At 30.3% G+C, this 72,089-nt stretch overlaps 7 protein-coding genes across 13 annotated transcripts in view; 3 read left to right on the top strand and 4 right to left on the bottom strand.

Annotated features, from left to right (window-relative positions):
* Window positions 1-7,594: 7,594 nt before the first annotated feature.
* LOC148193170 (phytosulfokine receptor 2-like) lies at window positions 7,595-9,356 on the bottom strand. Its single transcript, XM_088098254.1, has one exon. It carries the CDS (start codon window positions 8,963-8,965, stop codon window positions 7,850-7,852), a length of 1,116 nt encoding a protein of 371 aa, XP_087954380.1. The 5' UTR covers window positions 8,966-9,356; the 3' UTR covers window positions 7,595-7,849.
* A 2,253-nt stretch (window positions 9,357-11,609) lies between these two features.
* Window positions 11,610-22,034, bottom strand: LOC124836262 (histone-lysine N-methyltransferase ASHH1). 3 transcript variants are annotated; one of them, XM_088098921.1, is made up of 11 exons: window positions 21,823-22,034; window positions 20,950-20,982; window positions 20,733-20,827; window positions 16,727-16,883; window positions 16,257-16,343; window positions 16,001-16,085; window positions 15,826-15,919; window positions 15,488-15,686; window positions 14,400-14,434; window positions 12,846-13,296; window positions 11,610-12,045 (listed from the first exon to the last, which is right to left on the bottom strand). In XM_088098921.1, the coding sequence occupies exons 2-11, from the start codon at window positions 20,950-20,952 to the stop codon at window positions 11,893-11,895; spliced, it is 1,359 nt and encodes a 452-aa protein (XP_087955047.1). In that variant the 5' UTR covers window positions 20,953-20,982; window positions 21,823-22,034; the 3' UTR covers window positions 11,610-11,892. The 3 variants fall into 3 exon arrangements, with proteins under 3 accessions (XP_087955047.1, XP_087955044.1, XP_087955045.1); XM_088098918.1 differs by having other exon boundaries at window positions 11,610-12,031; window positions 21,823-22,030; XM_088098919.1 differs by having other exon boundaries at window positions 11,610-12,031; window positions 20,733-20,797; window positions 21,823-22,029.
* A 5,292-nt stretch (window positions 22,035-27,326) lies between these two features.
* LOC148193171 (protein S-acyltransferase 8-like) lies at window positions 27,327-31,871 on the top strand. The gene is made up of 5 exons (XM_088098945.1): window positions 27,327-27,652; window positions 29,511-29,696; window positions 30,120-30,431; window positions 30,554-30,787; window positions 31,005-31,871. Exons 1-5 carry the CDS (start codon window positions 27,611-27,613, stop codon window positions 31,506-31,508), a joined length of 1,278 nt encoding a protein of 425 aa, XP_087955071.1. The 5' UTR covers window positions 27,327-27,610; the 3' UTR covers window positions 31,509-31,871.
* A 1,657-nt stretch (window positions 31,872-33,528) lies between these two features.
* LOC124824246 (uncharacterized) lies at window positions 33,529-34,203 on the top strand. The gene has a single exon (XM_047296655.2). It carries the CDS (start codon window positions 33,570-33,572, stop codon window positions 34,098-34,100), a length of 531 nt encoding a protein of 176 aa, XP_047152611.1. The 5' UTR covers window positions 33,529-33,569; the 3' UTR covers window positions 34,101-34,203.
* Window positions 34,204-36,391: 2,188 nt separating this feature from the next.
* LOC148193172 (uncharacterized) lies at window positions 36,392-37,114 on the top strand. The gene has a single exon (XM_088099845.1). The coding sequence runs from the start codon at window positions 36,440-36,442 to the stop codon at window positions 36,968-36,970; it is 531 nt and encodes a 176-aa protein (XP_087955971.1). The 5' UTR covers window positions 36,392-36,439; the 3' UTR covers window positions 36,971-37,114.
* A 12,573-nt stretch (window positions 37,115-49,687) lies between these two features.
* On the bottom strand, window positions 49,688-51,995 carry LOC124824250 (ethylene-responsive transcription factor ERF110-like). 4 transcript variants are annotated; one of them, XM_088098149.1, is made up of 3 exons: window positions 51,367-51,738; window positions 51,099-51,261; window positions 49,688-50,861 (listed from the first exon to the last, which is right to left on the bottom strand). In XM_088098149.1, exons 2-3 carry the CDS (start codon window positions 51,100-51,102, stop codon window positions 49,822-49,824), a joined length of 1,044 nt encoding a protein of 347 aa, XP_087954275.1. In that variant the 5' UTR covers window positions 51,103-51,261; window positions 51,367-51,738; the 3' UTR covers window positions 49,688-49,821. The 4 variants fall into 4 exon arrangements, with proteins under 4 accessions (XP_087954275.1, XP_047152616.1, XP_087954277.1 ...); XM_047296660.2 differs by lacking the exons at window positions 51,099-51,261; window positions 51,367-51,738 and adding an exon at window positions 51,877-51,995; XM_088098151.1 differs by lacking the exon at window positions 51,099-51,261.
* Window positions 51,996-67,937: 15,942 nt separating this feature from the next.
* Window positions 67,938-72,089, bottom strand: part of LOC124824251 (polypyrimidine tract-binding protein homolog 3-like) — a 9,039-nt gene continuing 4,887 nt past the window's right edge. For both annotated transcript variants that reach the window (XM_088098446.1, XM_088098447.1), the window contains 9 exons: window positions 71,037-71,101; window positions 70,895-70,944; window positions 70,728-70,769; window positions 70,542-70,593; window positions 70,378-70,435; window positions 70,263-70,276; window positions 69,675-69,782; window positions 69,457-69,600; window positions 67,938-68,489 (listed from right to left, as the gene is read on the bottom strand). In XM_088098446.1, coding sequence (XP_087954572.1) covers window positions 68,100-68,489; window positions 69,457-69,600; window positions 69,675-69,782; window positions 70,263-70,276; window positions 70,378-70,435; window positions 70,542-70,593; window positions 70,728-70,769; window positions 70,895-70,944; window positions 71,037-71,101 — 923 coding nt within the window. In that variant the 3' untranslated portion in view covers window positions 67,938-68,099. The remainder of the gene's footprint in view (window positions 68,490-69,456; window positions 69,601-69,674; window positions 69,783-70,262; window positions 70,277-70,377; window positions 70,436-70,541; window positions 70,594-70,727; window positions 70,770-70,894; window positions 70,945-71,036; window positions 71,102-72,089) is intronic.

Below are 72,089 nucleotides of genomic sequence, written 5' to 3' on the forward strand. Positions count from 1 at the left end.
TTTTTTCAGAAATACTAAATCAAAACCTGATATAAAATATAAATACACACGTACGGAACAAATAATAGAGATGACCGGTAGAAAATATCTATTAATAGTGAATAGATTCTTAAAAAATATATGCAGCTTTTTACTCTCTATATAGGTTTCGATGATTTGTATTTTCAGAATACACAATAAACTTTTTAATTAAAAAACATTAGCTTTGTATAAAAATATAAACAACAACTTTTTAAAGATGTTTTTTTTATATTATTAATTTACTTTATAAGCCAATTCATTTGCTTAATAATTTATTTTAAAATTCTTCTATAAAATTACATTCAGTAAACGATAAATTTAGTCTCTGAAAAAACTACTTAAAAAGTGAATTACGAAATAAGACCTTGAATTAGTTCAAATTAATGGTCACTGGGGATTTAGATCTTAAATTTCAGTACACAAAAAAATAAATATAGTTACTAAAATAAAACATTAAAACATACGCACCCGCCGTTTTGGTAAATAGAACTGATATTTAAGAGTATGATTCGAGTGGTGGTAAGTTTTCTTCTTCTTTTTTTAAGAAACGACTTTTAAAATATAATTTTTTTTATTAATTTAGGATTAAGTTGGTTCTTAATTTAATTTAGAATTTATAGGTCTATTTTAAAAGCTAAAAATGTAGTTTTTTTTATGAAAAATATGTTTAGTTTTGTTTGTATAACTGATGTTTGTTCTTAAAAGTATATTTGGTTAGAAAGAAAAATAATAATTATTGGGATCAAATTCATTTTATCTTTATAGTTACGTGAATATGTGATTTTATTTTATATATACATTTAATTACATATTTAGTCGTTTAATGTTTCGAAACTAAACCATCATCATCTGCTATTTAGAGATATAATATATATGTTTTGTGAAAAAATTGCTGTAGTTACTCACCTATTCATATATGATAATATAAATGTTAAATAAAAGTTATTATGAGATATATTATTCTTTTGTTGTCAACAATTTAACAATATATATTAATATAAAATCGTACAGTGGCATGATTATAATATTGTATAAAGGTGGATTACGCCTACTTTATAAATTAGATTAAAAAATAATATAAAATTGCATTTTAAATTTAAATCACTTCATTTCAAACTATTTCTATAACATTTATTTCCAACCAATTTTAAGAATATTAAGTCAAATACCACAACTATAGGGATGATATGGGTTGAGTTAAGTATAGATAGTGTTTATCTACAACCCAATTACCCATATCTGACTGCAAAATAAAAATTTTACATGTAACTCATTCATCATCCGCACTGATATTCGTTTGAAAAAATTCACAGATTTTTTAAACTATGGGTATCTACGGATACCCACATATATTAAAAAAAATATTTTATACATTTTTAAAATAAATTTAAATAAAATTACAAAAAATATATAAAATTTAATATAAATAAAAGGTTTAAACCCTCGGATGGTCCTCGTATTTATATGAGAATCTCAAATGGGTCATCGTTTTTTTTTCGGTCTCAATTGGGTCATATTTTTTGTAAAAATGAGCAAATTTTACCCTAACCGTTAAGTGCTGTCAGACGGCGTTAAGTTTAGCTGAGCTGTATTTTATATTTTGATGGCGTGGCATTGTTGATTAAAATTAATGGCCGATGTGTTTTAAAATCAAATCCACGTGGCACCGCTTCTTCTTTCCTCCAACCATTGATCACCTTTCACCTCTTCCGCTCCTCCTCCGTCGAAGTTGCTTTCTTCCCACTCCCATCCTCAAACCCTCGCTCCCCAGACACACGCCCTTTCTCCCTCTCAAACTAAAAAAAATCGTCATTGGGAACACGTTTGTCGAACTCCTCTTCTCCTCTGCCGACGAAGCACCTCATCTTCCATTCTCTCCTTTGAATGTCAACAAGGTCATAAAAATCAGTGCTTTCAAAACTGCCCCTGTTTAGCTTTAAAAAAATTCTGCATAACTGCAATTTATAGAGGATGGTGGTACGGACACAAAGATATATCTCATGAAAGCCGAACATTTTGTCCACCCAAAAGTGTGCCGTTTGAAACCCGCAAAGCTTCTTCTGCACAGCTCCTGGTGCATAAACCCTCAAATGGTCATCGGTAACATTAGGATCCAAATTGCCGACAAAAATCTGCAATTAAACTAGGGTCATGAACAAGAACAAAGAAGAGCAATTTCTATATTGCAAAGAAGTACGCACAGTTGTATTATTTGGATCATGCTCGTTCTGTACCCCTTGAGGATTTTGATATGATGCTGCATGTTCAAAGTACAAGTAAAAAGATGGGTAACATTATTAAACAAAAATTCTGGAAGCAGTCCGCAGAAAAAGACACTAAAAAAAGATAAAGACAAAATACTTTGAGTATTAAAGAACTGAATCCAACCAGTAGTATAAATGTATCAATATTCAATAACAGATCAAAAGTATGCAACGACCATGGGCCTGTGGCTTTTGATGTGGGCAACGGCCATGGGCCTCTTGATCCAGCTCCTCTCTGCCTACCTCGGCGTTGCCACCGGGAAGCACCTCGTTGAACTCTGCAGGGACTGCTCAACCCTTGTTCTCACCATGATCGTGGAAGGTGATTTAAAACACATCAGCCATTCAGTTTTAATCAACAATGCCACGCCATCAAAATATAAAATACAGCTCAGCTAAACTTAACGTCGTTTGAGAGCACTTAACGGTTAGGGCAAAATTGGCTCATTTTTACAAAAAATATGACCCAATTGAGACCGAAAAAAAACGACGACCCATTTGAGATTTTCATATAAATACGAGGACCATCCGAGAGTTTAAACCTAAATAAAATAAAATATAAATTAAAATTAAATTTGAATTATATTTAATTCAATAAAATATAAGTTAATTTTATTTTAAATTAATTGAATTAAATAAAATATAAATTAAATTATTACTTTTATTTTTTTGCAGGTAACTGGCACCACAGATCAAATAGTACAATACCTATATCCGATCCATTTATAAGCGGATATTAAAATATTCATTACCTATAATCCTAGATAGTAAATATTCGTGGATACCAACTATCCGTCGTGAATTTTATCCACGAATATCCGCAGGTGCGGATTTTTTTCTATCCTTACATTCAACCATCAATTATGTTTTAAAAAATCAATATTAAAATCATATTAATGTTTACTTGTATTTTTCCTTTATGAATATTTATAATATTCAGTGATCGGTGAAGAAAGAAATTTGATGGGGTGCAGAAAAAGCCTCCAAATTGCCCTTTTGCACGGCCCAACCCAGTCCACCTCTCAAATTTATCTATCCTTTTAGTACAAAAAAAACAAACAAACTGGACAAAAAATACTATCTGCTATACACTTTCTGTGACAACATGGTGAGACAATCATTTTCATAGTCTTTAAAAACATAATTGGATTTAAAAAAAAAAAAAGATAAAAAGGAAAAGGAAAATGTAGAAATAAATAATAAAATAATGGTTACAATTTATAATTTTTACAAAGTATATATTTATACCTTAGAAACTTTGATCCATAAATTAAGTTTTTTCATCTACCCTAGATATTCGGATTGTGTATTCTTAAAGGACTTTAACTTATCACAGAATAAGTTTTTCTTTTTTTTTTCTTCGACTTGGAGGTTGTGTACTCTAAATATATATATTATAGGCAGTGTAAATAAAAGAAAATTTTCATTTTAATTTTTTAATTATGAAATATGAAAGTAAAAAATAATTTTTGAATTACATACTTTTAAAATAAAAAATGGTTAAAAAATATACATTTGAAAATTTTATTTTGATTTTCAAACTATATAATGTGAAAGTGTTTTTCTTTTAATTTCTTTTAAATATAAGCTTTTTGGTGTATTGGACTCGAGCCTTGATGCATTTGTTTCTGTTGACGGAATTAACATTTTTTACTGTTGATACAGAAAGTACAAAAAATATAAATAGAGTAAATACACAATTTAAAAAGTTTTTTTTTTTTTAATTTCTATGGGATGTTGGAGAGATTTAGAAAAAGTAGATATATAATAGATGGGTAAAATCATACTCCATTATATATAGTTAATAGTTTATCATAATTTCATTTTTAAATAAATTATTAACATAATAATATATAATTTCTTATATATTATTTTGTTATTTTCTCTGAGAAGTGATGAGTATAAAGAAAAGAAGAGTTGAATGGTAGAGTTTTGAGTAGATAAATAAGTAGGGAATGAATAAAGTGGGAGAACAGTTTTTTGGAATACTTGAATTGACCATTTACTGTGAGAGGGAGAGAACAATCTCAAATAGAAACGAAAACTCTGATCAACATTTCAACTGTTTCCATCGTTTTATAATAAACACATGTAGAATATGGTGACGAACTATATAAAAACAGTAGGCGCGAATGACACGGTCTCATGTATTCGTATAAGTCGCCTAAATATCAAAATCAAATTATAAAAAATAACATACCATTATAATGATTTGTGATTTTAAATATTATGTTCCTGTCTTTGTCATTATGACTTACAACTGCTACCGATACAAAATAATATTAAATTTAACATATTTGGGCCAACCAAACTTTATAATAAATAATGTTTTGTTTACTTTGAAATTTGTGTTGTGTGTATTACATACGGAAGAAATAGATAAAAAGAATTGGATAAGTAATAATAATCATAATAATTAAATAGGTTTTGAGTAATAATAATCATAATAATTAAATAGGTTTTGAGTTTTAACAAATTTAGTCTTAAAACTTTAAAAATAAATAAATATAATATTTTTATTTATTTATGTGAAATAATTTTAATGTTTTAAATTATTTTTAAGTTGATATTTGAATTACTTATACCCGTTAATACATTTTACTTTTCAGTAACAGATTAATATATAAAAAAATTGATATTGTTGGGTTAAAAATTGTTATATTTACTATTTTTTAAATTTGAAAATTAAAATGTATTAAAATTTGGATAAAGACAAATTTTAAAAATATTTAAATTAGTTATTATATGATGTAGCTAAAACTAATTACTTTCATTATGTCACTGAAAAAAATGAAAGATTGAACCATATTACAAAATTTTAAAAGAAAATAGTTAAACTCTCCATCCTATATAATACACCCATCAATATGAACATGGTATAGCTTGGAGAGATTTACTATTTGTGATAAAGAAAAAGAGAGTTGAGAATGTTCGTGATTTGTGTGGATTTGTGAGTGAGAATTTGAGAGATGAGGGTTAAAACCAATTCCTCCTTAGTGGAGAGGATTCGAGGGATGAGAAATAAAATTTCAAAAATAACCCTTAATAATAATAATAATTATTATTATTATAATAATAATATAATTGTTTTTATGTTAAAAATTAATTTTAATATTTTTTTCTTATAATAATTTTTACAATTATACATAATATTAAAATTTACAATTTTATATTACTTTTATACTATTAAGGGTATTTTGGTAATCTTCAATATTTATCAATTATTTTTTTTATTTGTCATATCGGTCAAATTCTATACTCATCTTCACACACTTTACTTCCAAATTCACTCTTGCTCACCTCCAAATCCCTTCAAACAAACAACAATCAATTCACTCTCAATTCTCCTTAAATTCATCTACTCATTCTTCCTCAAATCAATCATCTAAAGTGATCACACCCTTAGTGTGATGAAATAAAAAAATTAAGAAAAGTGGAAGAACAAGAATTTTTTAAAATTAAAAAAAAAATTGTATATATTTCTATAACTTATTTTATTGTAAATAAATATATTTCTGAATGTGCAAACAATAATTATTTTTATTAATCTTTAATTTTATAAAAATAAGTGACATATAGTATATATTGACAGGTCAAGTAATCAAAACTAACATACCAATATGTAGATTGATCAATCTACTTGATTGTCAATCTCAAACACTTGAGGACTAACGCAATTAACTAGTCTAAAAGAAACATAATACAAATCAATTAATTAATTTGTATTATGACATGATTGGACCGTAACGAAGTCGATAGTAAGTAAAAGTTCATTACAAACTGTATAAATTGGAGGTCCAAATAAGATAGTTTTTTACATTAATTATTGTATTTAATATATTCTTACGTTCAAACACCTACTTAGTATTGAAGCACGTTACACAAGTACTACTCGAGTCATTCAGGATGAACGAAACACACTTAATAATAAACAAATTGAAGATAAGAGTGACAAGAAGGACCAAACCATCAAGTAGTTCAAAGTACTTAAACGATTATACAAAAATACAAATAATATAAATAAGAGGTCCAAGTAAAGTACTACTTGAGCACTTTAATACAAATTTAACACATTCGATAACAAACAAATTGGAGACAGGAGTAACTAGAAGACCAAGTCATCTAAGAGTTGAAAGTGTATGACTGGTCATGTAAAAATAAATTTTTTTTTTTACATTTCACCACAATTTTTTTCTATATTTCAAAAGTTGGTATATATATATATATATATATATATATATATATATATATATATATATATATATATATATATATATATTTTGGAGACTTTGTGTTAAAACTTTTATAACATATACCATCAATATTTGAATTGTTATTATTCCAATCCAAAGTTTTTCAAAACTCTAAATTGAAGCATTCATGAGTAGTCCTCAATATGAGGATATATGTGGAGATCTTAGTCTAGTTAACGGGAAACACATTTTTTATTGCTTGGTATCTAAGGGTGTCATGTACTTTTCTTCAAGTCATCTCATGTTATGATATAAATCGTCTAAGTTTTGTAGGACGGATTCATACTTCACACAATTATGTTTGTTTTAGGTCATGAAATATAAAGGGCTTAAACATTCAACCGATGATAAATATCAATATCCAATAGAAATAAGATTTTTAGATGACACTCAACAAAAACTAATTGTTGTACACTTTAGTTAAAATTTATCTTAATTTAGAATCATTTTTTGTATAATGTTCATGTAGTATTGAATACATGAATGAAAAATTCATTTCAAAAGGAAATCTTGATGATAAAAAAGGAAGTTAAGTCCATTGTTTCACTTGATTAAAAACATTAGCTAACTCTCCATCCTTTTCGCTCAAACAAAAATGTAGCCTCTTAAAGCGAAAATCACCTTACTGCAACACTTTTGAAAATTTTCACTTAAATGAGAGTGTCTTATTAGAAATCTTTTAAAGAGTTGAAGAGAAAAAGAGAGGGAAGGGAGCGATAAATCAACTAGAAATGGAGGGGTTCAAATTCAATTTATCCTCACTTGCATATTATACTTTATATGACACTCGTGACTAATTTATTTATTTATTTTATTGAGATTAAATGTAATGAACTTATTTATTCAATGTTATTGGGTTAACTTTGTTCCTAGTGTTAAGGTGAGTTGATCACTCATCTTTTTTATTTTTGGTATAGATCCAAGTTGGAAACCATGTTCTAAATCTAAGCTAAATAAAATCATGTAATAACTTTGAATGGTAGAAATAAATTTGAACTTTTTCGTTGAACTGGTTTTGAACTTAATATATTGGTGTACTAGTTATACAACCAGGCATGAGAGGAATCGAAAATCTTCAATATTATTCAAATTTTGGTTGAGGTGAAATCTACAAACACAATGAAATCAATATAATAAATAAAATAATCACACAAAAAAAGGGAATGATAATCTCTAAAATGGTAAAGAAAAGAAGACACTGGAAGCTTGAACAGAAGATGTATGATTATAAGGTAAATAATGTTTTAGTAAAACAAGTGGAGGTAGATTTAATGGGGGTGAGTGTAGTAGGAGTAGTAGGTATTTACATGATTATGGTGGGATGAAAAGTTTGAGAGGCGTGGAATCCAACCATTCTACAACTTCTGGCATTGATGGTCTTTCCTTCTGCAATTGACTGGTGCACTCACAAGCGATGCGCACATACTCCCTCACACTTTCCTCACTCAACCCTTCTCTTGAAATATTCACATCAACCATCTCCATCTCCGCATTTTGCTCCTTCATCGTCCTCGCCCACTGGACCATCCCAATGTCACTCTGGCCCAATTTCATTGGCAAATTGGGCCGGTGACTTGACATCGTCTCGATCATCAAAATCCCAAAACTATACACATCCACCTTCGGGTTCGCCACATTCGACCCTTCAATGTACTCGGGCGGCATGTACCCCATAGTGCCGGCGAACTGCGTCGAAACGTGGGAGTGCGTTTTATCCATCCTGCGGGCAAGCCCAAAATCAGCGATGTGGGCCTGAAACTTGAAGTCCAGCAAGATGTTGCTGGCCTTTATGTCGCGATGAATGACGGGCTTCTCGAGCCCGTGGAGGTAGGAAAGCCCATGGGCCACGCCGCGTATGATGTTGACTCGAGTTTCCCAGGACAGGGGGGAGCGGGAGAGATCGGGCTCGTGGAGCCACTGATCGAGGTTTCCCTTTTCGATGAATTCATAGACGAGTAAGCGTTCCGGGCCGGAGGCCCAGTACCCGAGGATTCTGACGATGTTTGGGTGGTTAAGTTTGCTTAGGGTTTCCATCTCCGCCCGGAACTCGCGGAAACCCTGGAAGGCGTCAGGAGAGAGCTTCTTGACGGCGACGAGGGCGTTGGTGGAGAGGCGGGCCTTGTAGACGAGGCCGAAGCTGCCGTCGCCGACGATGAGGTGCGGAGAGAAGTTTTCGGTGGCGACGGCGAGCTCTTCCCACGTGATCTTGATGAGGTTGGGGTCGGAGGACCAGCTGGCGTCGACAACGGCTAGAGAAAAAGAGGCATCGCGGGCGGGGGCGGGTCGAGTTGATCTCTGAATGGCGCGGGTGCGGGCTTTGGAGGAGTTGCGGTACTGCTGGCAGAGGATGATGACGCCGGCGAGGAGAAGCGTGACGACGAAGAAGCTACCTATGGCAGCGACGATGGCTTGGAAAGCGTGGTCCATGGGAGGGGTGGAATGATTGATTGACTGAGTGATCTTGAGAGAGAGAGATAGAGATGAATGGTTAAGGGAGAGGGAATGGAAAATGGAGAGGAAGTGTGATAGTGATTTCGTGGAAATGCTGATGGGAGACCAGTCAACGGATTTGCTTAACTCATGAACTCCATTTTAACCCCACTTTTCTTTTACTTTTTCCTCCCTCTGCTGTGAATTTTGGCTCTTGTTGACTTCAGTGGTTCATTATTAGTGGCTCTGTTGACCTTAGAGAGGGAAGGAGAAGGGTTTCTCACATCAAATGGCTGTCTTTTCAGCTTCAATATCTATACTCTGTTATTATGCCACAGTTTTGAATTATGTTTCTTCATCTATAATCGTCAACTGAACTTCTTCACCCATTATCTGCACTTACTTCCTTGAGGATTGAAAATCTGGTTTCGTATTCATGCTAAATTGTGATTTCACATGTTTATTCCAACGGGGTTGGTTGGATTGTTGCATTGGGATTGGAACCATTCAAACTCCAAGGTTTTGTTCTTTGGGAAATATTTAGAGGTGATGATTTGAATGGATTTGAGGGTAATTTTTTTTTGTTGTTTTTTTGAGTGGATTTGTGGGTGGCTGAGAGTGAATTTGGAAGTAATTAGTGTAGAATTTGATTGATGTGATAGATTTTAAAAATTAATTTAATTGATAAAAATTATAAATTACCAAAATACCCCTCTTTATAAAATAAATATAAAATATTATTTATTAACGCATCCAATCCGTCTTTGAACCACGCTCAAGCTGGAATAACCGATTACACCTTTGGCAATTCGTATAACTTCCCAGCGTAACCGGTTACGCAGTTTCCGTAACCGATTACACTCCATCCAAAATATTTTTCTGTAACCGATTATGCAGTCCCCTAAATCGTCTTCAACCTTTCCTTGTTCATGCCTGCTGGTATTTTCATAACTCTGTTAAGGGCAAAATAGAGATTTTATTGTGAATCAATGCAAATCTTCGCATATATGCGAGTGACCGTATTAAGGGGTATCCTGCAAATCCATTCATATCCATCCTTGCAAATCCACAGAAGCGAACACGGGTTATTTCAATTCCATAATTTCTTTTCTTTGACTAAAAATGAAAGAAATTATGGAATTGAAATAAAAAATAAAAACATACAGGATCAAAATAATAAAATAAAAGAATAATAAAAAAATACTAAGAATAAGAAAAGGGTATATTATGATATATATCGGCTTAGCTATAATCACTAGAATTCCTATATACTAAGTATAAAGATATAGGAATTCTAGTGATTATATACTGTCTTTTTTAATAAAAATAAGAATAAAAATCGACAAAAATAAAAATAGATATAGTACAAATAGTCAATCGAGGTACCCATAAACTTTCCTTCCATTTTTGTTTCTTTAGTGGATCTAGTATTTCCGTCAATTGCAATGGCTTCTTTATTTCTTATGTTCAAAAAAACAAGATTTTTTAGATAAGGCGGTCAGTAGGAAAAAAATATTAAATATATTTTTAATTTTTAATTTTGATTCAAAATCAAAATTTGTTATTTTGTTTTAATTGTAACATAAACTTTAATAAGTTTTGGATTTTAAATTTTGAAAATAAATATTTTTAATTTTGTTACGTTAATTTTTTTTACTCATTTGACATCTAAAAAAATATTATGATTTGATTAAAAAAATTGTATTAATTTATTTTATAGTTAAAAGTTAAAATATATTAAAATTTCGAACGTATAACAAATTATAATTTATCACCAAATTTTCATATACAAAAATATATTCAGTCCTATAATTTAATTTAAATACACTAATATATACAACGTCCCAATCATTTATTAACATGGAAGTTCGTCATGCACATACTGAAAACAAGTGACATAAAACAACAGTAAAGAGAAAAAATAGAATAGCATCCTTCCGCTTAAAAGGACATTTATGTTGCAATGGGTAGTCATGAGGAGACGAAATAACTTCATTCTCCTTTCATTTCACATGGTCAAAATGTCTGAGACTACTTTCCAGTTACAGAGACTTCACAAGAAATATCGTACTTTTTTTGAATATACCCCTAAAATTATAATTCTTATTTTATTTTATTTCTTTGATTTCACCTCTGATTGCTTTTTATTTCCTCCAGTGCAAAAAATTTATAATTCCGCTTTAGTTAATTTCAATTTGTACCACCATTATTTCATTTTTCTTCCCTCACTATATCAAAGACTATCTAGACAAGGTATTTTAGAAATAAAAAGAAAGGTATTTTAGTATAATGAGAAGGTCAATATATATATATATATATAACACATTAGAGAAATTTATCAGTCTTATCAACTCTCGGTGTCTGTAGCTAATAGGAGGAATATCCACGATGAATATGCGATACCAATGGATTAACAATTCGCTCTATTTGAACCAGTCAATCAGACAGGGATGTCTGGCAAGTAATTAATGAAGTTATCATTGATTTGGCCTCTATGAGAAGATTACATCCATGCTAAAATAATTCTTCTTATTAACAGGCGACCAACGAACATACCATTTGTATTTCATTTTTCCAATGCAACCTATAGTTTATTCCATGTATTTTCATTTCCACAAAAAAAGAAAAATATATGGGAAAATTAGGCAAAAATAACAAATAAATATTGAAAAGATCTATTCATCGAGTCTTAGATTCTCAACTTAACGAATTTTAAAAAGAAGTACCCCCCAAATTTGCCCACACATTCAGTGACGTTGAAAATTACAGATGGGAAAAAATGAAATGAGAATTTCAACCTGTCAAGAACTTAATTTCGTTTTCATTATCTACTTCAGTAGGTTTTGCTTGTCCAGGTGCCCTTTGCGCAGTGCAAGCAACATTTTTCACAATTGACGAGTAGAGATCAAACTCAGCCTTCAATTTTAGGCAGCAAGCCTGTATCCACTTCTCTGCGACAGTGGTGGATACACTGTCTTGGCTATCCCTCTCGTGTTCCTCAATAGCAGGCCGTATTTCATCGTATAAGGAATCAAGAGTAGATGTAGCATCATCCTTTCTTTTCTGCATGGAGACACCTTTAAATAAGAGATGAATGATTGAGTGATAATAAAGCATTTACTATGATGCACAAAACCCCTATTCCAATTCACATCTAAACTATGCCCAACAATTTGATTATTTTCGTCTCGATGTTGACATTGATATCCTTTTGTAATTTCTTACATTAGCATTAAGCAGTGATGGTAAGAAGAGATGTGCATTAAGCAGTAATTGCAGGATGAAGAGATTTGGAGGGGGTTGGGACCAGAGGAAAAGGAATTCCTCAATATGAAACCAAAGGATTTTACTTCTTTGAAGCAAGAGTGCAGAGTTCAAAGGAAGAATTCATTTACCATTTAGTAGAATCGAAGAGCTTATAAACTTACTAATTTCGAATGAAAAACAAATGCACTTTTACTTTCTCACTTGACATTCTTGATTAGTGTGAACTATATTAAAATCAGTAACAAATACGATTTAGGTGATTTGCAACCGCACAATATAAAGTGATAGGATTGGGGTTTGCCACCAAATTAAACAACTTTTACGATTTCAAAGTTACAAAATCATGCACAGCCACCCCCTAGATAAACTCTTCGAGGCTTCCAGCTAAGTTCAAAGACATTTACTTTTCTCTAAATGATAAATCTAGATTATGAACTAGTCATTTAAAACAAAGGATCCTCCAGATCCAATCACGAATCTGATAACTACATTACTAAAGCTATCTTTGCAAGAGGACGTACCTGAGATTAAGTCCCCGCTAATGACAACATTAAGAGCCAAGGTTATAATGTTCAGTAATCAGCAACAACAAAATCTAACGAAAATGTACCTCAGAATTTAAAATCTCCTCTTGTGCTTCCTTGGATGCTAGGAGGCCAGCAGCAAACTTGGCATCAATTCTCTTCTCTACGAGATTTTTAAACCTTCCGCCATTATATGCCCTTGATCTTTTGGTAGAAATGGACCTAGGTCCAATGTGATAGTTTCTGCCTGCAGCATTACCTCGGATTCGTGATATCATTGCATTCTTTTGTGAAAGCGTCTGTTCAGTATCGTGGGTGTACAAGTGCATATCCTCATCTGCTACTTCAGTCTTAATCTTTTTGACATCTAAATCTTTCATCTGAACTGAATCAAGGGACTGAACATTGAAACCAGTGGACTCAGATAGTTGCTCAGCTTTAAGCATCACATCTAAAGAGGATTCAGTTCGTCCATTAACATTTGACACTGGTTCATCCTCTGCAGAATCATATACAGGAATTTTCTCAACAGAGTACCTGTAACCAAAAACATCAACAAGAAAATCATGCACCAAATCACCATGAGAAAAAGGAATGAAAGGAATGGTGTAAATAAATTTAGCATTATTTTTAATTGTGTATTAAAACTTACAATGTAGATATGTTGTACATAAATACAATAAATATCAGGAAAAAGAGTTGTTAATCTTAATCAGGCATTTTAGAATTATTAATCAGGTATTTTAGAGATAATTAAATTTTGTTTATTGAAAAGTTATAATGCTCACATTTCTTGCTCTGATACAATAAAATAAAAGTTCAATGGCTACTTTACACTGTGGTCTGTGACCGAAAAAGTGTAAAACTGTTTTCCATTTTTCCATTGTCGATGTATATCTATTTTCTTTAAAAATAAATATCGGGAGAAAAAGTTTATTTCAATAAGGAGAAGAAAAGAATCTTCTAAATTAGGTTAATAAGTGAAAGTAAAAAAAATAGTCATTTTCTTCGGTTTTGTATATTAAAAATGAAATGATTTAATATTTTAATCTCTAAAAAAAATGTTTTTGGAATTAATCTATTTGACTTTTTTATTTGTATTTGCAAAGAAATACAAGTCGCTCACCTTTTCTCCTGACAGATGCACCGGTGAGAGAATAAAACACGGTACTTTATTTTCAAGGTTAAATATAAGGGGGGAGGGGGGGATCACAACAGAAATTATAGAGGGGCTAATCACAAAATAACCAATATTATCAAATAGTAAAAACATTTATCCCTAAAATTATAATGTTTAATGCAATATATATATATATATATATATATATATATATATATATATATATATATATAATGACATTTCATGACATAACTTTTAACTTTGTTCCAAAATTAAAATGTAATGACTGGATTTTCAAGATTTCCATGTGCTATTGTAACCTGGTTGATGATGGTAGTTTGTTTCCCCATAGTAAGAAAGCAAAATTTTGAAACAATGACAGTAGTTTCAGGGATAGGTACTCAATACTAAATCATTTTATGTTTGATTATTACAGTGGTCAGCAGATTCCTAAAAGAGAAGATGAAAGCTGTTATTTAGAGAGGAATGAATCGTAACGAAAGAACACATCAACAATTACCTATCATCATCATCTTCCCATAGATAAGTATCCTCCTGCTCATAGTTTTCCCAACATTAGGAAAAATAGTGATTAAAAATGAATAATAATAATAATAATGATAATAATAATAAAAAAAAGGAAAATTAAGAAAAAGAAAGGAATAAAGCTAGCTATTTCCAATTATTAAAAAAAGTGCTTCCCCCGATTAAATGATTTTCAGCGCGTGCATTCCACTAGATCAAAACTGATACAACAACAATCAAGCCCTTTACCAGTAAGTCAGGCTGGTTACATGGATCAATCAAAGAAAGCCTTTGTTTCAAGGTATTAAAAAGGACTCCTAAGAAAGTGAACTACTGAATACCAAATTACCATGTTTGGTACAAGTTTATAATAAATTTTCTCAGGAATTATTGATTCTTAGTAATGAGATGTTCATGTTTCCCTTGGTGATGAAAATATTCTCACAGGAACATAAGTTATATAAGTTTCTTCCACTTTCATTTTTTCAACTTTTTATTGAATAAATTTATTTACCATAAAATTACTAAATGTCAACCAAACATTTTAATGGAAATTTTGTTCTTGAACATAGTATTCATGAGAATGTGATTCCTGGATATAAAACATAATACCTAGAAACAATTGCTCCTATGTTCAATAGGCAACCTATAGACCTTTAAATTCCTCCCAAAAATCTCTTATAATTTTTGGGCTTCCCTCTGCCCCAAACACTAAGGCTACCCTCAATGTGATCTACTCTCCTAATTCAGACCTTTAGTGATCATCACTACACATGCCCAAACCACCTATGGCAAGATTCTACCATGTTTTCTGCAGTGGATCAAAACTGATAATCAAATTGAACAGAAGAGCTCGTCTCTTTAATAAAGCCTCCATTAACACATTTTCCATATTATTTAGGTTTTATAATCAATCGTCTACACTACAATAAAAAAACATCTAACCATCATCTTTCAAACTATCAGCGGGACTTAAAAGCTCATAATCTACAAGACTACAACAATCACGCCTTGCAAAGTATCAAAAGGATTCATCCAAGCACTTCATTTTTGTAGGGTTAAAACTACCTATATAAAGCTTACCTGAAAACCACGAGATTTTGCTCCAAGGAACCCTGAACATTTGAGTGCACCACATAGGCAACGAACCTTTGCACCTCCAAACCATTCAAAATTATAATCATAAGCTAATTCAGTTCCAATAGGAATATCATGTTTTGCAAATATTCCAACTCTTATTTCCCCCAACACATTCCATTTTCTCGTCTCACAATTCGGTTGACTGCAAACTTAAAAGTATTCATTTGATATCAAACCTTGGGCAAGGGAAACAAAGGAGAACAAGAAAAAGCGCCTACTATATTTTGCATACTAGCAGGTTCGATTTACTTAATGTTCGTATTTTTGTATATAGTGATTACCAGGAATGATTTATAAATCTAGCAAGGCTTCCTTTCCTGGTTGCATCAATAGATTCAGATGCATTAAGGCAAATGATAAATGCGTCTTTAAGGCCTGCAAGAAGCAAACAAGTTTTTAAAAAACGTACAGTCAAATACCAGACAAACAGAAGCATTGAATTTATTGGCATTTTACCTTGATCTTCATAAGCCTGAGATCTACGTTTGGCTTCCTTCCATGATATAACTTCTCCACAGTATTCGATGACAAATTGTCCTGCCTATATGAAATATGTTAATTGAAGTGTGGCACTGCTGAACTAAAGGAATGACTACATGATAAGCCATGCCCATAAAATATAAAATGCATTGAAATTCATCAGGTTTTTGCAAGAAAGTTTCCCTTTTTCCTTTTGCTAATTTCATTGCAATATATTATATCATATGATTACCTTAAGATCCTCATCAGCCAAAAGACCCCATCCACGGCCTTCAGTTTTAAACAACTTTGTTTTAGCATATTCACACTTCTGAAATTTCTGTAACCAAGACATATGGAGCATGAATATAGTAATTGATATTGGCCTCGTCCAAAATAAATTCAAAGGTTCAAAAACATTCTAGAAGGGTATTCTTGAGCACCACTGAGAAGTTCATAAAATGAAAGGGAAAAAAAACAGAATATAAGTAAGCAATAATTAGGTCAAGTTCCCTCAAACACAGGTTGGGAGATAAAAAGGAATTAACTTCTCATGATCAACCCTAGCTACCAGCAGGGTAGTTATAGTAAAACAAAAAAAATGTATCTTTAAATTTTTGTGACCGACAGATGCATAATATATATATATATATATATATATATATATATATATATATATATATATATATATATAACCGTATACAGAGCTAAACATGAACTCACCTGATTTTTGCACAAGATATCACAAGGGCAATAACCAAGGGTGCATTCTGTGCTGGTTAAAACATTCAAGCAGCTATCCCCGCATGCACTGTCAGTGTCATCAGCATCATATTTGCATTCACATATAGCAATATCCTCCTCCTTCTGTTTTTTGTGCCTGGAAAGAAATGAAGTGAAAGGTAAACAACTCAATAAAACTTTTGATGCTTAATCCAGAATTCCAATACAAAATATTCATCAGATTTTGCATTTAAGATTGGATTGATAGTAAGGGGTACAATGGGCTTTATAACCTAGGCTGGTGTAGATGATGGTGAGGAATGTAATTAGTTAGTAAACCAGTATTTGGTTTTTTTTAAAAGATGTAATCCAATTATAATGACACCAACTCTTTTCCTAGCCAGGTTTACATCTTTAGAATTACTGTCCTTACTAAGTTTTCTACACATTCAGATACTGGGAAGGATGTCCACTATTCCTTGGATGGGCTGCTTAATCTTACTAACTCTTGTTTGTCCGGTAACCCCTTCCATTATGCTCCCTCTCCAGTTCTCCACGGGTACTGTCTCAAAGGAAATGGACAGCTTCATCTTACAAAATCTAGTCATCAGGAGACAGCCAGAGAGATGATACTTGAAATTGAGACTAAGTGTCTATTTAGATAAACTTATTTACAATCACTTATAGGAGACACAAATAAAAAGGAAAATGAAATACTTGATATCTTCAACCGCTAAAACTAACTTATACATAACTAAAATATTAGGTTTTGGAGAAACTAATATGAGGAAACTTGTACAAATTAGTTTGGCATAAGCTAGTTTTAACTTTTACAGAAACTTACGTAATTTATTTCTTTTTTTCTTCTCATATAAGTATTTGTGAAAAAAGAAATCATCCAAACAAACTCTATCAAACTTCCAACTATGTCAAATGGCTGATGAATAAGGACAACAAAAGAAACACCAATAACCATAATAGAAAGTTCAAATGAATGAAATCATACGAGACTCTAAATTACTACCAAAACAAAATTCAGCATTGCTAAATTGTTCAATAGATTTTTGTATGATAACTTCATAAAAACAACCCGATCAAGATGCATGTTTTGTGTTAATAGAATTTGTTAGAATATTTACCCTATTTATCATGATTATATTGTGTCTAGGATTACCTTATTTATCATGATTATATTGTGTCTAAGGTTACCCTATTTATCAAGATTATATTGTGTCTAGAGTTACCTTATTTATCATGATTATATTGTGTCTAATAAGGTTACCCTAATTATCATGTACTCTTGTATCAATTTATTTTTATAAATAGAAGATTATGAGAGGGATCAATCAAGCCCTCAAGAATTATTTTATACTTTCAATCTCAAGTTGGTATAAAGCAGGTTGTCTGAGTCTCTTCCTACTTTGTCTTTGTTGTCGCCGGTGGCGGCGCTGGCCCCCGGCGGCCTTAAAAAATTCATCTTTCCTAAAATACCTAAATGAGCAGTTTCGTTCTAAATTTTGTCTAGTCTTCAAACCTTAGTTGTTGTCCGCAACTATTAAGCATTGTTTGTCATTGTCCAGTGTTGTTTGCCGCTGTCCAGCATTGTTTGCCGCTGTCCAGCATTGTTTGCCGCTGTCCAGGCGCCGTTTGCCGCTGTCCAGGCGCCCTTTTCCGCTGTCCAGGCGCCCTTTTCCGCTGTCCAGGCGTCGTTTTCCGCTGTCTATGCACCGTTTTCCGCTGTCCAGGCACCGCCGCTGTGTTTGTCGCTGTTTGACATCGTTTGTCGTTGTCTGGTGCCATTTGTCATTGTCCATCTAGCACTGTTTTGCCACTGTGAGGAGTTGTAGAAGTTTGTCACCATCAACTTCTGTTCTCGACGTCATTCGTCATTGTCTGCTGCTATCCATTGTTTCCCACCGTCCGCTGCCAACCACCGTCTATTGTCCTCTGTTGCCATCTGCTGCCACAGTTTAGTCCGACGACTAGTGGTCTGGATCGCCTCCTTGAGCGAGAGGGCTAGTTCTCATCCAGGCGTCGCCATGTGCGCCGCATTTGTCCGACGTTCGCCTCCGCCATTGTCACATTTTCTCTGGCGAAGTTAGGGGTTTTGTGCGCCTCGAGGAGTGCGACCCATCCCTAGTCGTTGCCTCATTCTCATCTTGTCACGCACGACTTCTCTCCGATAAGCTTCCGGCGCTTCTTTGTCACACGCCACCTTTCCGGTGTCGGAATCACACGGCGTCAGTGTCGTTCGTCTCGTTCGACCAAAGAAAAAAAAAACTCTCTATTTCAGCATTATACCTCTGTTTTAGCATTGTTCCTTAGCCTCCTTTCATAATATTTGTTTAGCTTTGCGTATTGTAGCAGTTGTGATGTTCCTTATGGCTTGTGTCATTTATTTACAAGTCTCCAAGGAGAGTCAATAATTAGTTAGTTAACACCAAGGAATTTCAACACCAAAGTCATAGGTTGAAGGTTCCTCATGGCATGAGGAGAGTCTATTTCTGGCCAGATTCAGAATCTTAGTCAAACAATTTCACCAGTCCCTTATTAGATCTGTTTTTGGATGCTTTGATGAATAAAAGATACCATTATGATCTTCCACCTTCACGATTTGTCATCGGCGGCGTCATCATTTCCGTCGTTTGTCGTGAGGGGGAGTATGCTTCCAACCACTGCAATATGTTTCCAGCCACATGCTCCATCAGTCAATGATGGCAGTCCCTGCAGTTTTGTCCTTTCAACCACTGTAGGCCCCCATCACCTCGTCAGTTAGTGATGGCATTCCCTGTAGTTTTGTCGCTTCCAGCCACTACAGGCCCTATCCGTCAGTGATGGCAATTTAGTCCCTGCAGGCTCCATCAGTCAGTGATGACAATTTAATCCCTGCAGGCCCCATCCGTCAGTAATGGAAATTTAGTCCCTGCATTGAGGGGAGTATGTTTCCAGTCACTACAGGCCCCATCCTTACTTGATGGCAGTTTAGTCCCTGCAGTTTGGTCGCTTTCAACCACTACAGGCCCCATCAGTCACTGATGGCAATTTAATCCCTGTAGTTTGTCGCTTTTCGCCACTACAAGCCCCATCCTTTCTCTATGGAATCCAGTCTTTGTAGTTTATCGCTTTTAGTCATGCAGGCCCCATCCTTACTTGATGGCAATCAAGTTTCTGCAGTTTGTCGTTGTCTACCACTCGTCATTCACTTTTGATGGAAATCAACTTTGTCAAAGTCATTACTTGAAGGTTCATGGTGCTAGATGAAGTTTCGTGGTTGTCCAATATTATTCTCCATAAGCTTATGAAGAGTCTCTTTGGTTACGTTGGTTTGTGAGTCCAATTTGGTTTATGAGTCCAATTTGGTTTATAGACATTCTCTCTTGAAGCATATGTGCATCTTGTTCGGAGCCAAAACGTCTATTGTCTCGACATTTTAGACAAGTTGATTTTGTTGGATTGAGTTTATTTATTCCAAGCTTGACACATACAATTTGTATGCTCCAGCTTGAGGTGGACTGTTAGAATATTTACCCTATTTATCATGATTATATTGTGTCTAGGATTACCTTATTTATCGTGATTATATTGTGTTTAAGGTTACCCTATTTATCATGATTACATTGTGTCTAGAGTTACCTTATTTATCATGATTATATTGTATCTACTAAGGTTACCTAATCATGTACTCTTGTATCAATTTATTTTTATAAATAGAAGATTATGAGAGGGATCAATCAAGCCCTCAAGAATTATTTTATACTTTCAATCTCAAGTGAATTATAGTGAGACAGCATTAAGCAATAAGTAGTCAATCAAGTTCAAGAATGCATGGGTATGAATTGAGTTTCAACAATACATGGGGTGTGGATTCAATTTCATAATAAGAAGCAGTTTCCATCAAAATATGCTATGCTATGATCATAAAGAATTGGACTTATCAACAAAGAAGAGGAGGAGGGAGTGATAAAAAAAACACCATAATGGAAATACTGTATAAGAAACTACTAACCTTCGCATGAAAAACTCATTCTGATTTATATGTATGTACTGAGGCAACTCTTCAATAAAAGGATCCTTCAAAGTAACAATGTCCTTGTTAATTGACTGAAAACAAACACTAACATGAACAATATTGTTTTTTAATAAAATAATAATATAAAAATGCAAAAGGTAAGACAAGGGGAAGGAAGTAACGTAAAAAACTAAGATAAAGAAGAAAAAATTACCATCTACGCAAAGATTAAGATTGTAGTGGTAACCTGTGAAATTGGAAAACATACATAATTTTAGGGATAGCTTATCAACTAGCAAATTAATCGGAACTTCTAGTATCAAAAGTAAATGTAATAACTAATTCAAAATGGAAATGTAGAAAAACAACCACAACTTTGTAATCACTATGGGAGGATCAAGTTCATTTTTTCTATATTTAAAATATATATATATATATATATATATATATATATATATATATATATATATATATATATATATATATATATATAAATAAAATTTAATTTGTTAAAAATTTCCTTCAACAAGATAAGAAGTGAGAACAAACATATATCGCTACTTTCCACCATTAAAGACATGGGTTAGAAATAGCGCTTTACCCATTCAAGCAATCCCAATAGATGTTTTCCTTATAAACTATTTCAACCTACAGTTTCACGACTTCTCAATTGCAAGAGTGTGAATCTACTGAAAAAACACAATGTCATAACAAATTTCTCTGGGCATAATATAGAGATATTATTCCAGTTTTTGGCCCTTCCTTTTACTTGTCTTCATTTTAATTGGGTGCTATCCCTATCACAATTAAACTTAATGTATAGGGACACGAGGTAGTTGAAGGCGACCTAACCTACCGAGTCACAATTTCACAAGTCCAGAGCCGCTACTAAGAATAAGCTTGAACAGTTAGAACAATAGATAATTCAAATAGAATTTCCTAAACCCTAAAACTTAGAGGGGATAAAACGAGACATCGAAAACAATGGTAAGGCTAAATTCGCCTCCCAAATTAAGAATTTAACATAATCAAAAAATTGAACTCAACATCATTGCAGAAGAGAAAAAAAAAACGGTGAGAGTGAAACCTGAGCGACAAAAGGGAAACGCAATGATCAAGGAACCAACTCTGAATGTGCTTATCGGTTTCCAATGTAAATAGAAGATCTGCGTCGGCAACGGTGGGTTTCCATAAACGGTGCAGGCCAAATACAGATATAATGACGCCAAAGATGGCCCTGGCTTTGGACTCACAGGACCGAAACTCAACTCATCAAAGGTTTTTTCAAGGAAATATTTTCGTAACTACGTACATGAAACTTAGATCAAGTTATCAATTGATTTTTTGATTTTTTTAAATAAATTTAACTTTTTGCTTATTTTAAAATTTAAAATTTTATGTTTGAAAAGAATAAAACATTATTTTATAATCTATGTACATAATGGTATACTAAAGATTTCGAACTTGGCCGATTTATCGGTTGGTGGGTTAAGCAGGTTAACTCACTCGCTCATTTAATTATATTTTTAATTTAAATCTAAATAAACATCACACTAACCATTCAAAAAAAATAAAAAAAAAGTATTATATATAATTTTTGTATCACTCCTCTATTTATAATATTAGAGTCTTGAATAATTGAAAAATTTATAATATTTTTCTCTCTTCAAAACATCTCATTCTTTATCAGCATCTATAATATAATAAAAAAAATGCTAACTAATAATATTGAAACAAAAATAATAAATAATTAAATTAAATTAGGTAGGTTAGTGAGCCAACCCGACTCACCATGGATTCAACTCGGTGAGCTGGATTGAAAACTAGCCCGCATAAAAAAATTACATTTTTCTTCAAACCCAACCTGGCTTACCCGTGATGAATTGAGTTAGCTTGCAAGTTACAATCCATTTTGAGAACACTAATAGTTAATGAAAATTACATAATAATTTGACTATTGCTTTGATGAAACTGTCTATTAAGAAAATTTGCATCTTTATCATGATCATATGTATAAAAAAATACATTATTTTAGTCTAATTAAAGTTTCTCATGTTTCTCGTTAATAAAATTATTATAATAATAAATTAACCAATTTAGTTTTTATTGATAAAAATATAAGACAAGTGATTTAATATTTTATTTGTATATATTTATTTAATTTTTTTTCATAAAATATTTATTTAATTAGATTTTGTTGTGAAAAAACTATTTAATATTATTGTATGAATATATGTATATTCAATACAAGAGAGATTAATCTCATACATACTATATTTAACATGGTGTCAAAGTTAAGTTATTTTATAAATAAATGTTTGTTATCTTTGTGCGGCCAACGACAACCTTGTCTATTTGTATGTATCAATTTGATAAAAGTGTTAGATGTATTATTTTTATGTTTTATATTTAATTTATTTGTTATTGTTCCTTAATTGTATAGTAAACTTATCAATATTTCTTATATCATAAATAAATTACATTATATGTATATTCAAACCAAAGAAGATTAATCATATACATAGTTTTATTATACTGAACATGATACCAGAGTCAAATTCCTTTATCATTGCACCCGCTGTTGTCGATAGCAGCTCTGTTGTAGTTGGAGTTTCAGTTTTGATCGATAATCACACAGTTTTGATTGTTTTGACCATGCGACCATCCTATCATCACCAACGTATTTCTCAAAACTCCTACACATTTTCAGTGTCTTTCGAACTCCTTTTTTTTGTCGCACATGGTGATTGTCTCGTCTCCTCTTAAACATTTGTTCAAAATTTTCAGATTGTTTTTTTTTCTCTCTTTCAGATCCACAGTTCCTGGTCGCGTTGAGCAACATTCAAAACGTAAACATAAACTGGAAGTAAATAATAATATTTTTAAGTGAATACAAACAAAAAGAAAAAAAACTATATTTTGTAAAATATAAATTTCATCAGGATTAATGTGATTATTTATAATTTATATTATTTAATAATTTTTAATACATGACAAATAATTGACTTATATGAAAAACACCTATACTTAGATGCAAGTATGTTTGTTTTATTTTATGATGATAAAAAATAAAACGTATTATTTCTTTTCTAATAAATATAATTATATTCTTTTAAATAATTATAAAATAAATCATTTTTTATAATTTTGATTTAGATCATTTTTAAAAATTGACTGAGTTTAAAAAAAATATCAATTCTAAATTATAAATCTTAAAATTGTATATCATTACAAGTTTTTTTATTAATATCATAAATAAACACGATTAAAAAGTAAACACGATAATAATTATTAATATAGAAAATTATAAAATATTTTTTTAATTTTAAAAAGTTACAATTATATGTTATGTAGATAAAATTATTATTTATTTTTGGTTCTTTTTGTAAATAATAAATTTAATATATTGAGTTATTTTAATAAATATAAAATTAGTAAAAAATTGTGAATCTTAAAAAGTGGTTATAAATGTTTATTAATAAATGTATACTTTGTTGTAAAGCATCAGTATGGAAAACTTCTACTACATTGTGGATGATTTTGGTAGATCAGTTTTTTTTTTTCCTGTTATCATTTAAGCCACAGTTTTATGGATTTTTTTAAAATCTATATAATTTACTTTATTTATAATCATTCCAGTATTTCTTAAAAAATGTTTACTTATCAAATAGAATGAAATTCATATACATGCAACAGTAGATTCAAACAGTAAATCATCAACAATTTAATAAGTACCAAAATATATGTAAACAACAACGGAATATGTTTATCATTTTTGTATTATTTTGTCTATTTAACTTTCTACTTTATTTGTTGGTAATCTAACATTTGATAGAAATGTTGGGAGTCTAACATTTAATAAAAATGAGAAACTAGAGCAATATACAAAGATAAAAGACCATTTAATCCATTACCTTAAGATTTTAGATAAAGAGTGATATTGATTCTTTATATAGTTGTGTTAGATATTATTGGTGTTTGTGTAACCCACAGAAAACTCCTTCCTATAATTCAACAGTGATATCAGAATAGTGTCGATCTCTTATATAGTTAACTCAGATGTTACTGATATTTATGTAACCCACAAGGAACATCCTCTTTGACATACCACCACATATAATCATACATAATAATAACAATAAGAGGAAGGAAGCTGAGAATTAATTTTATACTAATACATTATGTATATTACATATAAAACCCCACCTTAAAACTTGACAGAATCTTAGTAAACAAATTAACTAAGAATAGGTTTATATTATAAATTTGTTTTAGTTATAGTTTTTATTCAGTTTAGTTGATGGAAAAGATGTAGATGTTGGGAAGAAGAAAGACAGATATGAAGGTGAAAGAGGTGGTGTGTATGGTTAAAAAGCTGACTTTGCAAGGAGAATGAATAAAGCTTTAGTGAACAAGTTGGGCATGGAATATTTATGATTATTATTGTTAGTTGGAAAAGCAACATTTTTTTATATGGGAGAAGGTTAAAGCGTCATAGCCAGGTTGGAACTTCTCTTTTCTCTATTTCCTTCCAATCTTCTTTTTATTCTTTTTAAACACCTAAGATTTCTTCCCTGCAAAAGATCAATTCTTATACAAATAAAGTACACTCTCTCTCGTTTAATTACTTTTTTTTTTCAAAACTTAATTTTATAAAATCATAATTTTAACCAATTATCTTCATTCACTTCCATTTTTTTATTCAGAACTATTGAATTTGTTTTATCATATTTGTACACCTGTTTAATTAAAAATCACTTTCATAATTTTTAATTATTCTCTTCTTTTGTACCAGTTCCGACAAAAATATAGAAATTATTTTCGCCCCTTGGCACACTACAAAATGAATTTTGAATTACAATTTATCATATAATTAAAAATATTATCACAACTTACATAATCTTTTATGAATACTCATATTTAAAAATAATAAGAATATATTATTATATTTTAATGAATAAGTGAACAATTTTTAGGGATAGAGAGATCTTCTTAGAGACAAACCAAACTCTATTACTAAATTTGACTAGCTACTTGGTTAAGTGACTATGAATTTATACATAACAGTGATGATGTAACCGAGGTAATAATTTCTTAATTACTGGCTTATAGTTTAGTGTTCAACACTAAGATGATCAGAAAAATTTTACTGTACAAAATTATTTTTAATTTTTTCTTATTTACAGAAATATTTAAACGAGTTTTATTACCTATTAGTCTCATGATTTTCAACTATAAGGATATTTTGCATTCATAAATATACGACAACAAAATAATATTTAAATAAATAAGAATTTAGCATGATTCAACTGACTAGTATTATTTATAAATAAGGAAACTCATTGCTTAAAATAAACATAGCGAGTAAGAGGTTATCATAACAAAATTATCCTCATAATAAAAATATTTATATTAGTTTTGATTAATTTTTAGACAAAAATAAACATTTTAATAGCGATTAAAATTACTTAAAAATAACAATTTCATTTAAGTGAAAGAAGGTGAGTATTACCACAAAACTGAGGACAGTCAGTGGATTTTACTTGATTTTAACCCATTAAAATAAGTTATAATTTTTAAAATAAATTAAAGTTGAAAATTATCGAAAGGGGTTCATGAAATTATATTCTGACACAGAAGATGACAAAATTTCACTGAATAATATTTTGGTTAAATGCAACATTTTGTCTTTTGGTTTTGTCAGGAGTGCCCTTGGGTAACCTAACTCCTTGAAAAAGAAAGGAGTGGTGTGGAGTATATCAATCTCAATCAGAAGCGTTGGATCATGCCACTGAATCCAGGACCCACCACATGCTGACGTGTCCAGAGTAAATTTGGCAAGTGAATATCTAAAAATGAGTTCGCAGTCACACCCACAGAGAATGAGGTGAGAAGATGAAATCAAACCAAAATAAAAACAAGACAAATTTTTTATTTTTATTTTTGGTATTTTTATTTTTCAAATTACTATATTTTTTACACTATTAATAAAACTCAATAAGTATTAGATCTCACTAGAGAATTCTTAAAAATATTTCTTTTATCTTATTTTCTTTAATTAATTAAATTATTAATTGTATGACAATATATTGAAGCTAACCTTAGTAATATATGTATGTTTAATGATTATCTTTCTTAATTTTATATTTTTAGTGAATTTTTTTTTACCAATAAAAGGGTGTTGGTCAAGATTTAGCATATTTGATTGAATATGATATGTGATTCATTTGTAAAACTTAGCACGAATTTGTTCCAGTGAAAAAGAAATGTAAGAAAATGTTTTTTTTATTATTTTAAAATACATTTGAGATTTAATTTTTCTGTGAAGAAGTAAGCAAGTGTAATAAATTTGATAAATAAAAAGTGAAAGGTGTTTTCAATAAAAAATGGTTGTCTAAGAAATATGCTATTTCTAAATTAACAGTAAGCTTTACTGTAGTTTATAATAAATTGATTTAATAATCATCCAATTATAAAAAAGTGTCTAATGAAAAGAGAGTGAAAGATTAAAAAAAAAGGGCTTGTTGAAAAATTAGATTTCATAATTATTTTTCACTTGGATTTGGCTTGAATACAATACATTATAGCCGCGCACACTCACTCCAAATTTTCTTTTCATTTCCCCCGAAACATTCCTCAGTGCAAATCCAAAATTCCAAACTCGGAAACCGCCATCTCTGGAAACTCAATCACTCCCTTTTCTCTCTCTTCTTTTTCTTTTCAGTGAAGCTTTTCCATCGCATTCCAGACCGAGCCCACAAATTTTGACCCTCTCTCCGATTCTGTGGAGCGTGAATGGGAGTAAGATGAACACTTCCCACTCCCACCTCTCCAACTCTTTCCTCACCTAGTGTGCCAGCCAAGAAAGATCCTTCATGGCTGCTAAGCGCGTGTACCAAGTTTGGAAAGGAAGTAATGTAAAGTTTGCTTCTTGTCCTCTTCTTCGTTGCAATTTTAGCTTTTTATGCCATCTGGGTATGCTCTGGTTCGCGGCTCTTTGATTCGCGTCGTGCTAAAGGCTTTGAATTTCTCGGGTAGTTTTGGTTGCAGGAATGTCGAGTTGGAGCTGGATTTTTTTTTTGTTTTTTTTTACTTGGAGCATGTTTTTATTTTGAAAATTAAAAGTTGGGCGTGTGTTGAAAGTTGAGCTAGTACTGGGGTCGGTTATGTGTTATTTTCTGGGGGGACTGTACAACATGCTGAGCTGTGTGTGCGTGATTACAGTTAGTTTTCAACTCAATTGTTTGATTTATGATTATTTAAGGGCAAAGGTATCTGCTACAATACTTTTAATATTGCGTCTTATTAATTATTTGTAAGTGTTAGGCTCAATTAGCCTGCTTTGACTTTTGGTGAAATAATTTATGAAGTGCAGAATTTGGCCTTCATCCCCTCAAAAGTTTTGCTATTTTCGGGTGAAAATAAAGGTAGAATTAAACACAATAGTGAGTTTGGGCTTTTGATCCCCTTCCAATGTGTATCTTTGAATGATACTATGATAGTTTTGCTTAAAAAAAAATAATGAAGTAATTTAAGACCTTGGATTGAAATCATTGAATAGCACCTTTTCTTCTCTTATTTATGTTTTCTAGGTTTGTCTAAGAAGGATGAAATTTATTTCAAATAATTTTTTGTGATTCTGTCCTCTGAATAGAGTTGTCACGAAAGATTTTTTAATCCTCTCGGGAAAGTGACTCCTGGCGAAAGATAAATTGTAAAGTTGATGTATAGATTATTGATCGGGTTAAATTAGAATGTGGGATGGACCACTTGAGCAGCACAGACAGATGTCTACTATTCCCATGTTTGGTGTGATATGAGTGGTTTGGGGTAGAACAAGTTCTGGAAGGATGAGAAATATTATGTGGTTATCACCAGCTTATGGCCATTCTTCCAAGGTCAAAGTAATTACTTTTGAAGATAAGATGAAATTGATGTCCCCATTGCTTGCTCTCGCATGAAGTAGTTGTCTGTACAGCTATTGGCTGTTACATTAATTTTTTTTGATAATGGATGATGGCTGGTAATATTGATGGTATTGTAAAGTGTAAGATTGATGTTACATAAGCAAAGGACGATTATGTTTCATCATGTTTTTGGTGCTTATTTGTTTTACGTAAAAGGTGTAAAATAGGATGAGAAACAAGAGAGATAAATGACCTTCAAAGTTTGCATAATATTTGTTATGAGATGATCATGGACACATTCATCAAATGGTAGCTGGACTATTGAAGTTCATAAAGAAATAGAGGCGTGTAGCCATAAATATGCCAAAATAATCTGATAATACTATAGATGGCCAATTCTGTGGTACACCTGCCGAATGGTCTCTGGCTTTTCTCTTTATATGCCCTGAAGATTTTGAAAGGCACAAAGAGTGTGAAATTTTATGGCATTCTGTGTATTTGTTTGCCACGAAATGCCATCTAGATCATCTCTTTTCCTTTTACAGTTGTAGGATAGGATTGTGCCTGTGATGGTGCTTGGTTAATGGCTGGTTCAAGGGATCGATCATTTGTTTACTAAAGTGTTGGAACACATTGCATTTTTGGGTCAGTTTGCCTCGTTGGGATCTTTATGTTTTTGATAGGATAGGAGGATTCATTATTCTCCCGTCTAATGTATGGTATTGACCTCTTGAAATGATGTATCATTCTGCTATTATGGGATTCATTTGTCTATCAAAAGTTTTAGTTTTTTCACGAACTATTTTTCTGCAATTTTTTAACTTTTACTGCACTTTGTAGTTAATACTTTTCTCATGATCTTCTGCAGAAATTCATATGCGGGGGGAGGTTGGTATTTGGGCCAGACGCTAGGTCCCTGTTTGTCACCTTGTTGCTGATTATTGTTCCAGTTATAATCTTTTGTGTATGTGTAGCAAGGCATCTCAGGCATGAATTTTCTCCATATAATTCTGGATATGCTATTTTAGCAGTGGCTATTCTTTTTACTATTCATGTAAGTTCAGCTAATTTTTTATTTTATTGTTCGTTTTTTATTTTTATTTTTATTTTTTTTATCTTTTTGTATACATAGTTTTAGCTTGGTCTATTTTAAGTTCCGAAGTCCAAATTTAGTGCAAGCTACCACAACGAAAAACATACTTTTGACTGTTCACCACGTATGCTGTCCATCTTCCTGTATACCTCTTATGAGCCAGTACTGAGAACTGCAGAAGTGTGCTTCTTTAAACTAAATCACTGACATAAACTCAACTCATCATGTATCCATGTTTTTTTTCCCTAATAGTTTTTAATTTGCTAGGTAAAAGTTCAAAGCTGTTTGGTTTAATGGTGATAGCATTTCACTATTAAGAAATTGATTTTCTCTACTGATTCCATATAGCGTGTCACTATATAATCTCACAGCCTATGTTTTTAGGTTCTGGCGGTTCTCTTTCTTACTTCCTCTGGTGATCCGGGCATTGTTCCAAGGAATTCTCATCCACCGGAAGAAGAGTTTCGTTATGATTCTTCTGTCTCTGCTGATGTTGGGGGAGCTGGACGGCAAACACCAAGTCTCCAGTTCTCTCGAACCAAAGAAGTTGTAGTCAACGGCATTGCTGTAAGGGTGAAATATTGTGAGACTTGTATGCTGTATCGTCCTCCTCGTTGCTCACACTGCTCCATTTGCAATAACTGTGTTGAGCGTTTTGATCACCATTGCCCCTGGGTGGGCCAGTGCATTGGTCTGGTATGAAAGTTGACAGCATGACCTCTTGATTTTATGATACCATTTTTCTTATTTATCGGAGGGTGCTATTTACTTGTTTTCTTTGTTCTGATGTATTTGTTGGCCTTTTCTCCAATGTGCAGAGGAACTATCGTTACTTCTTTATGTTTGTTTCTTCAGCAACTATTCTGTGCATCTATGTGTTTTCCCTCTCAGCTCTTTACATCAAGGTTCTGATGGATAATTATGACGGCACAGTTTGGAAGGCAATGAAAGAATCCCCTGCATCTGTGATACTAATGGCTTATTGTTTCATCTCTCTGTGGTTTGTTGGTGGATTAACTGGTTTTCATTTATATCTCATAGGCACAAATCAGGTCAGTCAATTTTTTTTGACATTTGTGGTTAACATTCTCATGGATTAGTGTACCTTTAGATTAGTTTGTTAACTCTGAATAAAGAAAGTTAAAAGGGATGATCTTGATGGTACTAATTCCACCCCACTTTATCAAAAATCTTCTATTGTTATTTCCGGAGTGTTCTTGTGTTACACGATTATCTTTACCAACTGGGTCAGTGTCTCTTGTGTTGCAGACTACCTATGAAAACTTCCGGTACAGAGCTGACAGCAGGATCAATGTTTTTAACCGGGGTTGTTTGAATAATTTTCTGGAAATGTTTTGCACTAAAGTAAAGCCCTCAAGGAACAATTTCAGGGCATTTGCCAGAGAGGAGGTACCGAGGCCACTGGCTCCGATCATTGCACGGCCTCGTGACCCAGATGACGGCTTGGGTGGAGATCGGCGCCCAAAGGTTGAAGATGATCTTGACATTGGTGAAGACCTATTGAAGATATCACAGCGCAGGAACATTGAAGAACTTGACGAGGAGATTCGAGGCAGAGGGAGCAATGGAGCACCCCACCATACATCTGAACCTGACTCAATTTTGTCCTCAGATCATCGAGCTCCCACCATTCGATCAGATGCTAGGCACTCAAGTTGGGACAGGAGTGGAAACTGGGAAATTGCCCAAGAGGTTCTTGCCAGTTCAAATGTCACAGAAAGCAGAAACTATTCAAAGGAAATGCGCCAGTGAGGAGTTGTGGTTTGTCTCTTGCAATATTTTCAATGGCATCAATCAACCATATATGATGTGGGGTTCCTTGGATACTAAAGATGGAAAAGAAAGATTGGAACTTGGTATAAAAACTTAGCCTACCTTTTTTGTGGTAACCCTAGTTCATTGGGAAAGCATATAAATGCGTGCATGTAATTTGTTTGAGACCCACTGTCCTTTTTTTATCCCTTTCTTTTTTCCTTATTTTTAACAGTCCAATATATGGATCTCATCTTTCCCTGGTTTTATTCTTTGTGTAAATAACCAGTTATGATACTGAAAAAGCTTCTCTACATATACTGCATTTTAGGTACGGTAAAACTGGGCCCTTTGATGTTGTAAGTGCTTTTACCTTGCCATTGACGTGATTGTGAGTGATTTTTTATTGTTCAACGTGTCTTAACATTCCGCCTTAGAATCTTTATTGCGCATGTGGTTTTTTCTTAGTATCATGATATTTTAACAACAGAGACTATGTATCATTATTTTACTTTATAGGTTTGTATATTTGAAATCGTTGAATCAGAAAGCTACCAATATTGTTGTAAAAAGTTGTTAAAGAGAATTTTTCCTTTTTCATATTGGTGCATTGCATTTTCAATCTTAATAAATTACGTTCATCAGGACTTGACTTGGGACCTGCTATAGATTTCGAGAGTTAGGTCCGAGGATTCTCCAGCCTCTGTACTTGGGCTCGCATTTTTTCTTTCGGCTGTTGTTTCCTGCACCTTATCATTTCCTTTCTTCACTATTAATTAATTTCATTTCCACTTTTGTCCTTATTTGAAAGTTACTTCTGGAAAGTTAATCCGGAAATAAAAAATATATTTCAGAAATTTGTTTTCAGAAAAGAAAAAGGGTGTTGCTCCCTCCACCACCACAGCCTTCTCCCTCCACCTTCCCTTTACTATTTTGCCCCTCAGTAAAATTTTATTTTTAGAATTATTGTTTTTTAATTTTACTCATTTATAACATATTTCACTGATAACCTACGTAGTTCCTTGTATGAGTAAAATATTTTTCTACAAAGCTCAGTGATCGTGAAAAGAATTATCAAGCAATCTTCGTCTGACTTTCGGTGCAGTACGTGGTGCAGTGCGTTTGTGGTGTAATGTGCTTGTCGTGGTTCCTCTCCAGGTACGTAGTCATAATCCTTCCAATAATCCTAAACCCTAAACCCTAAACCCTTCCAATAATCCTTCCAATAATCCTTTAACCCTAAAACGTAAAATGAAAACAAAGCCTAAACGGATGACATCCTTCAACGGATGTCAACATCTGTTTAAGACAAAACGGATGTCGACATCCGTTTCGCCTTAAACGGATGTTGACATCCGTTGGAGGATGTCATCCGTTTAAGCTTTGTTTTAATTTTATGTTTCTGTTATTATTTTATTAGATATTTTAATATTTTGATTTATTATTTTTGAGTATTAAATATTTTAATAATGTATATTTATATTAGTTTATATTTAAATATTAAAATATTAAAATAATAAAATAATAAAAATAAAAAATTTTAACTTTAAGGATATAATTGGAATTAAAGATAATTGGAGAGGTGGAGGGAGAAGGCTGTGGAGGTGGAGGGAGCAACACCCAAAGAAAAATATGTTTCTAGATTTTTTTTTCGATTTTCGTTTCCGGGACTGACTTTCGGAACTCACCTAAAACTGTCGTCACCTTATATATACAAAGAGAAAATATATAACAGAAAATAATAAAAAAAAACTGTTTGATGAACAAAATTTTACCATAGTCACTTTATTAGTTAGTGAATTTAATAACTAGTTTGTAAAGTTGAATTAAAAGTTCAACCAAAAACTAAGCATTATATCTTTTATAGTACGAATTTGTTATATGACTTTTTTTAGCTTAATTAAGCACGGTAACGAGTGGTTGTAGGTTCCTAAAAACAGGTAGCGTTAACCTAAATTAGAATTAAAGACAATATAAATATTCCAATTGATGTTGAACAAAGTACTCACTCCCCCACACCAAACCCTAAGGGACCAATAAATAAAGCAACCCCATCACAAAATGAGTTCCTCAACACGTTGCTTTGTTGTGGCCTTGTGTCTGGTGATGATTTCCTATTCTCCCATGGCAGCAAAGGGTGAACAAGGGTTGGCCGAACAGATCTGCATGGAAAGCTTCGAAGACAAGGAGGGGTGTTTGGCGCTGCTAAAGCAAGCCGATCCTAAGATCGTGAGTGCAAAAAGCTTCCAAGATCTGGCACAGGCAACCCTAGAGTGGGCTGTGAGCAAGGGATCAGAGGGTCAAGCCTTTCTGAAGGAGTTGGCTCAGGTGGACAATAGTCCAGCCATAGTGCAATGTGCGAATTTCGATTACGATGGGGTGGTTGAATCTTTCAAGAGCGCCTTAGGAGAGTTGAAAGATGATCCTGAAACCGCTAGCTATGATGCGAAAGTTGCTGGTGACGGACCTGATTGTTGTGACAGAGGTTTGGCTTCAGCAAATATTAGCAACCCTGCCATTGCCGCTCTTAACCGCCAAATACTCCTCCTCAGCAGCTTGGCCTTCAATGCCGTCAGTAAATGCGGTGATTAAGTGAATTCGCCACCATGCTCAACCCAAAGTGTGGGCTGTTGCTATATTTTTTTTTTGGTGTGGGGGAGTGCAAGTCATTAATGAAATTAAACCTGTTGCTTCTACTCAATCTTTGCTTTATATTTACAGACATACGGCTAAACTAAATTTAAATACAAAGCAACATAATTAAGAAAATAACATTTTTAGAAGGATTAGAAATAATTGTTTATCAGAAAATAAACCCGCAATTTGACACGATAACAAGCAAAAACAAAACTAAAGATTTTTTTTAATAATATATGAAGAGAAAGTGAGTAAAAACAAAATTCCTTGACTTAATAAAATAAAGTCTTCTTTTTATCAGGGAAGTATATTTATATGAGAGCACTTGGGCACAAACTATATATTTAATCGTATCTTGATGATAACATTGGTTTAAGAAATAATGACGAGTAGCATTGTTTATACCAAATATTATATATCAAAAGATAAACATTTTCTTAATATTGAATAAAATATTACGTTATCAAATCATTTTTTTATAAAAATTAAAACAATTAAAATATTGTATTATGAAATATTAAATATTAAAAAGAAAGGATTTTTTTCTTCAATGTTAGATATTAATAAATAACTTTTAATTATATAAATATTTATAAGAATATGAAATAACAATTGAATGAAAGTAAAATAATTATATAAAAGAATGAAAAGTTATCAAATGTGTGTGTCTAAAAAAATTACAAAATTAAATACTAAAAGATAATTCATATAAATTTTTTATATTATCTAATAAAAGTGTTTTAATAGTTTAATTTAAAATAAAGACATGTACGAAATATACTATTCAATATGGACCTTTTTCATCAAAATTGAAACGAATTGGAATAATACATACGAAACTAGTTCATTTGCAATCCTTATATACAACGACGTCATCGTTCTAAGTTATGAAAAGATTAAATATTTTTTCTGTCAATTCTATACTAAAATTTTGACTGACATTTATTATGATGAAATATGTTTTCTCCTTTGTAAATCAACAATACAGATATTAATATATAAGGATGGTAAAATAGATCTTATTCCGCGCTCCCAAAATTTGTACGAGTACATAGAGGTTTTCAATTTGTTTGCTATATTTTTAATTAAAGTTAAAATAAAAATAGTTTCAAATTTTTTTTTTATTATTATATGAAGATGTAAATGTGTCATGACGATAATAATTTTAGTTAATTCATTCAATTAAAGATATGAATTAATTAAGTAAAAAATTAAAAAATATTTATATGCTTTAATTTGATATATATATATATATATATATATATATATATAAATTTAAAAAAAATGACGGAACGATTAAATTTTCAAGCCGTTTTATTACTGCTGGTAAAATTAAAACAGGTCAGACTAACTTATTTTAACATCCCTAAACCTCTACACGCTTAAGAGTTGGACTGATCAAAATAAATAAATTGGACTTAGGTTTTAAATTACTAAACTGAATTAAACTTAAACAAATTGAACTATTTTCAAAATCTTGATTCTATTAACTCTCAAAATCTTTTTTATTTTCCAATTGAGTAAAACTATTCTCAACATATTTTCAATTAATTATTTAACATATATTATTCTAATTTATTTACGACACTCGTAATTTATTCATGAAAACATTAAAAACAATTCTCCTTTCAATCCATATATGTTTGGCTAATTAAGACTTCATAAATTAAAATAATGAATACATTTCACTTCCATTCAATAAAATTTCTCGAATGGTTTTATAAGTTTTAACCAATTTTAACAAACAGCATATGAAAATGAATATATTTCACCGACTAACATTCTTCATATATTGATAATGTGTTGCACCTGATGATGTTCTTCTTCTCAATCACTTTTAAATATAAAAATTCCAGACAAGTAATGGGAGGATTTAGTCTTTCTTATTTATTTATGGCGGAAACGATTACTTATTTATTTAATTGTTTTTTCTTGTCATAGATGGTGTTACACTCTCGATTAATTCTGTCGAATAATTTAATTTATGTTAAAACGTAGTTGTCAAAATATTTTTTTTTTCCTTTGAAAAATGCAATTTGATGATGTGGAAGAGGCTCACCAAGATGATAGCACTATTTATATGGCAAATTTGTTGTATGACTTTTTCTTTAACTTAATTAAGCATAGTAACGAGTGGTTATAGATTTCTAAAAAATGAAACGTTAACCTAAAATAGGGTTTGAGAAACTATAAAAGATCCCAACATCATGAACGAAAAACTCACTCCTTCACACCAAACCCTCCAAGGCAAAAAAAAAAAAAAAAAAAAAAAAAAAAAAAACTCTATCGCAAAGATGAATTCCTCAGCACTATGTTCCTTTGTTTTGGCCGTGTGTCTGGTGATGGTTTGCTATTCTCCCATGGCAGCAAATGGTGAAAAAGGGTTGGCTGAAAAAATGTGCATGGAAAGCTTGGAGTACAAGGATGCGTGCTTGATGCTGCTAAAGCAAGCTGATCCTAAGATTGTGAACGCAGAAAATGTGGACGAACTGGCTGAGGCAATCCTAGAATGGGCGGTGGCGAAGGCAAAAGACGCTCAGGCCTTCCTGAAGGGGTTGGCTCAGGTAGACAACAAGAAAGCCATAGTGCAATGTGCGAACTTCGACTACGATGGGGTTGTTGCATCCTTCAAGAGCGCCTTGGAAGAGTATAAAGATGATCCTCAGACTGCTAGCTATGATGCCAAAGTTGCTGGTGATGGACCTGCTGGTTGTGACAGAGGCTTGGCTTCAGAAAATATTAACAACCCTGCCATTACTGCTCTTAATAGTCAAATTTCCACCCTCAGCAAGTTGGCCTTCAGAATCGTCTCTAAAATCAAGTGATTAAGTGCATTCCTCACTTTCTACTTGTAGTGCCAATGCATGCGTTCGTACGTGTTGGCGGTGTCGTTTTTCATTTTTTGTCTCCTTTGGTGTGCAGGAGAGTGATTCCAACTTGTTTCTTTTATTCAATGTTTACTTATCTTTCTTCTTTCTGTCTTTCGTTTATATTTATATATAAACGTAAACTAAATTTAAATAAGAAAGAGATAACTAAGAAAAAAAAATCCTAAAAAGATTAAAAATAACCTTTTATGTGAAAAAAAAAACACGCAATTTGACACGACATAAAGAAAAACAAAATCCTAGCTAATTACATGAAGAGAAAGTGAGTAGAAATAAGGTTCACTAAAAAAACAACTACAAATATCCATATGTTTGGAGTATGCAAGATAAATTTAAGAAATACAACAATCAAGGAGTGGTTAATCTTTTTTATGTATCCAATACTATATTCAAATTTAACAAAGAAACAATCAACCATTGAAGAGATGGACAATTAGCATAATAATAATTAAATGTGGGATTTGGAACGGAGGAGACAGATGTTTGAATGCCTGGAAAGTGATTTTGAACAAAAGTTACAATAAAGAAAAATTTGGAGAACAGATGTTTGATTGGAAAGTGATTTTGAACAAAAGTTACAACAAAGAAAAATTTGGGGAATAAGGCGGTAAATATGAGTAATAGATTATGTACTATATAGAATGTATGTAATAAATGGCTGAATCTGTGTAATAAATGGGTGAGTTGATGTCTTAATTCTTTTTATACTCAAATTTAGAATATAACAATATAACAGAAAAAAATAAATTGGTAAACCAAGAATAGACATATGCATAATATTTTTCTGTCTTTTTTAATGATATCGAAAAATATTTTTTTGAAATATGTATGAATTATGATAAATAAGATGTATGATTAAATATGATAAAAGGCTTAAATATAGAGCAATAATATATATATATATATATATATATATATATATATATATGTATGTATATATAAAAGTTTTGTTAACTTATCCCACTTAATTAATATATTTTGTTTTGCTCTTTATAAAAATTCCAATTGACATAAACATAATTAACTAAGGCCTTGTTCACTTGAGTGGATTTGAGGGAGAGTAATTGAGGGGATTTGAGAGGATTTGAAAATAATTTTTTTTGTTGATTATTTGAATGAATTTGGAGGTAAATGAGATTGGATTTGGAAGTAAATTTTTTTAATCTGTCACGTCAATCAAATCCTACACGAATTCTCACAATCTTTACTTCCAAATTCATTCTCACTTACCTCCAAATTGACTCAAATAAACAACAAAAAAATTTATTTTCAAATCCCCTCAATTACTCTCCCTCAAATCCACTCAAGGGAACAAGGCCTAAAAGATGACATTATTTATTTATGGTTTGTGAAATGTATAGCTAACCTAAAAATATTCAAATACATAAGCCTGTCTATAATTTATGGTTTGTGAAAATTTAACAGTCGTACGTGTTTAAAATAAAAATTTAAATATTGATGAAAAATAAAAGAAGCTAAAATAGTTGGCACAGGAAAGTTGAGAAGTGTGGGGTTGTAAAGTGTAAGATTTGATATTTTGATAGTTATCCAAAGAAATAATAGCATTGGGAGATAGAAATCACGCAACTACCAAATCTTACATCATTTTCTAATTATATTATAATTGAAGCATAAGGTTCAAACATTGTTCTCCCATGACATCAAATTCAGATGCACATCACATTCAATACTTATCCTTTTGCAGCTTATATGATGACTCTAATGCATATTTTATTTCAATGGAGCCAATTTGTCAAACAGTTACCATCTTACTCAAATTTTATGATGGCCTCTCATTATAATGTAACTTATCCAAAAGTAAAAAAATTAATAAAAGAAGAAGTATCTTTCTTTTCTGAAAGTAAAAGGAAAAAGCTCTTATCCCAACTTGGCATATGGTATTGGCAGATCCAAACACGCGTGGATCCAAAACCCACCCATGCTGTTTACCCAAATTACTTGCTAACTTAGCAATAAAACTCAAAACCCACCCACCAAAGTGCTCCACCCCACTATATAGCATCAAAATTATCAAAAATATTAGGGTTTTTGCAGCCATGTATATTCTTTCTTAGAACGTCAATGTCACTTGTCGATGCTCTAAAGAAGAATTTTAATCTCTTATTCAGACTAAAATAATGTATTACATACCCACTAGAAAATACGTACGTCATGAGATGTAAATCATTTATACATAAAAATATATAGTATATATGAAGTATGTCGTTATTCTATTTCATAAGATCATGCATATAACCTATTGTTTCGAGAGAAAAAAACTCATTTGTTTGTTTGAATAAAAATTGATTATAATCCTGTAATATATATATATATATATATATATATATATATATATATATATATATATATATATATATATATATATATATATATATATGATGATGATGATAAACAAATATATATAAGTTTTTGAAAACATGTCGTTATGTTTCTGTGAAAACTTCATTACAACCTTGGACGTGTGATGCATATAATACAGTCAAATATACGAGTGAGTGAGAGCAAAATGGTTGTCAAATCATATAGGTAGAACATACTATCAGAACAATGCTAAGATAAAAACAGCAAATCATGAACTTTTCATCAGATTGGTAAAAACAACTGTAAATAACAGAAAAAATATTTTCACATAAAAGACAGCGTTTTTATTGTTTATATTCATAAACTATTTTCAACTTATTTAAATAATTCTTTTGGGTGATTTAAGAAAATAGTTTGTAATTTGTATAAAACCGTTTAGTTATCTTTCTTTTTCAATTATCTAAACAATTTACATATAAGCACTTGTTTAAGAAAATTATAACTAAGTTGTTCAATTATGTGACTAGTTCGTAAACAGTTTCTAATTAGGAATGCCTAAAAAAAGCAAATATTAACGACTATAGACACATACTAAAAAAGAGTTTTAAAAGAACTTCATCTTCGTACACTACTAGACTTGAGTTAATTAAAAATCTAACATGACTTACTGATCCGAGGTTTCAATTTGCGTCAGTAGAGAGGGCATCTGGTAATCTAGGTAGATTATAGGCCCAAACAAAGTTCACGATAATGCAAATTCTACATTAAAATAATTATGTGGCAAAAATAACAACAAAAAAATGAAAACTAATTCATACATAGTTCATTTTTAAAAGTAAAATAACTTTTCATAAAATAAAAATGAAAAAAATATTAAAATAAATCTTTATACAAATAAAAATTATTTTTTCAATCCAAATTTGATCCAATTAGTAATCGAATTAGACTTAGGTCAAGATAGACTAATTATGGTCATGTCAAGATAGCATAGCCTAAGTTATATAAAACTGAGTCGAGTTTAAATTAGGTCAAAGTAGACTGGAATCAAGTCGATCTAAGTTAGAATTGGCTAAGTCATGTTGATTGAGGTGAAGTTGAGACAAGCTTGACTCATGTTTGATCAATTTGAATTAGATCCAATATGGGCTAAGTTAAGTCAAACTCATGTTAAGTAAGTTATACATAATTAATACGAGTGATCAAGTTAGGTTGAGTATGGACCATCTCAAAAGATCATACTAGGCCCAGGTTGGACCAAGTTCATGTCAGTTCAAGTCCATGTCCAAAAGGGTATAATCAAGTTAAGTTGGGCCTAGGTTAGACCAAGTTTGATTGTGTCCACATTGGATTAAGTTGAGTCAAGCTAAGGAGGCCCAAGTTTAAATCTTGTCATGTGAGTTTGGGTTGAGATAGTCCCAAGTCATATATAGACTCATGTTAGACAATGTTAGATTTGACCCGAGTCAAGCTAAGTTAAACGAGCTAAGATTGATGGAGTTGGCCCAATCAAGTTAAGTCCACTAGGACCAAAGTTAGGCAAAGTTGCGCTCAATAAAAAATGGTTAGGTTGCATTGAGTCCAAGTCATGCAAGGTTAGGTCAAACAAACAAAAGTCATGTTAGATCGTGTTAGGTTGAAGTAGGTTGGGTTGGGTTAAAACAAAAATATGACTAAGTTGGGCCTAAGACATTTTGAATTGAGTTAGGTCTGCCCAAGTCTAGATGGGACTATGTTAAGTCAAACTCAAATTAGTTTGATTCATGCCAAATAAACCCATGTTAAGTTGGTCAGAATTAACTATGTCAAGATAAGTTGGATTAAGTTGGATTCAACTGAAATCAATATTAAGTCTAATTGTGTTGAATCTAATTGATAAAAAGTTAATTTGGATAGAATCAAACTAAGTTAAACTAGATTGAATATGACTAACCTACACAAGTTAAGTATAACTTAAATAACATGAATTAAACCTCAACCTTACAATTAAATTACAAACAATAAAAATTATTAAAAGTCAATTTAAAACTTTTAGGAATCAATTTACAATTTAGAATATTTTAAACATTTAAGAAACTTATAGTAAATTAATTGAAGTTTTAATGGACTAAAATTACTTTTGACTACAATAAAAAATTTACTTTATGAAAAACCTTTGAAAATTGAAGCTTTTTCAATCTGTTGATTTGATATAATGAATGAAAATGAGCCTTATTTTAAAAGTGTACTGAAATTATTCACAAATCATTGATGAAATTTATATTTCTAACCACATTACTTAAAAACATAAATAATATACGAAGCGTATGTATATATTTTATAATCATTAGAATAAAAATAACAATTAACATTTTAAAAAGTTAAAAAAAGATTATATTATTTAAAACTTGAATACTAAGAATTATTTATTTTTTATATATTTTTCTTTTTGTTTCATGGAATTTTTTTTTGCAGGTGATAAAATAAAAGAAAATTAACATAAACAATACTTGATATAGATTTTAATAAATTTGAAATTAAAATTTTTCATATAAAAGTTTTCATAAAAAGACAAATAAGAAAATAGGGTAAAATTGTATTAAAAAAAATAGTTAAGGAAAATATTAGCTGTAGATAAAATTTTAACAAAATTGTGCTTTGTCGTATTGGGGCACATGTAGGAAAAGACCTCGGAATGTTTAATGAAGGCCTCTGGAAACCACGCATGGGGTGACGTCACATTGTACCAAAGTAAAATGAAAATAGAATATGAAGAAAGAAAATGATTTTGAGATACTTATATTCCTCTCATTTTCTTACGTTGTTGGGATCGGAGATGTAAAAGTGATGGTGATGTTTGCCGTTTGGGTTTGGTACTTCTGACGAGACGTAAACCTTAATCTCACGTAAACTCATTCTGATCACTATTATAGCATTATTTTTTCTATAAGCCACTATTTTACTATTTCTTTTGCTTAATGTATTATTATAATAATTTCACAATCTTCAAAGAGATCAATTATACACCTAGCATCTACCTATAGTAACCTAATTTTTTTTCAATAATTTTCATTCACTAATTTACAGCAACACTATTTTTGTCTTTTTTCGTGTAACATTGTGGAGGTTGCTGTTTCGCAATTCATGCTTCATGCTTTGGGTTCTAGCTGGTTCAACGTTTTTCATGCACTACTCACTACATTTGGCATATTTTCAGTCTTTTAAAAGTTAAACCTGGTATCGATTAATTAAAACCTAAGTAGGTTCAGTATAATTCCAGATTTAAATACACCACGTTACGCACCTATAATTACACACAAGTTATAAATTTCTCAATATCATCATCACACAAAAATAATATGAGATAATAATACACTCAAAAGACAAAATAGAAAAATAATTAGCTTCTTTTTCCTCAAAAATAACTTGTCCAAACTAAATTATATTACACAATAAATTAAGTTACTCTCAACTATTTTGAATTTTGATTAATAATTTCTTTATTTTTTATTATTTTTCTAAAATGGAAAACAATATGCAAACATATATAGAAGAAGCAAAAAGATTTTCATTCCTTTTATCTCAAATATCTATTTATAAAAATTTATATTATTATTACATTAATATTTTAATTTTTTTTTATGTTCGTTTACATGTTCTGCATTTACATTCGAAAGTTATTCTACGTCATTATAAAACATGGATTCATTATTAATTGGCCTCACAAACTATCTAATATATTTTACCTGTTCTTCGTGTGCTGACCATATTCAACGTTAAGTTACTTTTTATGACTCGATCAAAGTAAATTTACATGTTCTATAACTTTCAATTAATTTTATATTTTTACTTTTAGTTTATAATCACCTACTAGCTTATAAACTAGTTTATTTTCTCTTTTTTATTCTCTTTTAATGAAGCCTAAGTTTCTAAAGAGTATATTTCCCATAGCACCCACCACGTGATGACTTCACCTTGTATGACTAAATAATTCTAACTATTTTATGATCATAAATTCCAATATAATAATTATAGTTTTCATAAAATAAAAAATCTTTTGAAATAAACTCACGCATATAAGCCGTCTTTTTTTTTCAAATACAATTTGTGGCTTGCCAATGCTGGTTGCCTTCATTGAATGACATTAAGTCAAAATTCAATGTCTATGAAGGGGTTGAATTAATATTTTAATTATTATAGTTGATTTTTACGTAATAGTATAACATAATTGCAACAAATAATGTCTCTAATAAGCTGGTCCAAATTTTGATTTATTCAATATGACGCTTGAAACTTATAGCAACCATACGTTATAAAAAGCTCAAAGTCCAATCAAAACCAATTATACCATGACAAATTGATTATTAAACGTTAGTAATTAAAGTCCTGCACAAATTATTGGAAATGTTCCAGACTAATATTCCTTCACACCCTATCACATGACAGAGCCCAGGGATGTAAGAAAAGTAAGACGACATTAGTTAAACGTAACAACAAACATTACATGAATATAAAACATGAAAAAAATATGTATGTCATATAGTTCTTCATACTATAATATTATACTCTTGTATACCACCATGATATATAACCGAATAACACAACCTATATTAGTTAGATAACATCGTAAGACATGTTTTATTAACTTAAATTAAACAACAATGAAAATGTTATTTAAAAAATTATAGATAAAAAAGGTAATGTATTGAAAATTTTCTTTATAAATATTCTTCTCTTTAAATTTCTAAGATATTTTTTCAAAGCAGATTTTATGTTAAATTTTATTTTTAACTTTGATATTTCAGTTGACATTCAAAGTTTTAACAATTATATGTCATCTTGTGAAAAAAATATTTAAAAATAGACACATCAAACCAATATTTTATACTAATTAATAATGTATAAAAATAAAACTTATTTGTATCTATCTTAAATATTTTATTTCTTTTTTATTTGTGTAGCTTAAATGAAAATATGTATTTCTTTTGTTACTTAACAACATGTCATGTTTAAGTTCATAAAATGTCAACATTTTAAGTTTGTGTTGATTTGACTTGTCCACATCGATTCATGGGCACTCTCAAAATATAAGATATGAAAAAGGAATAGCACATTCATGCCGCTTATGTTAAATAACTAAGGCTTGGAATTCAAAGTCAGTTCAATTCATGCAACACTTTGATAAAATAATAGTCATCATCTCCATCATATAAATCTACCTGGGTGATTAGTAACGTGTTAGTTGGTATTATATATATATATATATATATATATATATATATATATATATATATATATATTTATTTAATGTATTCATATTTTTGTTTACACAGTGCCTCTTGAACATTTTTGGTTAATTAGGGGAAAAATTTTATGTTACTAATGTATATTAAAATTCATTATATGAAACTTGTGTACTCTTGTCTAATGTTGATTTATGGTTAATGTTTTTTTTTTCAGATGTGATTACATATTATTTTAAAATTATTATCTTATTTTCATTAAAATTGGTTTTCAAAATATTGAAAAGTTTATATTACATCATCCAAGCATAACATCTAAAACATTTGAAGACATAATAAATAAGCATTTAACATTACCTTAAAATTGATTGAGCTTTATTGAAACAAAAACATTGTTTCATTTAATACAAACTTCATTCCTATCTTATTTTGCAAAGAAAAGATTTTTTTTTGGAACAAATTTCAATTTTCTTGTGAGTACATAATGTTGATTTTGACACTGCATTTCAACTAACATCCGATGTTAGGTTTAATGTCTCTATTTTCACCCAGAATTTCAAATAGGTCTCTTTCTTTTTCGACATCTCAATTGCGTCTTTATTTTTATAAAATTGAATCAAATAGGACTTTTCCGTCAAATTGAAATGACGCCGTTAAGAAAGGTATGTTGGCAGTGTCAGCTCTTAACGGCGTCATTTCAATTTGATGGAAAGATCCTATTTGATTTAATTTTACAAAAATAAGGACTCAATTGAGATGTCGAAAAAGAAAGGGACACTAGTGCAGAAAGGAGAAACGACACCGGTTCTTTTGGACCATAGACAGCGGTTTCTGAACCGAGGCATATTAAGGCGATGTAAAAAGTGATAGCCTATTTGCCTCGGTTCAAGAACCGGGGCATAAAAAAACAGAATTTTGACTCGGTTGAAAATTAACCGAGACCGTAGGTTCTTTTTTTTTTTTTTTATTCATTTTCTACTGTCCACTGATTTTTGGTCTCGTTCACGTGCACCACCATCCACTCTCCTCTTCTCAGAGTGTCCGATCATCGCCACTACACACACCGGAACCTTCAAATCCCTAAACCCCAAATCCAGTCAAACGCCGTTCAAATCCCTAACCCCCAATCGGGATGAGCAACAACCCCAAACCTCCTCCAACAGTATCGAAGTCCCCAAACCTGCACGAATAGTGGCAACATGATCGAAGTCCCCAAACCTCCTCCCTTGCGCCGCGGAGACGCTTTGCCGTGATCACGGTGCCTCCAAATCGCTTCCCCTCCATGCGTGAACGAACCAGGAATAAGGAAGGAAAGGACGCCTCCTTGCTCGACGACGAGCCTCCACCCGAAATGTCGTTGTCGCCTCCTCGTGCCACCAACATTCGCGAATTCGAACCAGGATGAAGGAGAAGAAGAAGAAAACCCCATAAGCGAGAAAGGCCTCATCCTCACAATAACCTGCAAAAAAGCCAAGAAGCGAGAAAGAGAAGTCAGATCGAAAGGCGAGCTTTCGCTTGAGAGGGTTGGAAGCAGGGGTCTCGGAGGCAAGGGACTCTTGAACTTAGCGGGGGAAGGAACGACAAGATTGGGATCGGAGGGAGGGTCATTCTCTTTGGGCGGGTTTTGGCGGAGCTAGGAGAGGCGGTTGTGGTGGCCGTAGTAGCGAGTGGAAGAAGCATACAGTGCTTCATTTTGGGGCAGAGAGGAGAACGAAATGGGGAAAAGCGTGTGGAAGAAGAGTTAATTTTGGGGGCAGAGAGGAGAATGAAATGTAGGAAGTGCACAACCCTTAGCTCGAGAGAAGTGGAAGCACCGTGACTCCTTGGAGAAATCAAAGCAATATGCCTCGGTTCTTCATATAACCGAGGCCTCAAAGCCTTTTTGACTTCGGTTCTACAGCAACCCGAGGTTCTTTCTCCTGGTTTTTGAGCTGATTTGATGTGTGTTGCAGGGGTGTGTCAGGCGTTTTGCTTCGGTTCTGCTAGAACCCGAGGCAGTATCACCTTTTCACACAGTTTTCTGACCGTTTCAGACGAAAAGGTGGCATGGTAGGTGATGTTTAGGCACCGGTTTCCTGTACAACCGAAGTTGTATCAGCGTTATGCACCGGTTCTGTATGAACCGAGGTCTATAAGGTCTCCATAATTGCGGATTTGCCACCGCATTTGAATATGCACCGGTTTGGTTTAGACAGATGTCTATTGGGCGAGTTTAAAGACACAATTTGTACTAGTGGGACCTATTTGAAATTCTGAGTAAAAATAGGGACCTATTGAGACATTAAACCTCCGATGTTATTAATTTCATAAATTTAGGGCTTGGGTTCATCACGCGTCAATTTAATAAATTCAGATAGTTCATTCTATCTATTAATTTATTTCAATTTTTTCAACATAATATTTTAATTTATACAACTTTGTAGTATTAATAAAGATAAAATCTCTCATTTTAATAATTAATTATTATACTCAATACCATCTTACGTCTAAATGCAAATTCCCAATCAAATAACATAACACACTTATAACTTTTATCCATTATTCAACTAAATTAATTTAATATAACTTTTAATCCTCTTTCGTTTATGTTCATTTAAGTTGAAATAAAAATTAACTTGAAAGTGGACACTAGAAACGAAATTAAGAAAAACTAAAATGGATCAATTCTTCATTTAAATCTAACAATTAATTAGCATTGGTTATTTGATTATAAATGGACTAATATAACACTAATCAGCCTACTTGGAATTCCTACCATGAATTGAGTTTTAATTTAATTAGGTTTGAGAAAATATTTTTTCTTAACTTAAATTAATTATGAGACTCCAATCTCATCAATTAAGACAGAAATTCAAACCATTTTATACCTAACCTCAAATTAATTCAGAATTGTTCTAAACTCTGAAACATTGCACAAAAATAGACAAGAAGAATGGAATATAAAAAGCAGAGATGATTCACTGAAAATTATATATTAGTGATACATAAAAGAGAACATTGACCATGAACCTTAATTTATGGTTGCAAGTCAATTTACAAATGTTTTCACATTAAAATTCATATAAATCTTTATCAAATTTGTCTAGACTTAAAAGAAATTCTAAAAATTAGTAAGCAATTAAAATCCAAAGAATCATGACTATTTTAAAAGTGAATAATTATAATACATAAAATTAATAACACATATGCACTGCTATGAGTAACAACAAACCATCAATTTTTGTATTACAAAAATTACAAAACTAAGGTATTTATAAAAATTTAATGTATTATACTGGATAAAAATGGTGAAAGATAAAATGTATGAAAAGTCAATTGAAGAATAGTAAGAGTATAAATGTGATTAAAAAGTATGAGTATAATAGATATGTTGAGTAAATGTTCTTGTTTGTATATAGTATTGGAGTAATTCCAGGGTCATGTAAATGTTATTGCATTCTTGGTACCTTCTTTCTATAAAATCATTGATGAAAACATGGAAATGAATAACATGTTGAAACCTTCTTGATATTATATAGTTTTTGAATAGGGATTTTTAGTGTGATAATTATTTTATCAATTTGAGAATTTTGTAATTGTCTTAAGGTTGAGAAATATTGTGACATAAAATGTAGTAGATCTTTAATAAACAATCAGTGATATTGTGCTTTTTTTATAATATATAATGTTAAGCTATCATGCATATAATTTTTTTACAGATATGCTGAATACTTGTTTTTATATTTATTCTTGTGAAAATGATATGTCTGGGTAATTTTTCTATTTTTTTTTAATATAAAAACCATATGCTTGGATATGTACATACAATGTGATTTATTTAAGAATTTACACCAAATTAATTAATTTTTTTAAAATTATAATCTAATTGCATCAAATATAGATTAATTAGTTAAATTTTATGACAAATAGTTTAGTATTAAATTTATTATCATAAATTAATAAATCCAAATCAAATAAATAATTATTATTTATGAAGTTCTATAATGATGATGATATGATTTTCATTATTATTGAGTTAATGTAAGATAATTATAACAGGTTAACCTTTTCAATAATAGAGTTATGTGTGATTTATTTTTTGATAAAATTACATGTTTTTTGAAAAGAAAACACTATACATTTTCAGACATCTAAATCCAAACCAATTGAATTTTATCTGGTTAATTTTTATTTGGATGGTAAAAGTTATTAACAAATTTATGCCAATCCAAATTATTAAAGGTTGGCTAATTGAGTTTTATGTTCTCATTTATCCAAATCAAACTAATACCTAAACACCCCAATGCAGTATAAAAAACGAGTAATGGTAACATATATTTTTATATTTATTTGATATTTGATACAGAGTTTAAGAATAAAATAATTATAAAGATATAATTTGTTGTATTTTTTTAAAAAATAAATAAAAAATGAATAAAAATAATGTCAAAAGAAAATGTAGGTATATCAAAAAATATTTTTGAAAAAGTGTCCATCTTGTTCATATATAAAAAAGTAAGTCACGTAATATTAGAAATCACGGTTTAAAATTTTAGTACGATGTAACAAAATTAATTTTATATAATTTTTTAATTACAACGTGGACAATGATAGAAACCACTTATTGGGAGGCATGGTTTAATTTCATATGCAAAAAGTGAGTAAACTGGGTTCGTGTACTTGAGAGTGGGCGTGTAACAATTGTCTGAAGTGAAATAGTGTATCAGATAAGAAAAGATAAAAAGCGAACCCTGACATTGTAATCATTTAAAACTGTAAATAAGTTGTCTGAGAACAAAAAGTTGGTTTCCTGAGAAGAGATTTTGTAAAAAAAAAAAGTTGGTTTGTTCATCTTTGCGTGGATTGTTGACAAAAAGTATACATCAAATCGATCCATTAAGTTGAGAATTTGGAATAATCTCATCTTCAAACCTAAATGCTGCTTTGTCTTTATCATCTCTGAACTAAGCTTCAAAATCTTGCCTTGTACCACTCAAACTTTCTATCTCCCTTTATCATCACCCACCCATTTCATTCCCACTTTTCAACTTATTTTTAGCAGCAACCAATATTTTAATCCAAAAAAAAATCACTCAACTCCAATTCTTTCTTTTTGAAAACGAATTTAGTTCAATAAAAGTTAAAAAATATATATATTAATTAAAATAAAGTAAAATAAAATAAAAACAGAAGAAAAACCTGTTCTTTCTTTCACAAAAGAAAGAGAAAAAATAGTATAAAAACAAAGGCTGTGCTGTGTACTCCACGTCAACCGGGTGGTGGAGGTGGAGGAGGATAACTACTCGTATCTGACCATGACGAAGGTGGAAACTCTGACCCGCTACCACTGTCCCCTCCGCCGTGATGCTGTTGCCCCGGCGGCCGGAAAACTCCCATTTGCTGGCTTGAAAACAGAGGAAAGGAAGCAGAGGATGGTGCATACGCAGGCGGCAGCGGCAACAATGACGATGAAGAGGATTGAAGCGCTGCCATTTGCGAATCATAGAACCACTGATCGAGTCCATGGAACTCCCCCGTGCTCCGCAGAAGCTGAGAATAACCCCAATAGTCTCTAAGCAAATCAGGGGAACTCTGAAGCGGTGCCCCCTGCATCACCGTCGGAGAATAACCAGTCACCGCTGGAACATCACCGGAGCCCGAGAGTGAGGTGGCCGGAAAATCGGGAAGGTGAGGAGGTCGAACCGCGGTAACGTTTTCGGGGAAGTTGAGTTTGGCTCTGTTACCTCTGAACCTCAATGCGGCCTCATCGTAGGCTCTGGCAGCAGCCTCGGCGGTGTCGAAGGTGCCAAGCCACACTCTCGCCGCTTTGTGAGGATCGCGAATCTCCGCCGCCCACTTCCCCCACGGCCTCTGCCTCACCCCTCTGTATCTCCTCCTCCTCTCGCCGCTTTCTTCCTGTGACGCACTCCGTGACGAACCACCCTCACCCCCACTCGCGGCAGCAGCAGTGTCACCTTCACGCGCTCTTTTCTGCCCAACCGAGCCCGAGCCCAGAAGAGGAGGCCCGGGAGAAGAAGACAAACCCGGAGAAGGCGCATGCATAAAACGTGGCACCATGGGAAAACCACTTGCCGGGACCCACTCCGTGTTGGTTTGGGCAGAGGAAGAGGGTGACACCACATGGGTCGGAACCGAACCTACAGTACCCCCTTGCACTTGCACATCCCTTGGGGTGAAAGGCTCTCCTGGGTCCGCCGCGAAGTTTCCCGAAGCGGAACCTGAAGCTGAAGGTCTCTGGTGCGCCACCGTTATACACACGTGCGATCCGATGGAGTTGATTATTCGTTCTGAGAAAGAAAGTTAAACACGTTATTGTATATATATATAAGGATGGGTAAGCGAAATGGAACATGATGAAGAGGTGGCTAGCCCCCACAAGAACAGTGACCCTGTTGCGCCTCTATTACTCTACCTTCCACCATGCATACACTTAATTAAACACACTCCACTACCAATACCTTTCTTTCCTTTTATTCTTCCCAAATATAAAACAACAACTTAATTCTGCAAATATCAAACTCTACCCATAAATTAAGAAATATACATGTGCTTCCTGTTGCCGCCTCTCTGCTTATTTTCGCTTCTCGATTCACACACACCTTATCAGATTTTGACTGAAAATGAAAGCAGGATGCAAAATCAAACTACTATCTGCACTTTCTGCAAATCCTTCCCATTGTCGGTTTCCTTTTTCAGATATACAGAAACAAAGAAATAGTGATCATCTTTGAGTTGAATTCTATGCCCAGTCAAATAAAGAGAGAGAGAGAGAGAGACAATATATTTACATACTTTAATTATTTTGGGCTCCCCTACTTTAGATCAGCCCATAGTTAACTCACGGATCTGGTTGAAAAAGATAACACTAAATAAACTCAAGATGTGCTTAAATAAGGTAAATATGTGATAAGGCTTCACTGTGGATTAGGCTCCGAATCACTGCTCAAATATTTAATATCTTATTCATATATTGAACTCCATATAATATATATTTTTAAATATGTTTATCTTTTCGCTGCCATCAAATTTTATAAAATGCTATATACAAAGAATTAAAAATTGAGATTATATTTGGAGAGTTGTTGTTGCAAAGGAAGGTGTTGTCGAGGAATAAATATGTGATTAATTGTATGGTCAAAACACGTCTCTGGAAGAAGTGAGACAAGAATTCCATGCATGATTGTATAATGTTAAGTTAAAATAAAAGGAAAGAAATGCAGCATTTGACCTAATATGAATAGGTAGGAATATAAAAGAGGAAGGTGAGGGTTAAATCCAAACATCTAAGTTAGGCATCCATACCGAATTGTTGAACTTCAACAGAAGGTTTTTGAGAGGCAATGCATGTAGCGAATGATCCAAACAAAGACTAAGACCATGAAATTTACAAGGTTTCGGGTATTGACATTGCTTTTCATAATTAGCTACTGGTCTTGTTTTTATAAGAGAAGAAGAGGTTTTGTATCTATAAGGAGTGCCAAGTAGAAAAGCACATGCATAAATTGAAATTTATTATAATTAGATGATAAAGATTATACTGGAATCAAAGTGTGGATTGTATGAATTATATTGTTTTAGACTGACTCTTTGGAGTTATATGGATCGGTGGGGCTTCTCCTCATAATTAACTCATCATTCAAAAACAATAAAGACAATTTTCTATCCCATCCCAACTTATATATTTTCCTTTAAGCAATTTTTATTATCAAATTTAACTCTAATCCAATATTATATGATTATTTTTAAAAGTATTTAATGATATTAATAGAATAATTATTATTTTATAATTTACAAACAGTTTTATCTGATAAACTCGATTTTTTTAATGAAAATCAAATTTTATTTTATCAAATTTAAATTTAAACATTCTTATATATCATAATATGATTAAATATCTAACTAATATAAAATCTCCCATAATAGTTAGAGTTTCTATTGGAGAATCATAGTTCGTATAAACAAACTACAAATAAAGTTCTAAAATCACAGTTAAAATGAGATTTTCAATGTTAGTGGAGAAGTCAGATAAAATGGATTTCACTAAAGTAAATTAAAACTAAGTTAGATTTTTTAAAAATAAAATAAAATTAGTCCGTATTTATATATTTTGCGGCAAAATAATGGGATTTATTCATTATAAAACTGCTTTCAAATTAAAATAGTATATTAAATATCCATTACTCGTCAATAACATTGTCAAATTAAAAATGAAATTTAAACTCATTATAATAATACATCTATATGTTGTCATATTGTATGTTCACTTTGCTTTCTGGTAATTGTGTTTTGAAATATTAAAATAAATGTTTGATATTTTTTTTCTTTATTTTTTTAATATTATTATTTTACGAAAAAGTAACAATTGAATCCATGTACATTTCACGAATTGCAAAGAAATAAATTCAAATATTTATTTAAGATGACATATTTTAATTACAAAAAAAATCTTCTAAATATATTTATTTGTATAAAAATAGTGAATGCGTACTTGAATAATTGAAAATATTTTTACAGTTTTTTTTACCTTATATTAAATGAGTATTTTTTTTAAATGAAACAGTAAGTTAAATGATAAAATAATAAAAAGTACACACAGTCATAATGGATGTATTAAAAACAATATCATTATGCAATGTATTATTTATAAATTTTATTATCTTTGATTGAATTATTACATACTTTAACGATTTTTTTTATCGTGCATTGGGAGAAACAATAAATATTTTTAAACAATAATTAAAATACCTTAAATTAAAATATTTTCAATTGAAACATATTTAGGCTACAAAAATTAATGATACATAAATTATATATTGTGTTTAATTGGCACAAAAAAGATATTGAGAAATGTTAGGTTAATCATATTCAATTCCTATAAATATATGGTTTGATTAAAATGAATTTGTTACTGTCTTAAAATCTTAGAGTTTAACAATCAAGCTTTCATTCTTCAATGTTTCATACTATCAATTTGTATGTGAAAACCTTTGCCAGAAAAAAATTACTATAACGAATCCAACAAAATCAGTTCAAAAAAATGTTAGAATTACAAATCAAACACCAACAAAGATAATTTAATAATTGCCGATAAAAAAAGGTTAATCATTTAAAATCTTCCATGTCAATTATTTTAAAAAGACATTCCTTTACTAAATTTTAAGAATATGTAATATATAATGTACTAGCCAGTCCATACATTATTTTAACTTAATACATAATGATTGCTCAAATTAACCAATAATAATATGTTAAGTGAAAAATACCATCACCTAATTGATGTAATAATGAAAAACAATAGGGCAGGCAGCATGTATGATGCTTCTCTACCTTTATTTTCGTGGTGGGCATTCATTTTCTGAATGGATATTTTTTTCTTTTACTAACTCATATCCAGATGGATGTAATAATTTAAAATTCTTAAAAAATTAATACAGTGTTTTAATAATATATCAAGTTTGATGAGGCTCTATAATAATTTATGTAAAAAATTTGTATCCGTATTTATTATTTTAAACTTTTATCTAATTTCAAACTGGAAAGAAAATTGTAATATCCAATAAAAATTTATTCATATTAAGTTGTTTATCGTACAGAAGATTTTTTTTTAATCTGATTATAACAGATAGTTTTATTCAAGTGAATTTAACGTCAAAATTCAACTTAAAACTTTAAAATATTAGTTTTATTATTACTCTCTTTTTTCTCCTACACAAAGTATAACATGTCTTTAATTTACACTTTTTGTCGCGTCTCAATTAAGTTTAATTTTGAAGCATGAAAAAGTACACTTTTAATTAATCTATTTTATTTTACATATTTTTAAAAAAAGTTAAAAAAAACATTTTTAATCATACGATTACACAACGATATATAAAAAATTTATATTGTAAGTATATTCCAAATAAATTATTCTCAGATTAATTATGATAAGAAAAAAAGGTTGAATTTAACCTAAAATAAAAAAATTCATAAATCATAAATAATAGAAAGTTAAAAGAAAAAAAAAAGTTAATGTGAAAGCAATATATGGAAATTGAAATCCGTGTCTATACGGTACTACATCCTAACCCTTGAAACATTTCGAAATATGAGGAGTCATGAACCCGTTTGACAGACAAGTAGCCAAACTATGTTTTCCACTATGAAGGGTGCAAAGTGGCTGGTATAACCACCCAAACACTTACATATTTATAGTGGGTCTCAATAATTCTACTCGTTAAAATATTATTAAAAAAATATTTTAAAATGCTAAAATGGTATAAAAACATTTTAAAATAAACATATTTTTACTTTTAATTTATTTATTAAGATTTCTGAATATTATATTACCAGAAGGCACCGACCGGTGGTCGACACGTGCAGGGTGAGGCTTCTTCCATCGTTTTCAAGAGCACAGACCATGCTGTATCGTTCATTAATCATTCACCATTGTTAGCTTTCCGAGTTCATTTTTTAGGTTCCAGTCCGTTTTAGGCACGTGTTTTTTTTGTTGTCTTCTACTTTCAGAGACACCAATAGCATAATTCAAACTTTTTTATTTATTACAATTCATTTTAGGAAAGTTCTTTGAACTTGACCAAATGAGCTAGATTGCCCAACTTTTTTATTTTATAAAAAAAATTCAGATACATAAAATGAAATAAATTTTACATATAAATTAACATGTAGAAAAAGTTTCTCAAAAATATTTTAAAAATTTGAAAGTTTTATTTTACATAAATTAACTTTTAACTGTAAAAAAAGTTAATTTCACTTCTTATATATATATATATATATATATATATATGTATATATATATATATATATGTATATATGTATATATATATATATGTATATATGTATATATATAGAAATAATCGTTTGACATATCCCTACTTTATTATTCGCACTGCATTATAGAAACTTTAGGTAGTTAAATAATATAATTATAACACTTAAAGACATTATATGAATGGTCTAAGTGGAAGAGTACGCCTCAATTATAATGCTTTTAGAAATAACAAATTGATTGATGAAGAAAATGTTTGGTGTTATTGGTGCATGTTTGGCAATCTAGATTGTAGTTGGTTTTTTATTATGATTTTAAGCATTAACTAGCTTTTTTGACGATAACTAAAGTTAAAACTTATAATTAAAAGTTAATAATCTTCTCGTTTCGTTTGACATTTTAGTAAAAGAAAAATATTTTAATTGCCATTTTACATATAATCAAACTATTGAATACATTTTTTTCTTATCATCAAGTAAAAGAACGAGAGATGGTGTAATTAATATAAATATATATATATATATATTAGAACATGGTGTTATTCTATCGTTTACAAACAGGTAAGCATCTCTTCTTATAGTTTTACTGTAAACCAAATATCTAAATGAGATCATTTCTTACAAAAACATTTTTTACACAATACATCTAACTATGAAGCATTACATAATACTAGGATACAACAATGACCGAGTTATGAAAATAATATTTTTTTCTTTAATCAAAGAATACGTAATCTTAATTATATATATATATATATATATATATATATATATATATATATATATATAAAATTTATAAACATCTCAATGACATCTCATAAGTATAAAGAATATATAAGTTTATTTTATGAAATGTCTATTTTACATTTTTCAATAGAATATTATGTTTTCCAATACTAAATATTTTAACTTTAGTGTTTGTGAATGGATATAGTATATTGAATGATATATTAAGTGTCAAACACTTCACATTCATTTTTTTTAAGATATTTATATTATATTATTCATTTACTTTATGAATTATTATTTAATTTATCTAATTAGCTTTATTATAAGTATAATATAATAAACAAACTGAAAAATATAAGTATATTATCCAGTGGATAACCACTTACAAAATAATTGAGATAAAATAATATTATATTATCTATTTTTAACTTTCATATACTAATTTTAATTTATTTTTATAGAATTTTAATAACAAATAATAACCGATGAAAAAACATTAGCATATGTTTATCAAACATGGAAAAAAATATTTATTTCTTATATATAAGAACATTTAAATATAAAAACATAGAGTAGATTAAGTTAAATTTAGTTATATATATATATATATATATATATATATATATATATATATATATATATATATATATATATATATATATATATATATATATATATATATATATATATATATATATATATATATATATATATATATAGGGTTTGCTAACGCGCGTAGCCTGTTTTTCAGTTGGTACATTTTAGCAATGTGTACCGGATTTTAGTAGACAAAAATACCCTTATATATCATGGATTCTAAGTTTTAAGGTTAAGGGTATTTTAATAATTTTCATTATCAAAACTTAAAAAAAAAAAGAAACCCCCAAAGTCTTACTCACCTCTCTCATTCCTCTCAATCCTTTTCTTTCATCTCTCTCACTTCAACCTTTTCTCTGTCATCCCTACTGTAGCTCTAATTGAAAACATCATAAACACTTGCCTTTGTAAAGAGTTGAGTCATTGACATATTCACAGTTCATTCAAGATCTCTTCAATTTCACCATCTTCATTAACCTCTCTAATTTCATCATCTGCATATGTTGAATCATCATCTCTAAAAAAAACCTTCCAAGTCAATTACCAATTCTTTTGGATGTCATTATGCTTGTGAAAATTAGATAAAATTATATACGACAAAAATTATAAAACTCATTATAAAGTCATTTTTTTGTAAGAAATTGTTTAACAACGAGTGCTTCTGAGTTTTTCCAGGTCCAATTACCAATTCCTTTGATGTCATTATGCTTGTAAAAATTAGATAAAATTAGATAAGACAAAAATTATAAAATAAAAACTCATTTTAAAAAATTTTACTAAGAAATTGTTTAACAGCGAGTATTTATGATTTTTTCCAAGTTAATTACCAATTCCTTTATGCTTGTGAAAATTGGATAAAATTAGATAAGACAAAAATTATAAGATGAAAACTCATTATAAAATCATTTTTTTGTAAGATTGTTTAACGACAAGTATTTTTAATTTTTTCAATTGGGACTACAGTAGGGATGACAGAGAAAAGATTGTGAGTGAGAAAGATGAAAGAGAAAGGGTTGAGAGAGGAATTTTTTATTTCTTTTTTTTTTTTTAGTTTTGAGAATGAAAATTATTAAATACCCTTAACCTTAAAACTTAGAATCCATGATATATAAGGATATTTTTGTCTACTAAAACTCGGTAAACATTACTAAAATGTACCAACTGAAAAACAGACGTACGCGTGTTAACAAACCACAAATATATATATATATATATATATATATATATATATATATATATAATATATATATATATATATATATATATATATATATATATATATATATATATATATATATATATATATATATATATATATATATATATATATATCAGTTAGTTATTTGTTCAATTTATGAAATTGTAATAAAATCCAATTTGACCATTGTCAAAAGACATATTTATAGTAGTGATGACTTAAAATTATAACATTATATAATTACATTTAAAACTTAAACTAAATAATGATTTAAATTTTAAAATATTTATTTGTGATGTTATTCAAACTAAAGATTGCATCATTTGAGTGTTTTATTATTATTTGAACAATATAGATATTTAGGGATTATAAATTTAATACGGATAATCATTCAAATTTTTAAATATTTATTGTTTTATTAGTAGATATAGTTTGATTAGTGAATATAACTAGAAGTGAAGGATGGTAATTACTCATTCCTCACTTAAGATTTATCCTTTAATTTAAAGAAAAAGTGTTATCTCACAAATTGTTTGAGTGATTATACTAATCACTTTAGTGATAATACTTTACACTACCATTATACTAATCACTTCAGTGATAATACTTTACAATCACTTTTGAAACACTCATTTAAATGATTATTTAAAAGTTATTAACAAAACTCTAAAATTATAACATGACTTAATAAAAGTTAAAAAAGATTGTGAAAAAATTGTGGATTGAACTTCTCAGTAATACTTGAAAATTATAAACTTAGTTTGATGGGTTTGGAAGAGAGAATAGAAAAAAATTTAGATTCAAACTCCTTTCATTAACAAATTTTATCACGAATTTGTTATCTTTTTTTTAATTAAAATTTTTATGAACTTATTTGAAAAAAGAAAAATAATAAAGTAATTGAAAATTTCTTATTTGACAGAATCTTAACAAAATATTTATGCACAAACACTAGACAAGATTAGGAAATCCGTACTCAGAAAGATATACTTTGCTTCTGCTTTTCTTTTTTACGTTTTAATTTCAAAATTGTGAATTTTTTTAATCCATTTTATTTTTTAAAAATTATACAAATAACAGAAGAATACACAAACTGTTCTCATTTTATTTTTTTTTCATTTTTTTTAATTTATCTCCTAATTCAATAGAGTATTAGGTGATCTCATCTTTCAAAATGAAAAAGTCGCCTTAATTTTCCATTTCCACAAAATCTGTTAGTTGTCTGAAAACAAAGTTTGAGTGTGTATTTGACACTCCCTCAATAGAGTAATATATCCTTAGTTATATTCAGTTTGAAATATTTGCATATTGTGAAACATTTACTATGTATTTTGTAACATGTATCAAATGATTTTTTAAACCAACATGTTTTTTATGGTCTTTGGAGAAAATTTATTAAAGAAATTCAATAAAATATAAGTGATAGATATTATATTGAACTCAAAATTTTAAATAAATAAGTTTATATGTCTTAATTTTTATACATTACTCAACTCTTTTATTTTTAGTAATGTCAGACTTAGATTTTCAACAAAGTTCACTATCAAATTAAAGTTTTTAAAAATCTTTCTCCAATGGAGAAAAAAAAATACAGCTTGTATGAAATAATATTTTGCTAATATGTTAATTTTTATTTTTATTTCTAATGGTATAGTATAGTTTAATGTCTTTTTCAAAACAGTTTTAATATGTTTATTTTAATCTTGTGCGGTACACAAGATTCTTGCTAATTTATTTATTTTTAATTTAAGTAGCTCACTACTTATTAAAAAAGGTTTAGTGGGTTATGAAGTAATGTAATTAAATGCTAATTAATTTTAAAAACACATGAACTGCTATTTCTGTAAACTTCATCTAATGCGAAATTTTAAACATAAAATTGTTTGATATATAATAAGTCCTTGTATACTTTTAAAAAGATGTTAAAAGTATTTTACAAACATTGATATCTAATATTAATTTAAAATGTAGCGGTATTTCAATTCATTATCACTAGATTATCTTTGAATGGCATCATCCTATTAGCATATATATATATATATATATATATATATATATATATATATATATATATATATAATATATATATAACAACTTAATTTACTTGATGAAAAGCAATCGTACATGGATAAGTATAGGATATGAAACCTACCTGCTCACGGTATGTATATATATATATATATAGCAAGATTTTATTACCAAGCGGTCTTATATACTCTTATATCATTAATTTATTTTATAGATAATAGAAAATAACCGGTAATAAATGTGATATTGAAAAGTATTTAATAAATTTTGAAAATATGATAAATATATAATTATTCTTCTATAAATCTAAATTAAAATCATAAAGTTATTAATATAAAAATTATAAATTATTATTATATAAAATATTGTTACTTTATAGATTAAATATTTAGTATCGATATAATATTATAAAATATTAGACACAAATAAATATCAAACATAAGTATGTAACTTAAATTAAAATATCAGTATATTATGAATGAAAAATATTATCTTTTCGTACACAGCACAATAAATTTTCTAGATTGAAACAAGAAAGACTAGTCACGGCCTATTGTAAGGTTATTGTCAATTGGCCAAAATCACCAATTTCTCCAGTTGGCTATTTTTATTTTTATTTTTTGACTTAGACTCTTCTGCTATTACAACAAATCTTCATGACAATTGAACAGAGCTAACATTTAACTCACTAATCACTATACATAAACTTTCATTTCTAATAATTTGACCGTATTTCTTTGATTAATTGCGTTTTTGTTTGCGTCACGGAATGAAAGACTTTCTGAATTTTCTTCTTTTGCTCCATCAGCCATTGAATATAGTTGTCTTCTGCCAAACCAACACGATATGTACAGTTAATGTGATATGAGAATAATTATATCAATTTGAAGTACACATACATATTAGTGTGTAAGCTTTATAATGTTGTTTAATTACAAATTTGATTATTATAATTATTTTTAAAGTTATACTAATAATAATCCAGATATGTTAAAAATGTAATTATCTACCTAACTGACCTGACCATACCTTGCCACATCCATAACAAATTGTCTTCAACATCTCTGGCTGCTTCTTCCGATACGGTGGTGATGATGATCTTCTTTTTGCTCGAATAGCTGACAATCGAATCTATTTTTCTTCATCTGTTTCATCGTTTTGTTTGCTATATTTGTCTTTTGGATTTCTCTTAGGTATATTAGTCGTACTTGGTAGCGCTTCCAAGGAGAGCATTCAGGTAAAATAGATTTCACTTTTGTGTGATTTTAGTACTGTTATTATGCTATTGCCTTGTTGAGCTTCTCGGAACTGGTTCTAAAGGTTATTGTGTAAAACAATGCTGCTCTTGTTTTGTAGAGGTTATGTTTTTCTTTATCTTTTCTAATAAAATAGATAATAACAAAAGTTTTCATTTTTTTTTCTCTTTGGTGCCAAGATCCTCCCCCATAAGTAAAATTGCAAATGTGTGATTCAGTCTAACAAGCTAATAAATTATTGCAATTTTGTTAATTTTCTTTTTCTTTGAGTTTGATATTTTCGTTAATGTAGCTTGTTGCCTTTCTCGTGCCTTTTGTGCGTATGGAAATTCCTTTTGTAGGGGTGGTGGTTCGGTTTTAGTCTATCATTCTGTGCCTTCTACATTGATATCTCTATCGTGCTTTAGGAAGTGGTTTCGAATTTAAACCACTTTGGATAGTGATCAGCTTTTAGTTAAAACGAAATGTGGTAAACTTGATTTGTTAAACAAAAATTTCATGTTAAAAGTTGGATTGTTTAATTTCTATTCCAAAGACAATAACAAAGTCTTGTGATAGGTCTATCAAACAGAAAGTTTATTGAGAAGATACGAGAAAATATAAATTAACGAGATTTGAGACCAAATTTTATGAAACACTGATATACTCTTTACTTAAAATCTTAAAATAATGAATTAATAGATTTTTAATCTTACTTTCTTATATTATCCGAAAGATTAAATACGAGAGTTTGGTTTTTTTTTCTTGGCACACGTTTTCACTTTATTTCATTTTGATAAAAATGAAGTAGGACAAACCAAATTCTCTGAAAAGTAAAAGGAAATAATTTATTCCAAAAGGACATATATATTTAGCTAGAGAGAGTGAAGTGCATGGGGCCATCTAACCTAGAAGATGTCGTAAGTGTCAATAAAATAAATTTTGAACTTAGAAGGAGCTCTAGGATTCGAAGTTGGCATATAGAAAGGTTCATTCACCTTGTAGGAGAATGTTTGAGAAACTGAAATTAATATTAGAAAAAAAGTAGTAAAGCCGACATTCCATGTTCCCATATCAATATTAGACGAAAGAAAAGGTTCATAGTGAAGTAAGGCAAAAAGAAGCTGAAGTTGATTAACTTATTTATCATTTATATTTTGGACAAGTATTTAAACATTTCTAAGAAATTGAAATATTCTTTATTTAAATTACTTGATGAAATATTTGTTTAACAATCAAAGCGAAAACACACTAAAGATATATAGTAACTGGAATTTGTAATTTTCTGAATTTAGTTACATATTATAGATGATTCATCAACGGATTTCATCATATTGGACATTTTATCATGCTTCTAAAATGGGATTGTAGTGTCTGTAAGATAGATATTATACAAGCTTTTAACAACTACGAACGCATGAGAAGAATTTTCTAGAGCAGCTGGCAATTCGATACATGTCTCATAAATAAATTTTTATCAAGAATAAACTTTTTTCTTTTAAGAAAATCCTAACTTACGAGATTGAAAGAAAGTACCAACACACAAAGTTTCTTTAAAAAGAAGTTACTGTTAAAATTAAATTAAAGTAGTTTTAATTTCATTACAAAACTTTAATTAATTCTTAAAAGCAATATCTTTAATTTGGAATTTGGTTTAAAGATTGAGTCAAACTTTATCGGATCCTAAGTCAAGACAGAACAACCTAAGCTAAGATCAAGAGAGTAATCTTGGTGACAAAATTTGAGAAGGGACGACATCAGTCGAAAGTTGAGACAGAACAGCTCAGACCAAAGCTTGACACATGTTATCTTAATCTGAATGTTGAGTTCGACTGGATTGAACGGTTTAAAACCGAAGCTCAAAATGAGTCGATGAGTTCAAAGATTAATAAAACTATCAAATATCGAAAATTGAAATAGTTAATCCGAGATTCTAAATTAAAAATTAAGAAAAAACAATCTAAACTAAAAATTAAAACAAGTTAATCTTAACCAACACTCATAACAAATCGATTAAAACTAAATATTAAAACAAACTAATTGAGAGTAGATTGGAATAGAAAATAAGAAAACAATAAAAATATTGAGTGAATACCAAAGCTATCCTTATATAAATTTTAGGAAAAATATAGTTGTGTTCCACATTTTTAAATATTTTATTTTGAATACAATGTACATTTAATTATTATATTTATATATAATAACAAAAATAACATAATGAACATTATATATATATATATATATATATATATATATATATATATATATATATATATATATATATATATATATATATATATTTATACTTATAAATAGAATTTTTTGTGTTCATATTTATTTTACAGTTTTATCTTTTAAATAAAAGTTTTTTTAAATTTCAATAGTTATTTTCTTAAAAGACCATTTCTCTAAATTTTATCTTGACTTTTTTATTGGACAATCTTTTTTAAGTTTACCATTTTCTTAATTATAAAACTATTTACAAAATATATAAAATTAATTACAATAAATTTATACAATATATTTTTATTTAATTTATAATTAGAATAAAAATAACCATAATAATAATTTTATTATTTTTTATTATAATAAAAAAGTAAAAATATATTTAAGCATCGCGTATGTTTTTATTAATATATATAAAGAAATATAAAAGATGATAATAAAAATAAGGATATAGAGATAGAGACACCCGGATGTATGTGGCTTTCCTGTGAAAATTGTGTTGAGAATCCAAGTGTGAGTCTAAGTTTCACATTGGATAGAAATGAGAAAGTAGAGCACCTTATAAAGGTGAAAGACCCATTAATCCATTGTCTTAAGGTTTTGAGTAAAAAGTGGTGTCGATCCCTTATGTGGTTAGGCTCATATCTTATTTGGTATTGTGTCTCTCCGGTGAACCCCCTCTTTGACAGACCCAACAGTGGTATCAGAGCCGATGGTTTGTCTTGGTGACCAGTTCAGACGAATACAATGGTCCCTATATCGGTTTTGGCTAAAGAGTGATGTCAATCCCTGATGTGGTTAAGTTCATATCTCATTTGGTATTGTGTCTTTCCAGTAAATCCCTCCTTAATAGACCCAACAAATTGTTGGTAGAATGTTCAATAAACAATTTTCTCATAGATCATTACTTATTCATAGTATTAATATAATTCATCATTTCAACATTTCAACGTATTTGCAAAATTGACCAAAAGAAAAATGGATTCAAATAGTGAAGCATATGTGAATTTACTGAAAAGAAAACATTAAATATCCCTGAAATTAAGAAGAGGTTGTATGTCTCACAACCGAAAACAATGAGAATAGTTTTAAACAATGAAATAAAGTAAGTTGAAAACTTTAAAGTTCAAATTGAACACTTCAGCATCATGAATTCATATAAAAAAGGCGAACAATAAGGAGGAGTCTTGCAAGTTTCTGGTTTTCAATTTCTTCACGTTTAATCAAACTTGTGACAAATTTTTTATTCAGTTATTCTAAATCATCACAATGACTTCGTAGAATAAAAAGACAAACAAACATGAGAACGACATCTTGTGACAGATAATCATATATAATCAGCAAACTCTGTTTCTTTTATTATTTTTTTCATGAATGAATCATCTTGTTGAAATGCAGAAGCTTGATTACTCAATATGGATTTATATGAAAATAACATATTCTGAGCCACTTTAAAACCTTCCCCAAAATAAACTGATAAAAAATATAATTAATTAACAAATCCAAACTTATGCTTGATATATAGATATATTTATCTTTCTTTTTCTTTCATTTATCTAAAGTACCATACTTATAGAACTGAGTTACTTACACATTTTCAAATTAAAACAAATTTTATCAAACAGTGTGTGCATACACACTAAATAGATATGGATATCGTATCTGAATAAAAAAGGATTTTTCTTTTCATATTACCAAATTAATATGTGTCTTTAATATATCTATAGGATCAGAATTTTCATAACTAAATTAATATATCCTTTAATATGTTTATTGGATTGAATAATTAATATATAGTTGATATAACTCTTCTTTCTGAATTGATGTTGATTAATATATGGTTAATTTTAATGAAACTAAGTTTGAATATTTCATATGAAGTTAACACTAAATTATAGATAAAAATTGATTAGAAATAACTGTGACTCGTTAAATTTTCTTTAAAAATTTAGTAACCAGACAGGATACTTCATAAACATTTTTGTGTTAAAATACTTAGTATTATTATATACGAACTAATAAGAAAATACAGATATTTCAATCCTCTCCAACAAAATACCAAGAAGATTCTACGCCAATAAAATATTAAAAAATTATGCACCAATGAGTCATAAGAGTTTAATATAAAAAAACTCAAAAACATCAATGTGTTTGACATTCATTTCTACTTAATTTAAAATCAAACTTACACTTAAAATCTGAAAGAGACTTGAAGAACATTCCACCTCTGGAACTGAAAGAAGAAAACTTATGTATCAATGTTTGATTTGACTTTGGCAACTAACAAAATCCAAGTGGCAGCAACATGCATCACACAATATCCTATAGTCGGTGCTCACTGACAGAATGAGCAATTCTACAACTTTCTAACAAAGATCAAAATTTTCAACTACTTCAGTCAACATTTTCGAAAGTGAAGAAAAAAGGAAACAGAAAAAGAACCAATCCAAAGGAAAAAGGAAATTGGAAGATAGATAGCTGGGAACTACAAGGCACCAATTACGTTTAATATGCTTGTTGATATCATAATTACGATAAATTTATTTTAGTTTTTGGTATAAAAAATTTGCTAGTTTGACTTTTATAAATGAAATCTTATTGACGAAATTTAGATCAAATACATTAATAATATTTTCACATTCATAAACTATGATATCATTGTATATAAAAAAGACCTTACACACGTACAAAACAATAAAAAGATGATACTCTCAATAAAAAAAGTAAAAACAAATAAAAAACATGCCATAGGATGGTCTAAATTATATAATAAACAACTCATCTTACATAGAATAATAATAACATACAAATTACTTGTTTGGCATAGTTCCCACAAAGAATTATGAAAGAAAAATTAGGCTTGATCTGCTGTGTGATCTAGCTTATGCCAAAAGCAACCAAATTAATGTGACAACAACTAGAGGAATATAAAATTTTCAAGCTTCACTTAATCAACAAATAGAGCATTTATCAATCTTACAATGTGAGCATTACGTGCAATCAAAATAGAACCGGACATGTACATAAAGCACAATTAAAGAAAGCATAAACAAAGTAAAATGGTTTGAGATACTATCATGTGAGGGGTGCTACTTTGTCTTTGATAACGACATCATTATAGTTTATCAACATGCTGACAAGAGTCTCACATTAAATAACATGAACTATTTATATAATGCTTAAGTTTGAAGACTCTCACAAAATAAACCAGTTTTTAGGGTCAAACCTTTTTCTTGTGTCTAACTTCTAATGATTGATGTTTTCCTTATATAAAGACTACATCATAAAGATACAAATTGATATATGAGTAAACTTGTCTTTGTTGGAGAATTTACACAGTATATAAAATGAATGAAAGCTTCAGTTTATAAGGTTGATTTAGATTTAAAAATGTATTCAGTTGTGATGTTTTTTTATAGACACAAGAAAACAGATGCAGAACTATGCCTAAATATATGATGTTATGCAATGGAGAAAAATCCAGACAACTTTTTTAAAATTAGCCACTGACTGAGGCATTGAAAATAACAATAGTACAAATGAACTCAGGCTGAAATATCATGATCAATTTTATTTCCTTAAAACTCTAAGGTCCCTTTTGGAGCTTAAACTTGGCTTAAGTTAGCCTTCGACGATTTCTCTGAAATATTCGTGTCAATTTATTTTCTTCTCAAATAGTATTTCTGGGCTATGGTTGGATAAGCACAATTAAAATGATTATTAATCAGCAATTGTACAATCCTTTACTAATTAATATGAATTGAGTCATTGACAAAGTTGGTGTTTCATAGACCTACAAATTTTAACAGGCAATTTTTTTCCTTTTTCTTTCAATGAAATCTATTGTAACATGAAATGGTTTTTTCCCTTTTGCCATTGCAGTGTGGTACAACTACAAGTACCTTGATCTGGGTGTAGTTTTTGAAAGTTGTACAATGGTGAGGTGTTTCAATTCTACCAATGAATTAAACAATGAACAACCTTGGAGTTTCCGTGGCTCGATTTAACTCGTTGAAATGACTTCACGCTGCAACTTGCCCCGTTCACCTGCTTTTCTGCGTTGCAAGCAAGAACTTCTAATAGAAATGACCAATGACATAAAGTTCCTCTTCTCAACCTTAGGTTTCAATGTTGCATTATCACATTGAGGATAAAACAGCTTGCTGGTCAAGGGGAGGAAATGGTTTGAGAAAGGAGGAGGAAGAAAAATAATGAGTATATTCTCAATCCATATGCATGCAAGAAGAGAGAGATGCTACAGGTGGTGGAGGGAAATATGTAGTTGCAAACATGAAGAGTAGACCAATGGTTAGATACTTCAAAAACAAACACACAAAAACTAATTTCTTGCTCAATTAGATTAGAAATTTTTGACATGGATTGAGAATACAACAAAAATGTGCACCTCCCCACTACATTACAAACCATATACAACAATGATTTATAAGGAAATAAGGAAGTGAATCCTCCTCTCCCTTTTCCCCAATAACCTATTCTCAATCATACAAATGTGCACCTCCCCACTACATTATGTTAGCAACCTAAATAAGTAGCACATCAAAGGAGATGAGAAGATAAATGAATAAAGATGAAAAATGGAAGAGCGGATATTATGAGTAAAATCAGTTGGAAAGCAAGGCGAGCATTACAAGATAATGAAGATGACTATGATCTACATAAAAAAACATCCTTCCCAAATTCAGTATCCCTGTCCCTGTTGTGCTCAACAACTTCTTAACAAAGACTCATATATTCTGTAACTGCGAAAAGGAGATACGGATTACTGAGCCAGAAAGTGTGCTGGCATTCTTGCACACAAGGGCTTCAGTAGCCTGTTCCTCATTCTCAAACTGAACCAGAGCCTGTTTTTTCCCACTCATCTCAAAGACTTTGCTGTTGACAACGGTTCCATGCTCCTCTACAAGGTTCACAATCTCCTCCTCAGTGATGTCTTGTGGGAGTGTGGACAAATGGATAATCTTTGTAGGAGAGCAGCAATAACGGTAGTTTTTGGCTGCGTTACGGTTGAAACGGTTGAGATTTGAACTGATGTATTCACGTGTGTCAGCACCTTGGGTTATGTGTGGATGCTTGGAGAAGTTGACCTCTAACTGTTTCTCAAACAACACGGCTCCCTACAACACAAAGTTGAAAATGTTGACCAGCTTAAAACGAGAAAAGAAGGAATATATAATAATTTGCAGGATTATAGACGATATAAAAAGTATTCAGTGTAATATCTTAACATAAAATTGCTACCAAGATCACTACAGAAAATCATGAATATAGTTCACCGTTCTTCAATTTTCTCACAGAATCAACACAAACCAACAATCAAAATTAAAGTTTTGGTGACTTAAATTTAATGACACTAAACTATGTTAACTCGTCAGAATATTCAACTGCTGTTTTTCATTAACAGTATATTTAACGCTGCCATCTCAAAAACATGGAACAATACCAATGATGTAACAAAAACAATGCATCAAAAGATACAAATGAAATAGTATAGAGCGCAAACCAAAATTGTTTAATAGTGAAAATGAAAAGAAAAAAAAATCTACTATAAACAGATAAGTTTTCTCTCATAAAATAAATCCATTAATTTCAGTCTAGCTCCATACAACATACATCAGCATCAAGAAAATAAAACCACGATAAAGGAAATAAATTTTAAGAGCTTCTTGGTAAAACAATTTCATGGACCGTTGTAGGCAACGCCAGTTGACATGGTAGAAAGTTCATAAAGGAAGATATATTTGGAAGTAAATATATCAACAGAACAACCAAAGTATGATAAATTTTAAGAGGGAACTTAAATATAGACGGATTAGAAACTGACGACTACAATCGAACCTTAGAAAAAGAAATATGACTTTGCTCTTACCAAACATTCTTCATTTTCTTTTAAAACTCTACAAACTCACTAATCAAACTTGCAACAAGTTGTCAAATAACATTGAAATTGTAGATAAAAAAATATTTAAATCATATATATGATGATATATCACCAAGAACAACAATAACCCATCCCTTGAGTAAGAGGCGTGACAAAAATCTAGTATCATAATATTTGAGCAGCAAGGTCTGAACTAAACACACCTTCAGAAAGTGTACAGCCAATTCAGCTTGAAAGCCATCACCCATCTGGATAAGTGCATGATCTGGTTTATTTCGGAGAAGTTTAATTCTCACAATATTCCCATAAATAGAGAACAAGTTGAATAGCTTATCCTCATCAATTCTCTGAAATAAGCAGATTTTAAGACAAGTAAGCAAGAAAGGGAGAGAACTTTATAGAAGCTAGAGAAAGTTCTTACATCAGAATTAAGATTTGATACAAGCACTGTACACCTCTCGTTTGTCCCAGTTATTCCAGGAGGCAAACCTCCCCCGAAGGCAGCTGCAATGGCTGCAGCATTAGCCATCTATAATTGAAAAAACAATAATAAATAAGTAAATTGCTTCTTTTTCAAAAAGAAAGAGAGCATCTTAATTTCTGATGTTTGTAGCAGTTTTACTAGAAATTAAAGATAAAAACAATGTTTTCATATCATCATGTAATTTATCTTAATCGAAAGAAATATCAGAGTTCAAGAAGCAAAATCCCAACTGACTGACTTCTCCCTATACCAATTAAAACCCAATTTGAAAAGCAAAATCAACTAAAAAGCACTAACCAAGTTGTTAGTAAACAAAAAATCCTATAAACTGGTAGGCTATAATTGTACAAACTTTGTATTCCGTACCTTTATATTTTACAAAGATTGGTAAGAGTTGGGATTAACTGTAACATATTTCTAATGTTACTTTCACACGATACAAAATGAATTATGATAACTTCATATAATCAACTGCGCAAGAATAGTATCTAATTGGAACTTCAAGTTGATCTGAAAATTACCCACCTGTGGAAATCCAACTGGAAGGAGAGAAGAAAAAGAACAAACATCAGTACATTAAAAAATAACACATTATGATAAATAAACCAAACCAATCAAAGCAGCTTAAAATATTTAGCACCTGCCCTGCCTCCAGAACCTTGAGCAGCATACATATTTCCCGCATCACCATATCCAGGCTGCTTAACAGAAGATAAAGTTAAAAAATATATATTAGAATGGACTTTATAAAGATCAACAGACATGATTCATAAACATATAAATGAAGAACCAAACAGAAAATACTTGCGAAGGTCTTCCTTTCTGCTCCGTTGGGAGATTTGGGTTGGTGAAGTCTCTGCGAAAGATGAAATGAAGTCAGCAACAATGTCATAAATAAGATGTCAGAAAGGAGATTATTCAGTGAATAAAAACAGAAACGTAAGGACTGACGGAATCAATATAAACAGAAACACAAACTGACTGAATCACCTTGAACGGTCATTATTGTAGTTCACTTGTAATTCATCAAGGCTGCAATTAAAATTAATTAAAAGTCCATGTAAGAAAACAAAGTAAATAAAAAGGCGGAGAGAAAACAAAGTAAAAAAAAAAAATCTATAAACACAAACAAAATTAGGTGGATAAATTTAACCTACTTTGAGAATTGAATGTCCAGCTGACAGCAACCATCATAAATATTGCGTCCCTAGAAATTTCCAAAAGTTCTATAGTTATTCAGAAACAATATTAGAACTAATAAGTCAAGTACAGGATGAAAGGAACTGTAAAACAAGCAACCTGAAGTGTACTTCTCGCATTAACAGCACTCTGACGTGATTGAAACTGGATGAGAGCTTGAAAGCCTACAAAGTTTGCAAAATCATGAAAACAGAATCAGTAGAACATACACTAACAATACATGCATAAATGAAATGTAACAGTTATAAAAAATCTAATAACAATCCTTATATCTGATTAGAAGGCAATGGCATGTTCACTATGTTACGTTGGTTTGTCAGCTCCTGTCAGTTTAGGTTTTTACAACTATTAGGTGGCTACCAATAAATAAAGTTCAGTTGTACTGTAACAATATATAAATATTAAGAGCAAGTTTATCCATTATCTATCTTCATATAATGTGGAATTTTTTTAAGTTGTTAGTTAATTGGTCTCTTTAGATGAATCTTGCATAAAGTGTCTTTTTCAATGATGATCAAGAAAGGAATGAAATATCTTTTTCACTTTTTGGACTTCAGATACATGGATTAGATTCATTTTTATATTAGGTAACAATATGTTCAAATTGTTATGTTTAACTAACTTTTTTATACATGATTTTCAATATAAAAATCTTGATTGTCAATTCAAATAATTCATAATGATATTCAATATATATATATATATATATATATATATATATATATATATATATATATATATATATATATATATATATATATATATATATACCGTGTCCTACATCTTGGAATTTATGTGTTGCAATGTCCGTGGTGTTTGTGCTTCACAGATAAAACCATTTCTATATAGCAAACATCTCATTAACACTTATTATTTCTCTCCACCTTTTTTCCTATGACATTATATCACCTATCATAGCTATATTTCTCTCTCTAGATGTTCATGGATGATTTTTTATTATTGTATTTTAGGAAAACAAGAAAGATGAGAATATAAGTGTAGGGCACAGTTCTTTGATCTTTTGGTTCTCTCATCTCCCTCTTTCTATCCTGTGTTTTGCTCTTATTCCCTCTTGCCCTCTTTCTTTTCTGTTTCTTTCTCTTTCAATCAGTATCCTACATTAGTGATATCTAGAGCCTAGTTTTCCTGTCA

This window comes from Vigna umbellata, chromosome 9 (assembly GCF_029865625.1).
Source record: "Vigna umbellata cultivar VRB3 chromosome 9, Vumbellata_1.0, whole genome shotgun sequence".
In the NCBI taxonomy this organism is placed as follows: Eukaryota; Viridiplantae; Streptophyta; class Magnoliopsida; order Fabales; family Fabaceae; genus Vigna; species Vigna umbellata.

Bases quoted from the DNA above. Each gene is read 5' to 3' on its own strand.
- LOC148193170 (XM_088098254.1), bottom strand. From the start codon at position 8,965: ATGGACCACGCTTTCCAAGCCATCGTCGCTGCCATAGGTAGCTTCTTC.
- LOC124836262 (XM_088098918.1), bottom strand. The intron at 16,344-16,726 runs GTGAGTTCATGT...TCTTGGTTACAG, and splicing joins ATATCTTGTGCAAAAATCAG to AAATTTCAGAAGTGTGAATA. The intron at 13,297-14,399 runs GTAATTGTTGAT...TTTTGGTTACAG, and splicing joins TGGGAAGATGATGATGATAG to GTACTCTGTTGAGAAAATTC.
- LOC148193171 (XM_088098945.1), top strand. From the start codon at position 27,611: ATGGCTGCTAAGCGCGTGTACCAAGTTTGGAAAGGAAGTAAT. The intron at 29,697-30,119 runs GTAAGTTCAGCT...CTATGTTTTTAG, and splicing joins CTATTCTTTTTACTATTCAT to GTTCTGGCGGTTCTCTTTCT. The intron at 30,788-31,004 runs GTCAGTCAATTT...CTTGTGTTGCAG, and splicing joins ATCTCATAGGCACAAATCAG to ACTACCTATGAAAACTTCCG.
- LOC124824246 (XM_047296655.2), top strand. From the start codon at position 33,570: ATGAGTTCCTCAACACGTTGCTTTGTTGTGGCCTTGTGTCTGGTGATG.
- LOC148193172 (XM_088099845.1), top strand. From the start codon at position 36,440: ATGAATTCCTCAGCACTATGTTCCTTTGTTTTGGCCGTGTGTCTGGTG.